The following is a 72,089-nucleotide window of genomic DNA, read 5'->3' as shown; positions in this document are numbered from 1 at the left end:
GCAGAACCCAGAGGAGATGTGTGGGCTGTGCAACCATTGGTGGATTTCTGTATTTTCACATCTCCATAATTGTCATGGATTTAATGCTGCTTCTGCCCCGAAGTCTCTCTATGTCCATTTGCCTACTGCTATTGCTCAGGATACCCGGTGCTCTGGAGCAGAATTGTTTTAGCAAACATCTGTGTGAATGCTCATGCAGGTACAATGTAATAGGGGCTTAAGAGAGCTGCATCATGCAAAACAACCACGGTGGGCATTTTTAGGAGAATCTGAAGAAGAGGGGATGTAGTTCTTACACGATGGACAACAGCTCAAAGTGCCTATTGTTACAGACCACCCTGCAGATCATCCTGTGCTCCTTTTGCTCGGCCTGAGGTGCCAGTGCTGCTCTCTGGGCTTGTGCTAGCCAAGGAGATCCCCGTGGAGGCCACTCTACAGCCTCATGAATGCACAAGAACTTTATCACACATTTAAGCCTCACACACATGCAAAAAACCCCAAACCAAACTAAAACACCACAACAAATCCAAAACCCCCACACAAACAAAACCCCATGGAAATTTGTTTACAAGTTATAATGGATTGTCTCGTGTCACCTCCATTCTGTTTTCCAAACCACTGTCAGTGTTCAGACAGAAGGACAAAGGGAGGTTTTAGCAGGACTGACCAAGGTTTGGTATGGATGGAGCCTGCTCTCCCCCATCAGAGCCCGTTGGCACTGCCTTTCTCTCTGGATGGACGGCACAGCCCCAGCCGTGGCAGAGCAGCCTCCTGTGCCCCCGCAGTGGGGCTCAGCTGCAGTTTAAACCACTCTCACCCTGCACTGCCCAAGGGCTGCTCTGGCAGTGTCCTCAGCTCTCTCTTGCCCCCTTTCCCTCCCTGCTGCCCTGGCAGCTGAAAGCTGAGCTGGCCCAGGGGCTGTCTGAGCCCTCAGCCACAGCTGGGTTCTGCTGCTCTAAGCCTGGAGCTGCCACACTGGGGAACCCACAGCTGAGAGCTTCACTGGAGTGCAACAAACAGAGGGCCTGACAGGAGGGGAAAGGGCCCTGAGGTCAGGCAAGAGATGAAGGAAAAGGGGAATGGAAAAGGAGAGAAGAGAAAATTCACAGGGCTTGAGAGCTGAATCATCCCCGGAGTGTCCTGCATTCCCAAAAGATCAATGGTGTCTGAGTTTATTATGAAATAAAAGATGTGAAAAAGAATTTTGATAAGTTGTTCATTGGCTATTTTGAGCACTGATGATTTTGGGATCTGAAGGAAAATGGACTATGTGACCATGATACTAAAAGAAGATACATATACATATAAAAATATGGGAATCAGAAACACAAGATAAAAAACCAAAGATAAAAACACAAGATTAAAAAAACAAAACTCTGGCATTTCCTCATTTTGAAAGTAAGGAATCTGTGCTACAGGTTTCCTAAAATTCTTTTAGGTACTTCTATAGGTAATACAAGCATACAAAACTTCAGAATGGCATTTTCAAAAGCACTATGTCTTCACCGTGTTCAAACAGTTTTCCAAACAGTTGGAGACAAAAATGTATCAAAATTCTGGAAGCTCTCAAGTTCTTTCATCTCAGTCTAATCCTGAAAGAAAATCTAACTTACGTGTCTTCTGAAAAATAGGTATAAATATATTCTATTAAGGAGACTTTTGTCTATATTTTTTTATGTCAGCTGTCCAATACTGGAAAGAAAACAAGATCTTTCCTGTGGGTTAGAAAGATAGCAGAAAGAAGAATCTAATAGACACTACTCAGAGCTTGATTTTTCTTACTGGTTATTTTTGCTGGAATTGCCTAGCTAAAAACAGCCAGAATTGCTCTAATAGACGGATTTCGTCCAAGAGAGTAAGAAGGACAGGAAAATACAGGTCAGTCAGTGTGGAGGAAAAATTGCGGGATGCAGAGGTTCAGGGACATCCACCATAACCAATATGATCCAGTGAAGCCAAATTTATTATCCCTTAAAAGACTATGTTTACAGTAATTCTCTACTGTCCACGTGTCTCTAGCTAATACATGATTGGTTAGACCTAGCTGTTCATATGTCTAGAAACGAATGCTGATTGGATCATCTAATTTTTCATGTGTCTGGCTGTGGTTTTCTGTCCCACCCATGAACTCTCTTTTTCCTTACTTTCCCAAGCTCACTGACAAACTTGCTGAGCCTGGATGACTCTTCTTCTTGTATCTTTTTCAAGGATATACCGACCCCATTTTCTGAATATGTCCATTATTGTTTGTGAATGTGTCCATTGTCCATTATCCCAAGCAGGCTGGATTGTGCATCAGCTGATTATGGCCATTGTCCTGCAAAAACTCCTCTATCTGCAAAAAATCCTCGACATACTTATAATCACTAACAACTTGCAAAAGCTAATACATAAATGCCTAAGCCAATATTATCTGATCATTTGTCACACAGCTGTTCCTCCCAGAGCTGCTGGTTGTTTTGGAGGAGCCGTTGCTCACTGCAGAGGGCAGGCTGGAGATGGCAGGGAACGGTGCTAGTTCATAACTCAGCTCCCAGTACCTTCAGCTTCAGCCATTGCAGTGAGGACTGAGGTCTCTCTGTCAGCACAGAGGAAGAACAAGGCTGGGCTTCTTTTGCCAGCTGGGACTGTCTGTGTTTCAAGCTCTCGTGGGGGCCCTTTGCACTGTGAGGGCTTTGAGTTTATGGGGATATCTTCACAAAACTTCAGAAGTTTTGAACACTTGGAAGGATTCCGGCTCTTTGAAGAGCAGGCTTCAAAGTGCCAAGTGAGAGTCTGCCTATCCAGACATCTTTTACAGTCTTTGATAGAAGGAGAGTTACTTCCAAAGGGAATGATGCACAGAGGCCAATATTGACCCAGTGTTCCCTCTGCTTCCCAGACGCCCACCTGATCTGCCTTGCCAGGAGGGCTGCCCTGCATGCATGGGAAGAAGCGTCAGAGGGAGAGCCTCTTACCATTGGGCAGATGGAATCCCTTTGTGTATACACAGATTCATAGATTTCTATAGTTCTATTTTTATATCCATATAGTTATATTTATAGATTTATAGAGGGGTGTCTCGTGGGAACTCAGCGCACCTCTCCTGACGCCCAGAGCTACCGAGAGAACCCCTGGGGGGCTCGGGAGCCTTAGAATGTTGCCAAAAGTACCTGGTGGCTCAACTTTGACCCTTCGAGAGATGTACCACCTATATATGGGGATATGAGAATCACTGGGGTTTAAAGGATATAGAAATAGTACAATTACAGGTCAAAACACAGATTTTAAGATTTTGGTACGGGGGGGTTGGAAAAACAAGATGGAGGGAGTTGAAGCTTGCCACATGGCTCTTCTTCCTTCTTCATGTCTTCCATTTTCTGTGTGACGTAGATATTTTTGATAGGTTCTTAGTAAAGGTACACTTAGTAATAAAAATGATAAGTATTGGAGACAAAAGATAAATATAGTTTACGTAGTCTTTGTTATAAAAAGTTGCGACCGCCCTGTAGGCAGTCATAGCGCCTTTGGCTGCCTTGCTAGTCAGACCCCAGCTAGGCAACAGAAAGACTTTGTAGATCAAAAATAATAAACAACCTTGAAGACCGAACCTGGAGTCCAGCCTCGCCCTTTGAAGCCCAGGGAGCGAACCCATCTCACCCTTGTCTGGGCAGAGACAAATAACAGCTAGCCCAGACAACTGGCGTCCCTGGGTGGGCTCCAGGGCTCAGAGTAAGTTCCAGGGCTCTCAAAAGAGGGCCCGGGAGCTCTCAGAAGAGGACTCGGAAGAGGACTCTCAGAAGAGGGCTTGAGACTCCTGAGACAGGGCTCACAACAGACAGCCTGAAAGAAGCGGAGATTTCCCTGGCTTGGACGCATGCCAAAAACAGCACAGATAATACCTTGAGAAGGCAGCCAGGAGTCTGAAGCAACAGCAGCCACTGATAATCCACCACACTCCACTCCTGCCAAAATCACCTCGTATCAAGACAGCCCAAAGCGGAACCAGAAAGACACCTCTGATTCCATCTCCTGAGAACTGCTGGCCAAGATCCAGGAGCCTTTGGACTCTCCTGTGGGAATGCTAATTATTAGAAGCTGGAAAAGTACTGTGTTTAGCCTTCTGATCTGAGTTCTTGCACCTGCAAAAATACTGTGTCCTTGGACATCTCTAAATGTGATAACAAGGAGTCAGAGAGATGTGGGAAAGTGGTATGCAAGACTGAAAAAATGAAGAAGAGTTGATGTTTAGCTTAACGAATAGAATGCTTAGGTTACAGAATATGTATGAGCTTATTAACACTATTATAAAAGTATGTAACCTGATCAATAAATTGGAGACTAATGATCATCACCCCTAAGATGTGCACGTCTCCCCTTCGCCTCCTCAAATGGTGACTACATTCCTTAAATGGAGTATTTCCTTAAATGGTGTATTTCTCCTTAAATGGTGACTTTTCTTTTAACACTCTCCTGATGACAATTTCCGTGAGACAGTTCTTAAAAAAAAAAAATATAAAAAATAGGAACCTCTTATTCCAGGGACCAAATACAAATTTTATCAGATTTATAAAGAGTTGCAGATACATACACCTTAGGGATATCAAAACCAGAGCTCAAAGAATTACTGTTGTGGGTGAGAGGTAATTATCCATCCGCAGAGACGCGGTTGTTATTTGAAGTGGGCTTCTGGCAAGAAGTAAAAAGATATTTATATCTTTTAGCAATAAAAAGGGATGAGACAGCCTTCAGATTGCTGTGCCCAGCACGTATAACATTAGAATCAGTTACAGCTAAGTCAAAGAGATTAGCTAGACAAACACCTACTACTCCCACAGAGGCCGGGGGAAGGAGCAAGGCTCCCGGCAGAGATTGGCTCTGATCCCTGTTGGCCCAGGGGAGATGGCTCCCGAAGAGGGAAAGCAGAGAGAAACATCACAGCCTCCCGTCCCACCATCCCGAAAATCTAAGGGACCCCCAAAACGCCTTGAAACCCCAGACTCAGAAAGTGATCTAAACTCTAGTTCTATGTCTGAATCAGGGAGCGGAGTTGAAGACAGGGGCGGATGGGGGCGGAGACTCGCTTTCTCACGGCTGCGCAGTGAGCACCGTGTGGAGGGGGAGCGGCAGCCGCAGCGGCGGCCGGGCCGCCAAGACAAGCAGCAGCGGGGGGGAATGGCGGCCGCAGCAGCACAGTCCCAAGCGGTGGAAGCGGCGGGTGCAGGACCGCGGGCAGCAGCAGGCGCAGGACTGCAGAAAATGGCGGACCGAAGGACCGCAGGTTCGCAGAACCTGCTGGGGCAGCGCGGGGGCTGTGGGGGACGCGGGTTTTAGAGAGATTTCTGTGAGTGAATTACCATGTGCAACAGAAGTCTCTGGCGCCGCCGCGCCAAGAACAATCAGCTCTGGCAAGGGTTCTCATGCCGGCTCCCACACGTCAGATCCGGGCAGCAGGGGCAGGAGTGACTCCAATCCTCTCGGAGCGCCTGTGAGGAGATGCAGGGGGCACAAAATGATGATGTGGAACCCAGAAGTCGAGCTCTGGCGTCTGGCTCGTATAGCAAAGCGAATGCAGGTGCAGGCGGGGTGAGAACGGGGCGTGCGGGCAGGGGGAGAAGACACAACGTCAGAGGAAGAGAGAGGGTCAGGGACAAACATAAGGAAGAAGCTTCTGAGACAGAGCAGGAAGGAAGCCAGTGACGTCAGCCTAGGGGACACAGGGCACCTCCCAGGGACTGCGCATGCCCGGAAAACACGGACAAAATGCAGTCAGGGGCGGTCCCGATCTCCTGTGACGTCTGGGGTAAGGCGGGGCCGTGCCTGAGGTTTGGCACGACAGGACCCCGCCCCATCTTGAGTCCAGTTCCTTCAGTCCCTATCCCAATAGTCCAAAGCTCTCGCGCCTCAGAAATACGTTCAGATGTTCAGGCTTCATTGTTAGCTCAGCAGAAATCCACCCAAACTCAGCTCCAAAAACCACGAAAACTACACTCAGCAGATACAGCTGAGGAGCTGACCGAGTCCGTGACATCATCAGGGTCAGTAAGGCAGATAACGGCGCCACCTTATGGGGGATGATCCCACTGCAGGACGTACCGGACCTAGTCGGCAGAGCCACAGCGCCATCTCGTGGCGAAATCAAAACATTGCAGTGATATTTTCCAACAACATACAAAAGAAAGCTAAATCAAAGAAAGCAACAATAACACAACAAATGAGTCATCCGGCGACATCAGAGCTCCATGAAATCGAAGAAATACCGCAGGAAGAACAATCACAAGAAGAAGAAACAATAAAAATCACAGCTTCAAAAGGAATTCCAAGATAGATATTTACAGCAGTCGAAACAGCAAAGAATCTTTTACATTCAGTCAATACAGCGATGAAAACACAATCACAAAGAGCAAAGCCGAAGACTTCAAGGCGAAAAGCATGGACAGAAGAATCTCCAAGCACTTCTACAACTCCACTGTAGATGCATTTGCCAATGGAAATCCCAGAAGAAGAACAACATCAGCCAGTGAAGACGATAGACTAGAAGTACATCAGAGAAAAATTGTCCAAGGAAAAAGATTTATTCCAAGGAGCAGGAGATCTGACAATGCCAGTGACATATGATACACAGAGACAAAACCCAAGGTGGGAAAGGATAGGTCACGAAGTGATCAAAGATTTAGCAAAAGCCATCCAAAGCAACGGACTGAATTCACAATACTTCAAACAACTTTTGAGAGGGACATTTAACATGTACGACCTCACACCATTTGACATTCAAAGTCTTGTGTCGATGATCATCACGGACACACAGAATCTTATCTGGGAAAGAAGATAGTGAAGATATCTTGCAGAGTTGAGGAACAACTATCAAGGTGGACCAAATGCGAACCTCACTGTAGCACAATTGGCAGGAGATCCTCCAGATGACAATCCAGCAGCGCAAGCAGCACGACTCCCAAGACGGGTACTGAATGACATCAAAGAAGCAGCACGAAGGGCAATCTTGCAGATTGCTCTGGCAGGAGTTCCAGATATCCCATTCTCAGGCATCAGACAAGGTCCCACAGAACCATATTCGTCATTCGTAGATCGACTGTCACAAGCTGTGGATCGACAAGTGACGATAGAGGAGGCAAAACAACCTCTCATGGAAAGCCTAGCTTTCAACAATGCCAGCCCAGATTGCCAATGGGTCATCACCGCAATGCCAGGTCATCCATCCTTGGCAGAGATGGTGGAGGCATGCAGCAGGGTGGGAACACCTCAGCATGTCGCATCGATCGTGAAGGACAAACTGATAGAAGAAGAGGAACAGCCAATGAAAGAACAATCGGGAAAACGATCGGAAGAAAAGCTGGAAAAAATGCTTCAACAACAGAGCGAAACGATAGACAAAGTTCTGGTAGCTGTCCAGAAGAAGAAGAAGAATCATCCATCAGAGGGACAGTGCTACAAGTGCGGGGCACCTGGACACTTCAAGAAGAATTGTCCACATGCAAACACACAAGTGCAAACACCAGCACCACAACCGCAAAAGCCACCTTGCGCACGATGTGGGAGAAGAGGACACTCTGCAAGAGAATGTTATTCCCAAACAGATCTGCAAGGAATTCCACTACCGTGTCCGGGAAATGGGAAGCTCAGCACGCATCATCAGCGCGCCATGACAGAAGTGATGGTGATAGCACAAGAACAGACAGGACAGTCATTAGAGAACATCAAGCAGATACCTTCAGCAAAGTCCTCAGTCGATTTCCCAGCGACCCAGATTTCCTCCGGCTAAGAGCACAGTGCACATTGGCAGCTTCCAAATTAAGATGCTTCTTAGACGAGAATCATGCAGAGATACCGATGGGTGTCCGCGGAAATTCACACAAAAAACAAGAATTCTTGATAATAAGACTGGACAGATGTAATATTCTCAGACTCATCGTTTTTCCATCAGTCATTTCAGCAGACAAAAATATGGAATTGACAGTTTAAGCAAAAGCACTCCATCCACCATTGATAGTGGCAGAGAACACCCAAATCGCGAGGGCATTCGCCACCTTGAAGCAGGTCATGTCAATCTTTGACAAAGAAGGGCTTCCATTGAAGGAACATGTTGAGATACACGCCACATGGATAAAGCACATAGGCCGAGATCGACCCACACTCACTGGTCAATTGACTTGTGGAGAAAGAACAATAGCGGTCAGAGGAATGCTTGACACAGGGGCAGATGTCACAGTTATATCATACATTTTCTGGCCTCATGACTGGAGCTTGATTGCACCCTTGGGTACTCTTTCAGGCATAGCGGGAGCTTCTCTGTGTCTGCAGAGTGAAAATTCCATCATTGTGACAAGACCAGGAAACAAGACGGTGATCATTTGTCCTTTTATGTGCAAAAGCCAATCACAGTTTGGGGAAGAGATCTTTTGGCACAATGAGGCACGAAGATTGAAGTAGGTTTTTAATCGAGGTCACTGCAGCACTCGTCACACTGAAGCTGACTTGGAGAACAGATGATCCAGTTTGGGTAGATCAGTGGTCCCTTGACAGAGAAAAGTTGAGTGCATTGAGAAACCTAGTTGAAGAACAACTGCAAAAAAGACATATCAAGCCGACAAACAGCCCTTAGAATTCTCCAGTGTTTGTCATCAAGAAGAAGTTGTCAGGTAAATGGAGACTGTTGCACGATCTCAGGAAGATCAATGAGGTCATTGAAGACATGAGAACACTTCAATTGAGACTTCCATCAGTTTCAATGATTCCCAGAGATTGGCTGCTCGTAATCATTGATCTCAAGGATTGTTTTTTCAGTATTCCGCTTCATCCAGGTGATGGGCAATGCAGAAGTCAAAAGACTTGTTAATTGCGTTGTTAGATTTTCCGGGAGCTTGCACAATTCATTTCCAGCAGCACAGGATGTTGCAGTCACAAATATGCTACAGAGCAAAACCAAAGATAAGTGAAGAACCTCTGGACGGGATCGCGGGTTCACTGATAGCTCGGGGAAGACACACAAGTCAGTGATCATGTGGAAAAACTCAACAACAGGAAATTGGGATTCAAATGTTAAGACGGTTCAAAGCTCTCCACAGATTGTGGAATTGGCAGCAGTTGTTCGAGCATTTCAACTGTTCAAGCAACCTCTCAATTTGGTCACAGATTCCGCATACGTCGCGGGTGTGGTCAGAAGATTAGAAGGTTCACTTTTGAAAGAGACCAGCAACGAAATTTTATATTCATATTTAAGGAGCATGAAAACATTGCTAGAGAACAGAGAGCACGAATATTTCATCACACACATCAGAGCTCACACGACACTTCCAGGATTTCTAGCAGAAGGGAACGCTCGAGCAGACAGGTCGACAATGCCCATTTCACAAACACTTCCAAACATTTTTGAGCAGGCAAAGCTGAGTCATGCATTTTTTCATCAGAATGCACAAACGCTGATGGAATCCTTTTGTCTCACAAAAACGCAGGCGAGGGAAATCATTAGTGCTTGTCCAGATTGTCAGCTTGTGCAGCCACCAGCTTCCACAGGGGCAATCAATCCACAGGGACTGCAAAGTCTTCAGCTGTGGCAAACCGATATCACAAAGTATCCATCATTTGGAAGACTCAAAAATGTGCACGTTTCAGAAGACACATTCTCAAGAGCAGTCTTCGCATCAGCACATGCAGGGGAAACAGCAGATCATGCTTGTCGACATTTCCTGCAAGCATTTGCATCGTTAGGTGTGCCTCAAGAAATAAAAACAGATAACGATCCAACATATACAGGCAGGGTGCTTGACAGATTCCTGAAAAGATGGGGTGTCAAACAGACATTCAGTATTCCGCATTCACCCACAGGTCAGGCAATCATTGAGAGAACACATCACACCCTGAAATCCATTCTAGACAGACAGAAAAGAGGGGAACCAGAGGCAACACCACACATGAAGTTAAACAAAGCATTGTATGTGTTGAATTTTCTTAACAGCTCATCCTCAGAACCCAATCCACCAATCCTGAGACATTTTTCCAACAGTTCTCAGGCGAGACTAAGGGAGAATCCTTTAGTCCTGATCAGAAACCCAGAGTCGGGACAAATAGAGGGTCCCTTCAGACTAATCACCTGGGGCAAGGGTTTTGCTTGTGTTTCCACAGGGCGAGTTTTGAAGTGGGTGTCAGCACGGCACATGAAACCATTTCGAACGCAAGAAGAGAGCACTGATCCCAGAAGCAGAGAGGCGAGCACTCAAACAAAAGAAGAAGCTCAAGCTGCAAACAACGGTCCAGAAGATACAAAAGAATAAAAACTTTGAGGTTTATTTTGTTTGGGAACTTTATAACAATGTTTTACCACAAAGGGGAAGTCATGAATTTCATAATGCTTATATGTTTCATATCATTATTCATTGTATCAAATGAAAAAGCAAACTTACCAGTCAACCAACCAAAGAAAAACATTTAAGAAGCTTTAGCCCAAGCGGCAAATTTAGATAGTATCTGTCTAAAACATTCCAAACCAGGAAAGCCATTTTCCGTTTGTATAGTTGGGTTGCCAGTGAATGCATGGCTGATTCCAGGACACACTCAGGTTAAAATCTCACAGGTCATTAAAGATCCTGTGAATGAGTGGTGCACTTAGACACATCTTCTTCCTGTGGCTTCTACTGAACCTCAGGAATTGGAAATTTTCGAGTCCATGACAATGGAGATTTGCATACAGTTTCAGATTCAAGATGTGGCAAAAACAAACAAAACCATCGATGTTACTCCGAATCGAGAATTTTATAGAAATGCATCAGCATAGTGCAAAAACACAATCATAATAGATAAAAGATCACTCCAAGTACCTGTGCAATTGCCAGAGACTTTTCTTGATTTGCGGAGACAGAATTTGGTACGGTATTCCTGTGAATACCAAGGGAGGTCCAAGCAGCATCAGAGAGATTTCAATGTTGTCACCAGATTCAAAAGTGATAAAAAAGCTAAAACATAAAGAAAAAAGATCTTTACAACAGTATGGTGCAAATTGTGATGACAAAGTGTACACTTGAGACAAGGCAAAAAGAATTGCAGTAGCAATTTTTTCACCTCAGACAGTGTCAGGGGTGGCCTTGACTCAATTAGACCACATGGGTTGTTGGTTGAGAAAACATGCCCATTCAGTCTCTCTTGCACTGGGCGACATGTTGGAAGATATGAGCGGTGTAAGACAAGCAGCACTTCAAAACAGAGCAGCAATCAATTATCTATTGCTCACTCATGAGCATAGATGCAAAGAATTTGAAGGAATATGCTGTATGAATCTCTCAGATCACTCAAAATCAATTCATGAAAACATCAAAAGAATAGAAGATAGTATTAAAAAACTTAGCAAAGACACAGAGTCATAGATTGATGACATGGCAAAATTTTTCAATCTTTCTCCTTTTTAGAGAGAACTTTTGAAAATAAGATCCATGGTTTTAGTGGTTCTTGTAGTCCTCATGTTTGTTACACCTTGCATTCTTTTGTGTGTACGATGTGTCATAAGTTCAGTCACAAAACAGGTGCTTTTTGTGCAAACAGAAGGGGGAGATGTGGGAACTCAGCGCACCTCTCCTGACACCCAGAGCTACCGAGAGAACCCCTGGGGGGCTCAGGAGCCTTAGAATGTTGCCAAAAGTACCTGGTGGCTCAACTTTGACCCTTCGAGAGATGTACCACCTGTATATGGGGATATGAGAATCACTGGGGTTTAAAGGATATAGAAATAGTACAATTACAGGTCAAAACACAGATTTTAAGATTTTGGTACAGGGAGGGTTGGAAAAACAAGATGGAGGGAGTTGAAGCTTGCCACATGGCTCTTCTTCCTTCTTCATGTCTTCCATTTTCTGTGTGACGTAGATATTTTTGATAGGTTCTTAGTAAAGGTACACTTAGTAATAAAAATGATAAGTATTGGAGACAAAAGATAAATATAGTTTACATAGTCTTTGTTATAAAAAGATGCGACCGCCCTGTAGGCAGTCAGAGCGCCTTTGGCTGCCTTGCTAGTCAGACCCCAGCTAGGCAACAGAAAGACTTTGTAGATCAGAAATAATAAACAACCTTGAAGACCGAACCTGAGAGTCCAGCCTTGTCCTTTGAAGCCCGGGGAGCGAACCCATCTCACCCTTGTCTGGGAAGAGACAAACAACAGCTAGCCCAGACAGTGTCTATATGTGCATGTATATACACCCATATAATTAAATCAATATATATCATCATAGATAGGATAGAATTATATTTGTATGGATGTAGCTACATTTATAGATTTGGAGATTTACATTCATGTATTTCTAGAGTAGCATTTAGATGCCTACATTTAGATGCCTACATTTACATACTTAGATATCAATCTAGAAATGTGCATGGTTATTTAGTAGGGGTATGCTTAGATGCAGAGATTGAGCTGTGTAGGCCTAGGCTGCATTTTTACCTCTTTCCCCCTCGGCTGCCTTTCTCACCTCTTGCTTTTCCCCCTGTGCTCGCTGGGTCCCCTTGTTGCCCGACAGAGAGACACGAAACAACTAGGTTGTTTAGTGCGGTGCTTTATTGAGGGCCCTGGGGTCTGAGGACTATCGTCTCAAAGTCAGAGCCCACCGTTCCCCTTTTTCGTCAGGTTTTTATATCCTTTTACAGAAGTACACAATACAGTTACATAAACTGTACACAATGCAGTTACATAAACCGTACACAATGCAGTTACATAAACCTTGTAGATATTATTTCTAAAGTCATAAATTCTATACGCTTGTCTACTCAAAACTATAGGTTACCCCCCTTTAATCCCCCTTGCTTGTCTTCCCACCACCAGGACCCTTTATCATTGATTTATTATTTCACTGTGTTCTGCATGCTCTACTAGATCCTTTAATTATTAGTTTGTGGTTCTTAGTATATTTCCAGGCCTGTTTCCCAGGGCCTGCTTGTGAACTGCTTTCTAAGCCTTAGCATAACTACTGCTATTGCTATATCTACATTAGTTCTTTTCTTGTTATTTCGGTATCACCCTCTCCCTGTGCTGGCTCCAAGCTGGCGGCCGGGCCGGGCAGAGCAGCACTTCCAGCCCCGGCTGTCCCTGGAGCGCTGGGAGCTGCCGCTGGCCCCAGGCACTGTGCCCTGAGGAGCTGCTGGAGGACGGTGAGACTGAGGGGGCTGAGGGGGCTGAGGGGGCGGTGGCGCTCAAGGGACGGGGACCCTGAGCTGCTGCTGGGGCTGAGGGCTGTGGGGCAGCCGAGGCCGATGGTGGCACCGAGGTGACAGGGAAGTGGCACAGGCTGAGGGGCTGGCGGGTCTCGGGGGACAGGATGGGTCACAAGGGACTGAGGGGCGTGAGAGGACTGTGAGGGGCTGAAGAAACTGAAGGGGGCTGGGGGTTCAGCGAGAGCATGGCGGGGCTGAGGGGATGGAGGGGCCAGCAGGGAGCACAGAGGGCTCTGGGACTGCAGCTCTGCCAGCCCTTGGAACCAATTCCAGAGCCTCCACTTTTGACACAGCTGCAAGGAAGACCTTGAGGACAGCTGGAGACTGATGGGAACCAGCAGGGAGAAGCTGAAGGCCAGCAGCAAGAGCAGTGAGCGGGGACCTGCTGCTGCCAGCCTGGAGAGAGCCCGGCTGAGGCCACAGGCCCGGGCAGGCAGGGTGGGGCTGAGGGCGGCGTGGGCTGTGGCCGTGGGCACTGCCCGGCGGGGCAGGAGCGGGCCCTGCCCGTGCTGGGGCTGTTATAAAAAAGAAGCTTGACTGGGCCAATATTCAAGCAACAATCAATTTATTAATTAATTATGGTAAAGTATGAGCAAAACAGCGCTGGGTAGAGTAGAGGCAGTTTTCCCTCCAACTGCACACCGATATTTGGGCTTACAGGTATTTATAGGGGTACTCATAAGCTTTCTCAGCAGTTTCTATTTCTACTTGTTTATATCACAATTCTATACAGTATTGTGATTTAGTTTTTCTCAGGATGGTCCCCAAAAAGGAGGACTCCTAGATGGTGGTGGCAGCCTCCGAGACTTTGGTCCAGTTTCCACAAGAACAATGATGAATCCCATCTGGTGAAGTCCAGCTCCCCAGATGTGGGTCCCCCTTGTTATTACAATGACTCTAAATCTCACAACAATGATGTCCAGCTTCCCTTGGTGAAGTTGTAAGTCCTTGAGATGATGTCCATCTTCCTTTCTCACACTGTTTTTCTCAGTTTTGTTAAGGAGTGAGATAAACATATTTCCTTTCTATATATTCCAAAGCTATAGTTTCAAGGATACAAACAATATTTTAAAATTATACTTAAAAAGATTATTATTGCAGCACTCTTTAAGGCCTGACTACAAGCAAAAAGCAACATCCTTAATGCTGTAATTCAAATGCTCCTAAATCAATCCAGGTTAATTGCAAACAAAAGCTAGGTTCCAAGGCCTTCTTCCATGTTTTACTTTCTTCAGTTATTATTAGAATTTGCAGCCGTCCCATGGTTGGTGTCCACACATATCGCAATCACAAATACACACGTTGCATTTCTGTACCAGACACAAAACACAGCTTTGTATTTCACATGGCTGCTCAGCGCAGCTGCACCAGCCGGCACAGGGGCTGTCCTTGGGCAAGGCAGCCGTGCCGGCAGGGCCGGGAGCTGTGCCGGCTGTGCTGGGCTGCCGGGGCTGTGCGACAGTCCCGCCGCGGCTGCGCTCACCACAGCCTGGCCCACTCGGCTGCTTTTTCTTTCTTACCTTTCTGGGGAGGCTCTGAGATTTCCTATTCCCTGATGGAAGTGCAGCTGCTGCCAAAGGAAAAGTCCCCATACTCACTCAGTGTTCCCTTTGCTTGCCAGATGTCCCATCTGCTGTCCCTGTCCAGGAGAGCTGCTCTGCACAGGAGGAGGAGAGCGAGGGAGAGGCTTTGAAGATGGGGCAGCTGGGATCCCTCTGCTTGGAGCTCTGTTTAAAGATACACGGACTTGCATGTGGACAGGGATTATGAGATAATGGCTTGGTTTGGAAAGACAGGTGCCTGCTAAAGGAGAAGGAGCCTCCCCTTAAATGGAGAATGCAAACCCTCCCCACCCCTCTGAATTGTTGTGAATTTTAAATTTAGGGGCTCTCAGGCAAAAAATATGGGAGCAGTAAATAACAGTTCTTTAATAGGGAAGGGAAGGGAAGGGAAGGGAAGGGAAGGGAAGGGAAGGGAAGGGAAGGGAAGGGAAGGGAAGGGAAGGGAAGGGAAGGGAAGGGAAGGGAAGGGAAGGGAAGGGAAGGGAAGGGAAGGGAAGGGAAGGGAAGGGAAGGGAAGGGAAGGGAAGGGAAGGGAAGGGAAGGGAAGGGAAGGGAAGGGAAGGGAAGGGAAGGGAAGGGAAGGGAAGGGAAGGGAAGGGAAGGGAAGGGAAGGGAAGGGAGGGGAAGGGAAGGGAGGGGAGGGGAAGGGAAGGGAAGGGAAGGGAAGGGAAGGGAAGGGAAGGGAAGGGAAGGGAAGGGAAGGGAAGGGAAGGGAAGGGAAGGGAAGGGAAGGGAAGGGAAGGGAAGGGAAGGGAAGGGAAGGGAAGGGAAGGGAAGGGAAGGGAAGGGAAGGGAAGGGAAGGGAAGGGAAGGGAAGGGAAGGGAAGGGAAGGGAAGGGAAGGGAAGGGAAGGGAAGGGAAGGGAAGGGAAGGGAAGGGAAGGGAAGGGAAGGGAAGGGAAGGGAAGGGAAGGGAAGGGAAGGGAAGGGAAGGGAAGGGAAGGGAAGGGAAGGGAAGGGAAGGGAAGGGAAGGGAAGGGAAGGGAAGAAAAAAATAAAATTATAAAATAAAACAATGCAGTACACTAGAACAACACTGACAGAGTCAGAACTCAACCTGACAGCCTGTGGGTCAGGGTGTTGGTAGCAGTCCAGTTGGAAAAGGAGCTACAGTCCTCCTGGAGTGTCAGGCGTGGTTCTGTTGGAGCAGGGGAGTCCTATAGAAAAGGGGTGTATTCTTCCTCTGCAGATCTGTGGAAGTAGAAGCAGCTGCTGTTCCTCTGGGGAGTCCAGTGGAGAAGAGCCGCACTGGTGTGTCAGAATCTCAGATTATATCTGGGTAGAAATGCTTGGTTCCTCCCTCTGGGTGGAGCATCTCACAATGGGATGCTATAGTTCTTATCAGTCATGTGGTGACATTCAATAGCCCCTTATCAGCAGATGCTCCCTGCTGAGGGACCTTGATTATGATCACTCAGGAAGAGAGATAAGGAGAATTGCCCACTTGACACCAGACAACTGCCATACAGATGGCAATAGAATACATCTTGCCTTGCAATCTGGAACAGATGGATATGTACATATGTAGCCTGCTATTTCTACAGGCATATTTCTATACACATGATATTATATTTATGAATATATTATGTATATATGTACGTATATACATACATCCAGGTTTGCAGTTACATATTTGTGTGTATATGTATCTAGTTCTTTATGTACGTTGTAATATCTGTGTTTAGATTTCCATATGTATACACTTGTGCAGGTATCTATTTGTATTGGCGTAGTTTTCGGTATATGTCTTTTTAAATAAGTACATTGGTCTTTGTTTTGCTATATATGTATTTTTATAAAATTTTAAATGTATATTGATCTAGTTCTCTATGTAGTCTATTTACATATATATCCAGATGTATAGCTGTATATTTATAACAGTGCAGTTGTACTGATATTTAGATTGGTAGTGCTGTTTGTCTGTTTATATCTCAAAAGATCTCAGGGCTTTGCAACCCCTAGATGTATTAAATGTCTCTGTTTAAACCTGCACGTTCAAAGGATGAGTTGAAGCTCTTCAGATTTCGGTCTTGGAGTTGTTTATTAAATCTTATCTATAAAATTTTTCTCCTGCCCAGCCAAGGTCCACTCAGCTGGACAGCCAGAGGCACTCTGCCTACCCCTGGAGCAGTTTTTTTTTTTTTATACTAAAAACTACGTATAACATGTTTACAATTACTTTCCAATACCTATCACCTATGTTAGACTGTGAGTTTCTACTCTAAACCAATCTAAAAGTGCCACCATCACCACTGAAGATGGGGATAGAGAGGAAGAAGAAGAAAGGCTAGACACGCCCAAGTCCCTCCATCTTGTCCCCATAACCCTTATACTAAAAATCCCCAAACCTACTTTTGTACCCTGTGATACCTTTATTATTACACTATTTAAATTGCTGTGGCTTTTAGATCTTCAAGTAAAGCTGGCAATTTGTTCCAAGGTTTGTAATAAAATCTGCTGGTGTTCTGGGCTGTGTGCGAGGATCTCTGAGCCCCCTGGCAGGAGTCCCGCAACTCCGGACTCCCAAAGGGATGTCCTGAGTTCCGACATTTATAGATAGGCTTGCTTTATGTATCTCTTTCTTGAATGTAAATGTAACATTTAATCTATATTCACATCTGTATATTCTGGTGGTTATTTATGTATTCAGTTCTATTTATATGTGTATGGAGTCATATACAGGTGTAATTCTGTTTGTTGAGTTCTTGGCGTTAGATACTGATATTTTTGTATTTATCTATGGCTGTACACTTGTCATAATATGCAATAAATTAATTTGTTAATTTTAATTGAACTTGGTGATCAGTGTGAGTTTGTGTAGAGGTTTGCAATAAATTAGTTTTGGTTATTGGAAGTTGTTATTTGTATGTTTTTAAATAGTGTGGTTTAACAATCAACTAAATTATTTTTTTTAACTTTAACTGAGACCTGTAGAGTTCTATGTTGGTAGCACTGCTGTAGCAATCTGCAAGAAATGCCATTTGTCAGCTGAGATGAATGTGTTGTAATTTGTGCTACCCAAAGCCATGAGCAGATGGAAATGCTGGAGGATTTTGTCCATGAACATCTCCAGCCATGCCCAGCACACGCCCCACCTGCACTCAGGCTGGGCAAGGGAAGCACAGATTTGGGATGGCAGCAGAGCCACACATTGGCTCAGAACTCACTGCAAAGGCCTGCTGGCTTAGAAAAAGATCAAGGATACATTTTATATATTCTATTTATTACAGTAGATATATTAAATATATATTATGTGGTATATTGTGGGAATCCTTTACATCAGAGGCTTTTGGGAAAGCTTCTCCTCAGTCAGGATTTTTTTTTGCCTAGAGGAATACAAAAATAAAAAAGAAGACCATGGCCAGTGCCATTACTGGAGGCCCAGGCTGTCTAAAGGAGGAATGGGTCATCCCATTCATCAGCTTCCAGCTTCGGTAGTGTCCTCTGTTTTTTCCAGGATTCCCCGTGCCACTGGTGCTGAGACAGGCTGTCCTCCCATTCCTCTTCTCACGTCCTTGAGCATGAAATTATCCACACCCGGAATTCCCGGGAAAGTGTTTGTGATTTTCATTCCATTCCAAGGATGTGGGGGTTCAGGGGTCATATTCTGGGGAGGTTTGGAGTCCAATGGGTCCAGGAGATGAGAGTTTGGGGAAGCTTTACAAAACAGGGGCTGCTGTGTCTCTGCCCTGCTCCTCTTCCAAACAAGATGCGGCCGGATTTTGTTCTGAAGTTATGCAGGCAGGGTCTGCCAAGGGGGCTTGGGATCCGCTCTGCCTGGCTGAGGAGCTGCAGGGTCACCCCTGCCACTGTTTCCCCTTCCCGGGAAGTCACCCCCTCGGATCAGGCTCAGGCAGACTGTTTGCTTTGCAGCTCTGAGGACTCTTTTCATATAGATTCCTCTGCCTAGCCTCTTTCGGGATTTTTGCCACTGTTGGCTCCCCAGCCTCAGATTGCAGCAGGTCGGGGGCTTTGGATTTGTCTCTGCCTGCAGGGGAGCGGGCAGGGGGACGGACAGAGGTGGCGGGCGGCAGCCAGGGCTTGAACAGGGCAGGGATGGCTCTGCCCAGAGAGATGGATGACGTGGAGGCGAGAGAGCTAAAGAAAGTTGCTGTGGAGACACAGACAGATCATTTAGAAGCCTTGAAGCCTGTCTCATTCTCTGCTGGGAGGGAAAAGCATGCTGAGATTGCAGCTCAGACCTGAGAGGTTTCCAGCTCTATCCCTGCAGGCGGGGATACCATGTGGAACCTGTAACAGTCCATTGGAAAGTGTCACAAATACAAATTCAGGATCTGCAGCTGGAGAGCAGCCCAATTTGTATGACTCTAAAAAGATCCAATTTAGTGAATCCAGACATGAGTTAGCAGGCTCTGGCTTTCTTCCTGTCACCAAGAACTTGGAGCTCTCCTCCCCAGCCCTTCCTGACAAGGCTCCTGGAAAGTTGCTGCGGTGAGGACCCTACTGCCAAGAACTTGGAGCTTCCTGGCAGGGTTCCTGGGACAGCTGATTGCTATGACAACACTACCTGTTCCTCTGGATCAGATACAGGAGTGATGAGAGGGAAAACCAAAACAGCCTAAATCAGAGGTATACTTTCCATTTCAACTACCTAATTGGTCTAACATTAATCAAAATTTTAAAAAAAATTGGATTAAAATAAACATCTCCTTGCCTTACTTGTAAGATATGGTTGTAATGATGTAAATCCACAATACGAAACTCCTTCTCACCATGAGATCAAAGAACTTAGAAGAAGAATGTAAAACAATTATTATAACTTTACCTGTTCAGCCTCCTGCTGTAACACAGATGCTAACAGCCTGCAGTAAGGTCACCTTTCCACAACATATTGCTAATGTGCAAGTCAATGCTTTTGGAAAGCAGATTGCAGAATCTCAAGAAAAGGTAGGAAAAACATTGGGAGATAATTTGGGAAAAACTTGGGAGAAATTTGGGGACAAATAATGAAAAAGCTTGAAAAAGCCCTTGAACCACAAAGAAAAATTTTCAAAAAATCTATTGATACTGTTGGTCTCTTATAAAAAGTCTTGTTGCTTTGCTTGTGGTAAACCAGGACACATGAAAATGGAATTGTCCTACAACAACATTCCAACCTAAAAACTTTTTATTTGCCCTTGGTGTCAGATAGGGAGGCATCTTGCCAGGCATTGTCGTTCTCAATTTGACAGCGATGGCAAAGCTTGGTCGTTAAACTCAGAAAAGAGCACGGATTATCACTGCACCTCGACACAAGCAGTGACCTTCTTACAGCCAATTACCCAGCCAAATGGTATTGGTACCTCAGTCATTTACCCCTCAGTCAATCATTCCTCAAATGGTGCTAGCTCAGTACCCTCAGGTGCAAGGTTTAAATTGGCCTCCTCAAATTGATACACCTAAATAATTTTTGTTATGAAATTATTTCTACTGGAATTATCAGGTCTTTTCAACACAGACAAGATCTTTTGATTTTAGGCAAAACCAGCAACAAAATTTTCAGACTTTAAGTCCTTCCAGCTGTTGTTTTAATAAATAGTAACAAAGAGCTAATCATTTAGCTCTTGCATTTAATGTTCCTATGGTCATTCCACCAAAATCCCTATAGCTATTGCATTTCTTTTACCCATGAATACAGCCAAGTAAAACAACTTTCCACAGAATTCAATTATATCTGTCCCATTTGGAACCTCAGGTCCTGAAGTCTTTTGGGTGCAATGTTTAGACCGCAATCCACCAAATCTGACTTGCATCCTGACTCACTGTGGTAAAACAATTTACATGACAGGCATGCTGGATACTGGTGCAGATGTCACTGTAATTTCTTACATGTTTTGGCCCAGTGATTGGGATTTGGCAGCTCCTTCAGGTTCCCTCACTGGGATTGGAGGTGCTACTGTGTGTTTGCAAAGTGCATCCATGATTACCATTACAGGTCCTCAAGGAAGGACAGCAACGGTGCATCCTTTTGTTGTTCAGAAGCCTCTCACTGTCTGGGGGAGAGACGTCCTGTCCCAAAGGAGAGCAGAACTGGAAGTGGGCCTGTGATGGAAACCACACTTAAACCTGCCTCTTGAAAGCTGAACTGGAAGCCTGATTGTCCTATATGGATTGATAAATGGACTTTAACAGAGAAAAAATTAAATAGTTTTAAAAGATTAGTGAAGGAGCAATCGCAGCTAGGTCATATCACATCCACAAAGAGCCCCTGGTATTTGTCAATATTCATCATCCAGAAGAAGACATCGGACTCCTGGAGGTTGCTTCAGGACCTGAGGATGATCAATGAAGTGATTAGAGACATGGGACCTCCTGGACTTCCTTCTTTATCAATGATCCCAAAACACTGGCCTCTCATTGTCGTTGTTTTAAAGGATTGTTTTTTCCACATCCTAATTCATCCTGATGATGCTCCAAGATTTGCCTTTTCAGTTCCAGTCATCAGTCAAAGAGAACCCATGCAGAGATAGCACTGGAAATCATTGCCTCTAGAAATGAAGAATTAGCCTTTAATTCGGCAATATTTTGTTGCACAAGTTTTGTCTCCAGTTCAACAGAAGTATCCAAGATCCATGATTCTACACTACATGGATGATTTGCTCATTGCTGGTCCAACACAGCCAGAGATGGAGCAAACTCGTGCTAATGTTGTTACTGAAATCCAAAATGATGGACTTGAAATTTCTATAACAACAATTCAAGAAGTTCCACCCTGGAAGTGTCTGAGATGGAAGATGACTGACAAAGCAATTACACTGCAGAAGATACAGCTCCATACCAGCGTCAACACCCTGCAAGATTTACCACAGCTTCTAGGAGAAATCAATTGGGTCAGACCCGTTTATGAGAGATACCAGTGATGAGCTGTGTCCACTTTTGAAGTTATTGAGAGGAAGCTGCATCATCAACTCTCATAGAACTCTTACACATGAAGCTCATGCAGCCCTTGACAAGGTCATGGAGGCTCTCCAAGGACAGCAAGCTCATCGCTGTATTCCAGAAAAGCCAATTTTAGGAGAAAAAATGCAATTTTGTGGTCTAATTTTTCAATTGGACCGTTCTGAGAGAGATCCTTTGCTTATATTAGAATGGGTTTGTGTTCTCTACAGGTTTCCAAAGACTATTTTTACAGTTTTAGGGATGATAGCATAAATTGTAATTAAGGCCAGAACAAGATTGTTAAGTTTAGCAGGCCAAGATATTGCAGTTATCTACTTACCATTGAAAAAGGATTATCTTCATTGGGCAATACAAAATTCTGATGATTTGCAACATTAATTTAATGAGCATTGTTAAATTTTTTAGGTATTTGTTTGTCACCGTTAGGCCGGATGTGACATACACACGTGACCAAGGTCCAAGAAGAAAAAAAAAATTTATTCTGCGTGTTTTCCAGTTTATCTACTCTTAACAAAGTGTGATCATAAGTCAATAACTACATCACAATAACTTGTTATATTCATTGGTGCAAAGCAATCGGCGTCAATATAATTGGCAGAAGTTTTACAGAAATTTAATAAGGCACATATACACATCTACTTAGGCACGTAGTCTAGCTTGCAAAAATTCTCTCATGCATCTTTTCTAATCGATTTCCATGCTGATAGCCTTGCCTTCTTCCTTGCTATGGATACACTCAAAAATCATCACCTGTTATTTCTTCTATTAACTCAGCTTTGCTTGCAGGCCAGCTGTCAAGCCCCTCCTTATTTGTTCTGTTCATTACCCAGCTCACAAATTATTGCAAGCAAAACTGAGTTTTAGAGAGAAACCTATGTTAAGTGAAGAACCTTTAAACTCAGTAACTCTCTTCACTGATGGATCTGGAAAAGTCACAAATCAGTCGTAACTTGGTTGAACCAAACAACTAAAACCTGGGAATCAGATATTCAAATAGTAGAAGGACCTCCTCAGATTGTTGAGCTTGCTGCTGTGGTTCGGGCTTTTTAGCCCTTCCCATGAACTTTTAATTTAATCACAGATTCTGCTTCTATTGCTAATGTAGTTAAAAGAATAGAAGGATCAGTTCTAAAGGATGCCAGTAAAGACACTTTATATCATTGGCTTTCATGTCTTTATACAACTTTGCAATAAAGAGCTAATCCATATTTTGTTTCTCACATCAGGGCTCATTCTTTGCTTCCTGGATTTTTACTGGAAGAAAACGCCAGAGCGGCCAAACTGACAATGGTTATTTCAAACACTTTGCACAACATTTTGGAACAAGCAAACTGTGTCATGCCTTTTTTCACCAAAATGCGCAAGCATTTGTGCGAATGTTTCAAATTTCCAAAAGTCAAGCTAAAGTTATCATTAGTACTTGCCCTGACTGTCAGCTTGTGCAGCCTCCTGTTTCTACAAGGAGTGGTCAACCCAGGAGGTTTACAAAGCCTGTAGTTATGGCAAATGGATATCACTAAATACCCTTCCTTTGGTAAATTTAACAATACTTATGTTCCAGTGGACACCTTCTCGGTGCAGTTTTCGCTTCTCCTCACACAGGTGAAACAGGTAATCATGCCTGTCAACTTTTTTTGTAGAGCTTTTGCTTCATTGGGTGTGCCCCAAGAAGTAAAAACTGACAATGGTTTGGCATCTATATCTCAAAAATTTGCCACATTTTTAAAAGATTAGGGTGTTCATCACATCTTTGGTATTCCTCATTCTCCCACAAGTCAAGCAACTGTTGAGAGGACACATCAGATATTAGAATGCATTCTTGATCAACAGAAGGGGGAGTCGAGGTCATACCACAGATGAGGTTGAACAAAGCTTTACATGTTTTTAATTTCTTCAACAGCTCTGTTGCAGAACCCCATCCACCAATTTTTAGGCATTTTTACAATAACACACAGGCAAAACTGAAAGAAAACCCCCTGTTTTAATTAGAAAACCCAAGAGATGATCAATTGAAGGTCCTTTCAGTTAATCACTTGGTGCAAAGGATATACTTCTGCCTCTACAGGTACAGGAATTAAGTCCCAGAGAAAAACCTCAAACCATACCGCACCCGAGAACAGCTGACGAGTTCAAGACCGTAGAAGCAAGTACGCAGACATGAGCTGAACAGAGGGATCATGGGTTATGCCTGATGTTCCTGGTTCATTGGTCGAACCTGCAAACACTGATTTAATGTGATTTATAAATGTGTCAGTTGTTGGTTTTGTAGAGCTGTTTTGGCAAAAGCGTGGGTTTTGTTTTGTTATGTTATAGATCCCCTCTATTGGCCTTTCAAAGAAGAAATTTTTAATAAAGGTCAAAAGCAAAGTTTTAAAATTGATATATATGAGGGGAGCTTTTGCCATAAATTAGCTCACAAAAAGCATGGAGCAAAATCAAATGTTACCCTGGTGTTGTTTGGTTTTAATTGCTTCTTGTAGTGCAGATTTGCCTGGGGAACAACTAAAACCAAATGTTTGTGTGACCTTAGCTAAGGCAGCAGGCTTGGATACCATATGTATGTCTAATTTGGAACCAGAAAAGCCTTTCTCAACCTGTCTAGTCTGTGTGCCAGTAAAGGATTTACCCTGATGTTGTGTTGTGTATTATGAGCCTTGTTTGTATAAATCGTAGGTTGGACTGGTCTGTTTCCCCCTCTATGTTGTAATGGTTCTACCCTGGTTCTCTCCTCCCTCTTCCGTATTGTCAATCACCTTGTCTCCTCCCCAGTTACCCTAGAGACCAATGTATCTATTCCCTTATCCTTCCCCAGCGCTCTGTCCCTCACTCAGCGACCCATCTGTTCTCTCTAGAAGTTTCCAGCCAGGGCGTCGAGTGATTGGCTCAGGGGCTGGGGCCCCTCCCTAAACTTATTCCCATTGGTGTATTCTGAAAGTCAATCTTTTGTACCCTACTGTCATGGGTTGACCCTGGCACAGTGCCAGTGCCCCCATGAAAGGTGTATTTCCAAAATGGTTACTGTGAGATGTGACGCAGGAACAGAACAAAACAGGCTCCAACTTGGGAATGGAGGGAAAAAAGACAACATTTTTTAATCTACATAAACACAAAAGGGGAAAAGGAGAAAAAAAAAAACCACACACAACAATCCACAATGGAACATCTTCAAAAACACTCCTCCTCCCCCCCACCTCTCCAACAAACAAATCCCCTCTAACACATCAATTCTCAGTCCAATACCCTCCTTCACACACGCTCTCCCCAGTTCATCAGGAGAGAGAAGTCTTCCTCTCACACCATGGGCCTCCCCAGGAAGACACTGTAAAGTCTCCAGTGCTTCCATGTCACACACTGCAGCCGCCCGAAGAAAATCTGCCGTGGTGACCATCTTCCTTCCATGTCCAGTGCTCTCACCACTGTCCATGGATCCAAACTGCTCCTTAGGTCCTTTTAAGAATGCTTTGCCCAGTTCCAAGAAGTGGCCGCCTCTCACCATTTGGGACACCTGTCCCCCCCATATTCACTCCCCTGGGGCCTGGGGCTCTCAGGAACAGAGATCCTTCGCTGAAGGCAGAGGGTTCCACCACACCCTCCCCCTCAGTCTCTGTTCTCTCTGCTTCTCCTCGTGGCCTTGTCACTCCTGGCTTCTAGCCAACCGCCTCCCCCAAGGAGCAGTCTCTGTATTATCAGAAGAACTTGGTTTCGCCCGTGGCTGTGTAAGAGAAAAGTCCAGCCAAAGCCACTCCAATCATCTCCTCCACCTAGGGCACTCTCATCTGCTGGCATTTCTTCACCTAGTCAAACTTCTTCTTCTTCTTTCCCATCCTCCGTCCCCTCTCACTCCTCAGCTGGGGAGGATCAGTGTTTTTACAGCTTCCAAAGGTTCAAAAAGGTTAAAAGCTCGGCCCAGTCTGCTGGCAGCTGGGCACCTTCCCCCCCCCCCCCCCCCCCCCCCCCCCCCATTTTCTCCTCCTGGCTGTACTCCCAGCACAAGATAACAAATTTCCAGCCTGCACAGTCTCTATCATTCTCTCTCCCAGGGGGGCTGCCCAAACCATGCCAGGACTCCTCCACCCCTGCACCTTGCCGGGGCTCCGGCCTTCCTTCTCAGGCCGCATGGCCTCCCCTCCCCCACCCAGACGCAGCTGGGCAGGGGAGAGGTCCGAGCAACTCACCGGCCGGACTCCAAAGAGGAAGTTCTTCTCTGAACCTTCTGCTTTTAACCCCTGAGTGTGATCTCGGAGGCGTACCCAAGTCCTCAGTGGCCACACCAAGTGCCAATTTCACATCTGGCCACTGATTGGTTTGACCATACCTTTCCAAAAAAAACCTCACTTCCAGGTCAAACCATGACACCTACTCCCCCTGCAATCCTATTCGCCTGGAGACTAACCCCACCCCCATTTCCTCCCCTCTTTATAATCTCTTGTAAACTGTTCATTCCCTGGCTTCGGCAGTTGGTTCCTGTGGGAATGTTGTTTCCATGCCTGGTTTCAGTAAACCCAGATTCACCCCAGCTGGAGTCCACTCTTATTTCTTCTGCTGGTGGTTGCTGCGAGCCACGTCCAAGAAAAAGGTGAGAGCCTTAGACGCTCTCCAGTCCTGTGGGAATCAGGAGAGTGTCCCACAGCTGCTAGTGGTGCTGGAAGGCTACCTGGGACATCCCAAAGGGACAATGCTTCACAGCCGCTGCTTCACTTGGTCAAAAAAAAAAAAATCAATTCAATAGTAAGCCTGGTGAAATTGTCAATGGGAGCAGTCCTGTATTGGATGGGAACATTTGGGCAAAGGAACTTTCCAAAGCAGTGTCTGAACCCCAGGAATTAGAAATCCCTGGTCCTTTAACAATGGATTTTTTGCCTTACGTTTACAGCTAATGATTGGCAAGAAGGTGATCGTCCAAAGTATAATGTTACTCCCCATTATTTTTCATACAGAAATGCAAGTATTTTGGTGTTATTATTCAGACAGTTGGGATGTGCTTTCCGAGGCTGACCAATATCCACAATAATTACCAAAAGAAAGTTGGTTCATTTGTGGAGATAGGGCTTGGCTGGGCATTCCATCACAGCTTGAAGGTGGCCCATGTAGCATTGGAATGCTCACTGTTGTTATATATATATTGTTAATTTATGCTAGTTATGTATATATGTGTATATGAAATATTGTAAAAATCCAACTTATGTCTTTGACCATCCTTGCTGGGAGCAGAGTCCTATTTCTATTCAATTAGCTCCCGGACAATGTTAAAGATAATATCAAGTCTGTTAGCTTAAGAATGAAGTCTTCCCGGACCATGAGTATCGACTTCCCAGGAATGTCTGAGCCTTTCACGAGGACCTGCACCTGGAGCAGATTGCACCTACCATCTTGAATACTGGCACCACCGAGTTACGTGTGAAAGAAGGCTACCCAGAGGAAATTCAGACAGCCATCTGGACACCTGGACTGGCTTTTGTATCCGTATGGTCCCAGTGACACACGTGAAAGAATGCTATTCCGGAGAAGCTCAGGCAGCCTGGATTGGCTTTCTATCTATATGGTCCCAGTTCTACATATGAAGGGACACAAAAGGACATCCTGTCATTTCTGCCCCAGGCAGAATACACGGGATATAAGCTGGCTGTATGAGACAGTCGGCATGAACCACTGGGGAGACGCTGGCACTCTGTCAGTCGGATCCAGGTTCACCCAGCACCAAATTAATTCCGGAGTTGACGCTGCCTTGGCTGTGGTGGTTTTTCGAAATTATATTTTGTTATTGATCTAATAAATCTTTGGGTTTTTTTTTTATCATTTGGCTGCCAATTTGATCATTTATAACACTGTGGTAGCACCTACTGCTAAAGCAGTCATTGAGAAGAAACATATGGGAACAAGATCTGCTCATCACTATGATGAAAGCGGTAAGAGTGATTTCATGCCTTGGAATGCTGCCGAAAGGGTCTCAGCAGATTTGTTTTTACCCCAACTGGCTTCAGCAATGGCACTGAAACAATTAGATCAGATGTTGGATTAAACTGAATGTTGGCTGAGTAAAGAACTAATGCCACATTCATTGCAATCAGTGATGTGCTGACAGATGTTAACAGTGTTGGGCATGCTACCCTTCCAAACAGGGCAGCAATTGATTTTCTTTTACTGGCACGTGGACATGGTTGTGAGGAATTTGGAGAATTGTGTTCCACGAACCCATCTGATCATTCTGAATCCATCCACAAAAGCATCCAAAAGCTAAAAGATTTGACAGCTCAAATTATAGAAGATAGTGGGTCATTGTTAGACAATTTGTTCCAAGGATGGAGCTTTGCACCTTGGCTAAGGGAACTTTGTAAAATGGTTTCTATGTATTGGGTGTTTTGGTAGTGTATACTAGTAGTAATACCTTGCATACTTCAGTGTGAGTGACAAATGATGGACAAAACTGTCAAAGTTTTTATCATGCAAGAAAGAGAGGTAAGAAATACATTCAAAGAGAGCTGTCAAAATTACAGAGATAGTGGATGGAAGTATAAACATAGAAGAAAAAATTTTAATTAAGACCTTAGAACAAGCAGGACTTCTTTGAACAATGACTTGTAATTGCTATCAGACATGACTTATGCCCTTTGAACTGACTGGACTTTCACAGCATAAAAATTGCTGTGCTGTAATATAACAAAACTTAATGTGAGCAAAAAAGAAGCTTTAAACAAGTAATAAGCAGATATACTATAGTAAAGCTACAAAACACAAGGTAGTTTATAAACAACATAGCTATGAAAGTTTCTTTTTAGTTGAACTGAGAGGGGGAATTGCGGGAATCCTTCAAATCAGAGGGTTTTGGGAAAGCTGCAAAAGGCAGGCCTCAGGGACAGCAGAACTGCAGTTAGAGCTAAGCAGTAGCCGTAAGCAGAAAAATTATATGAGAAGTGGAAAAGTAAGGACAAATGGAACAATGGTCTGTGTATTTATGCTTGGCTAAAATAACTCCCTTAGCTACAGAAAAATATATGTAGCAAGATATTGGAAAGCTCTAAGTTTAATAACGGAGCTCTGTGCATTGTGTTTTAAGGCTTAAAAGCAGGTTTTGTACTTGAAAAAAGCAAGCATTGTTTTAATTGAAAGTACATGTATTTATAGTAATTTAAAAAATTTACTATAAATTTATGAATTTACTTTTGCTTTTTGTAATTAGCCAAAAAGTTTTAAATTATAAAATTAAATTCTTTATCTACTAACAGAAACAAAAACTAACATCTTCCCAATATCATAACTATTTAATAAAACTAATATTAAAGAATAACTCAAAACACATTCCTCAACAATCCTGTCCCATTCATAATTTATACATAAATGCTCACCCAACAACACTGGAGTTCTACTCTCAGTAGAGTCCTGGAGTTTTCTCAGCAGCCTCTGCAGCGAGTTCTGAGCCAAGGTGTGGCTCTGCTGCTATCCCAAATCTGAGCTTCCCTTGCCCAGCCTGAGTGCAGGTGGGGCATGTGATGGGCATGGCCGCAGATTTCCATGGCCAAAATCCTCCAGCATTTCCATCTGCTCAAGGCTTTGGGTAGCACAAATCACAGAACACCCACCGCAGCTGACAAATGGCATTTCTTGCAGATTGCCACAGCTGCACTGCTGATCCACAAATACACAAGAATCAATTTCAGCTGAAAAATGTCATTTATTACAAATTGCTACACCCATGCTGACAATACTGAAATATACAGATCTCAATTTAGGTTAAAAACAGGAATTTATTAGATTATTACTACCAATCTATGTACAAATACACAAATACCAACTTCAGATAACAAAATTTAATTTATTGCCAACCTCTAAAACAACTCACTATACGCAAAGATCAATTAGGTGTTTAACAACTTAATTGATTACTATTACTACAAGTGTACAGCCCACACAGAAATACAAAAATACGCATTCGCTCTCTAAACAACCCTACACTAAGAATTCAATAGATAGAATTATACAATTATACCACACAATACTTGTTAAAATAGAATTAAATTCATTCACGTGTACATATTTAAAAATACATATATAAATGTAAAAATTTACAGAAGTAAATATAGATTAAGCATTACAGGTTACATACAGTAGATTTATAAGTAGATATAGAAACCAAACCTATCTATAAATATACAGCTACCACCAATCCAAATATCCATCTAACTGCATCAATACAAACATCTAGACGCATATGTAAATAATATTTAATAGACAAAAATAGGTCAACAAAAAAATTTTAAAAATATATCTACCAAGACAAATTCCAATATACTTATTTAAAAAGACATATACCTATAACTGCATAAATACAAATAGATACCTACAGAAATGTAAACCTAGGAAATAAAACTCAACTCAGGTATAACAACATACATGTATAATTAGAGATATATATGTACACATACGCATATATGTAATTTCAAACATGTACATACGTACACATGTGTAAATATATATAATACACCCATAAATATACCAACATACATCTAGAAATATTCCTATACAAATAGCAGGCCACATATGTACAAATCCATATAATTATCCCTGTTCACATGTTATGTGCGTGTATCTTTAAACAGAGCTCCAAGCAGAGGGATCCCAGCTGCCCCATCCTCAAAGCCTCTCCCTCGCTCTCCTCCTCCCATGCAGAGCAGCTCTCCTGGACAGGGACAGCAGCTGGAACATCTGGCAAGCAAAGGGAACACTGGGTGAGTATAGGGACACTTCCCTCTGCAGCAGCTGCACTTCCATCAGGGAAGAGGAAATCTCAGAGCCTCCCCAGGAGGGTGAGAAAGAGAAAGCAGCCGAGCGGGCAAGGCTGTGGTGAGCGCAGCCGGGGCGGGAGCATCCCGCAGCCCCGGCAGCCCAGCACAGCCGGCACAGCTACCGGCCCTGCCGGCACAGCTGCCTTGCCCAAGGACAGCCCCTGTGCCGGCCAAGACAGCTGCGCTGAGCAGCCCCAGCATGGGCAGGGCCCGCTCCTGCCCCGCCGGGCAGTGCCCACGGCCACAGCCCACACCACCTGCAGCTCCCACCCTGTCTCACCAGCTCTTGGCAGCTGCCTGGTGGGGAAGGAGGACACTGCCCGCTGTGTGTGGAGCTGCTGGAAGTGGCTGTGGCCTTCCCGCCACGCCGCCAGTTGCTTCCTGTTGGCCGCACTCCAGCACTTGATGCGGACAATGAGGTTGGGGCGGTCACAGCAATGCTGTAGTGGAGCCAGATCCCGGCTGGCGCAGCTGAGCCAACCCAGCCTGACACACTGTGGGACTTGTAGCAGTGGAACTGGAGCACAAAGCTGCAGAACTGTGTGGCTTGGAAGGAGTACAGGGCGGCCTGAGCCCAGAGCTCAGGCTGAGCAGCTCTCGCTCGAAGAGGGAGCGGTCGATGAGCAGCCCCTGGGCCCCGCTGTCCCAGCGGACGGAGCGGACGCGGGGGCTGTTCGCCAGGCGCCACAGCTTGGCGGGGAAGGTGCTGGCGCTGAGCCCGGCGGGCAGCGGCAGCTCCGCCATGGTGTCGATCGCCGACTGTCGCCGCAACGCCCGCAGCGCAACGGCCGTGGCTGCGCCGGCGGCGCGCGGCCTGAGGGGGGCGCTGCGCTCGGGCCCGCGCGCGCCCAGCGCGGCCCCGGCGCGGGCCGGACTTGGCGGGGACGAGCGCGGCAGAGCCGGGGCTGCGGGCACAGCGCGGGCGGGGCGGCCCCGGGGCTGGGCGGGCTCGGCTCGGCAGGGAAGGGAAGGGCAGGGCTTGGCACAGCACGACAGGGCAGGGGAAGCCCTGGCGAGGGCCCTGGGAGCAGTGAGAGGCTCTGTCCCCACACTGCATCCCGTGCCTGGGTCACTGTCGGTGACAGAGAGGAAGGACATTGCTCTGTCTTGGCCGGGGAAAGGATGAAAAGGGAGGATTAGAAAACATTCATTTGGTCTCCTTTTCAGCAGACTAGCTGTTTTTATCTCACCATGTCTGCCTGGCTTTGGCAGAGTTTGTTACGAGTAAAAAGGAATTAGCCATTTTTAAGAAAGGGTTGCAGATTTTAAGTTAAGCTGGGAGCTGATCGCTGGCCGGGAGAGTTCTTTTGTTACCTGCATGTTGTAATCACCTGTTAAGAGTCCTTGCTAACCCTCTGTTGTGGAGAATTCTTTTTTCAGTACCACCCTTGCCTGCTGCCAGGAGGATGACATTCTCCCCCTCCCCCCGCCGCACCCCCCGATGATGATGAGAAGGGAGGCAACCTCAGGAGACATGCAAATTAACCCTGGAGCCAGGATGCAACATGTTAAAACTCTTTAAAGTCATCATATAAACGCCCAAAAGCAACGAGCCAAACCAAAATTGGGAGATTGGGGTGGTGTCTGGATGTCAGGGCCAGTCCCGAGCCTGCAGAGATGCTGAAAACCTCGGTTGCCCCTCGCCCCGGCGTAAAGGAGACGCCAGTCAGAGCAAGGACCCCTGGACTGGCAAACCAAAGTGAACATGGGGTAGACCCCCATTGCCCTCCTGAGGACGGGACCCCCAGCTCCCCAGCTCTGCCCCCTAGGGAACAGAGCTGCTGCACTTTCCTCCTCCTCCTCTGAGTCACTCCTGGGAGCGGCGGCAGGGAACTGCTGACCTGTCAATCCCTCCATCCTGAGCTGATCATCTTTAATAAAGGCATTAAAAGGAGAAAGATCTCCTGCACTATTTATTTTAGAGTTGGCACATTTCTTGTTATTTGGAGTCAGCTACAGCAGCAGGAAGGGGCAGCAATTTTGTCAGCATTGATATCAAAGCTAAAGTGCTGCCCCATGGATGGATGTTGCTTTATTCAAGGGATTTCTGGCCTAGAGTTGTAGCAAACTCACGCTGGTGTCTTCCCAAACAGCGTTGCCTTTTTCATTCCTAAGGAATCATGTCGTCTTTTCATCCCCCCATCTGTGGAGAGTTCCATGCAAATGCCTCCTGGAGCCAGCTCTTGTCACTGTAGACTGACAAAGGAGATCTTGCAATGGAGAGAGACTGCCTAGAGCTGCTGTGGAGCTGAAGGGGGAAACTTCGTCCCTTAGTCTTGAAGTCTTGTTGGGGAGCTGCTTTGCTCTGGGGGACGGACACCAATGATGTTTATCCAAGCCTTGCAGGTTCATTGCTGAGCTTCCTGACACACCACAGAGACTTTGGGGTTGTTGTATTGGCAAACAAATTTCAGTCTGGGGACTTTTGGAAATGCTTCAAATATTCTTTGGGTTTTTTTTTTTGCTTTTCTCCAGATTGTCATCATCTATCGCTTCCAGAGAATATTTTCCTACATTTGGGGAATTAGTTTTACTGCTCTCCCAGATCAGGCCAATTCCCAGGGCTCCTTCCAAAAGGGAGGTGTAGCCCATGGCCTCCACTCTCCAGCTGGAACAGAAGGAAGCACAGAGGTTGCTCTTGTGGGAGAGGAGCTTCTCTTTCCTGCCTGCTTTCCCTTTGGGACAGGTGGGTGTGTGCTCATTTGATAAAGGCAGGTTCAAACTCTGAAGCAGTTGTGTTTCAAACTGCTCCCTCCTCAAGCTCTTCTGTGGGCATCCTTGGACAAAAGGCCTCTTGGTGGGAGCTCCCCATAGGCAGGTTAAGAAAGGAGGTTGATATTTCAGGGTTGTGACTGCTGAAAGCAGCTGGTTTCCAGAGGTGTCCAGATCTGGGAGTGGCTCCTTTTCTCACCAGCCTGCAGAAAAGGAAGTTGCAAAGTGGGAATTTCATTTGTGGAGATGGCCCCCAGGGGTGTTTGCCAAGAGATGGGCTGGCAGAGAGGCAGGGCTCCTGCTAAACTGGCTGTGTGTTTGTTTTTCTGGCGGGGAGAGTCAGAGATGCAGGCACAGACACCAGCTGAAGCAATAGTGTAATTTACTGTAAAAGTGCAAAAAGGGTCAGGAAAGAATAAGCTAAGCAAAAGCAATGCACCTCAGCATTATTACAAAAGGCTGCCTTTGGTAATTAAGAGGGATACATCACCAGGTACCCCAATCCTTTCCCCTTCATCCAGAGCTGCACATCAGCTGGGGGAAGCTGTCCCAGCCAAGCCCTGCAGAGCCACGGCCGGGAACTGGGAAATCCTGCGGTGCCTCCACCTTTGCCGGCCTCGAGGGGCAATGTGCTGTGAGAGTAGCCCGGCTTTGATAGTGCTGGACGAGCAATGTGCCAGAGCTTCTGCTGGGGGACAGCTGGTTTCATTCTCCTCTTGGTTTTCTCCCTGAGCCTGCCCAGGGCTCAAGGAGGAACCCAGGCTAGGTGTGCCCTTGTCCATTTTCCTAATGCTGAAAGGTGAAGACGTGTTTCACCAGGGAATGGATGCATCGATCGTTTTGATAGTAATACTTGGTTAAGGAGCAGATCCATAGAACATTTGGTTGGAAACGTCCTCTTCAGGACCTTCTAAGTGATCCTGCCTAAGTTCTGCTTCTACTGAATATCAGCCAGTGCTCACACCTGTGTTGCAGGGCTGTCCTTCCTCTCAGTACTAATGGCTTAGCTGTCTCTCACTGCCATATTGCTTACCCAAGGCTGGTGTCTTCCATATCCCCATATAAAAGGACTTTATCTTAGATCCCCAAATTTTGCATGCATGCCTGCATGCAAAAACCTACAATTCAAACCTTCAGGAGAATCATGGCATAAAAGCAGATTCCATTTATCAAACCCACAGCAACTGCATTGAAATGTGGGTCTGTGAGCCTTTCTTCAGAATTTTCTCAATCATGGTTCCCGAGTGGTTTTGGGGAGATAACTACGCTGCCCCTAACAAGTCCAGATTACTTAGCAAGCGGTAATTAGCCATGCATCCAGCTTTCTAGCAGTTGTGTGGCATTTTATCCAAATAAGAGGTCCCGGGACATTGTAACAGGTCCCGGGACATTGTAACCGGCTTGTGATTTGTGTGCACCCACTTCTTTCCCATGTTCTGCAAAACTAAGAGCAAGTTGAGCCAAGAGCAATGGAATCCTTGTGAGTGCATCTGAACACATTTGACAGTGACACCTCATTCTATTGCCTATGTTCTCCCATGGAAGATTCCTTGCTCTTTTTTCTCTGCCACCCCTGGGGATCTGCAGTCCCTGCCCGGCACTGCTCGCTGCGGGTTGTCAAGGCACAGGCGATGCTCTGGTGCACCTGGCGCAGGTGACCCTTGGGCCCAGGCAGGGGCCGATGCTCCGAGCTGCCGCGGATACAGCGGCGAACCCGAGCGGTGCCACGGCCTCGCTGGGAACCCGAGCGGCGCCCGTGGCGCTGCCTCCTCGGGCAGGGCTGTGCTCTCAGCGCCGCCGGGGCTGCCGAGCAGCGCTTTCCACGTCCCTCCGGCTCCGGAGCCAGCCCCGCAGCCGCGCTCTCCCAGCACGCACTGACCCGCGCCCATTCTCGGCCCGGCTGCAGGACTCCCCGAGCCGGGGATCGCCCCTCTTTCCAAGGCTCACCCCATCCCCGGGTTCTCCCCTCTCTCCAAGGGCTGTCTCCCCTCTCCTGGCATGCTCCCTCACCCGGGCTCTCCTCCCTGTGTCCAGGACTCTGCCTTCTCCCAGGCCTCTATTCCCGTTCCTGGCACCTCCCCTCTCTTGGTCTCTTCCCTCTCCCAGCCTCTCCCCCCTCTCCCTGGCTCACCCCTTCCCGGGGATCTCCCGGCTCCCGTGCTCTCTCTCTGCCCCCGGGCTCTCCCCGCTCCCAGTCTCTCCTCTCCCGAGCTCTGACCCGTCTCCCTGGGTCCTCGCCTCTCTCCCGAGAGCTCCCACTCCTCTCTCGGACTCTTCCGCCTCTCTGAGGATCTCTCTCCCTTCTCCCCGGTGTCTTCTCCCTCTTACAGGATTCCTCCGCTCTCCCAGAGTTCTGCCCTCCTGCCAGCATCTCTCCCCTCTCCCGCTCACTCCTCCCTCTCCCGGGATGCCCGCCCGTTCCCGGAGCTCCCCATGCCCCCGGCCCCTCGCCGCCTCGGCCGGGCCGCTCCGGGGCCACGCTCGGAGCGCAGAGGGGCCGGGCCGGGGCCACCGGGGCCGCGTCAGCTCCGCCCCACGGGAGGAGCCGCGACAGAGCCCCGGCAGCGGCCCCCGCAGGCGGAGCGGCCCCGGCTGTGCCTGCGGGAGGGGCTGCGGGATGTGGGAGCTCCTCCGGCCTCGCTCCGGACACGGAGAGCTCCGACCTGTGCTCGCTTTGTACTTTAAGGGTGACGGATGCCTTGCAGTGGAACTGGAGTGCCCGAGCTATTCTGGTCGCTTCTAGTCCTCAGCAGGAAGATGGTTTCAAGTGTTACAGACGGAGAATGAGATGACTGGCTCTGGCAATTAAAGAATAACTATTGTGTGAATAGTAAGAAAAGCTTTAGTGATGTATAGTTATGTCATTGTAGTTTGCATGTCCTCTGTTCTCCCCATAGTTCCCTCCTTTGCCGCCCCTTCCCCCCCCCCCCCCCCCCCCCCCCACTTTCTGTGTATTGTGACCATCAGACAGCCTGGGTTGTCTAGGACAAGTGGACAAAAAAAAAAAAATGATGTGCACATGTGCTGGGAATGGAAAAGCTTGGTTCTTAGGGGTGCAGCATGGCAACACCTGACCTCCAATCAAGTTACAAGAAAGCAGTTTCCACCGATAAATGGCAAAGGAGAGCTGACTGACAGACTTCGGGAGGGGCCAGGGCTGGCTGATGCAACCCCCCCAGGGTATAAAGGGCTGAGCGTCCATCTTGAAGAGGAGTCAGCAATGTGGTATGCACGTAAGCAGTTCCTAGCGCTGTAACTTTTTCCTTATGAAGTCCTTTGTTGTATTTTTGTTAAGGTTCAATAAACCTTTTGAAATTTTCAAAGTGAGCAGTTGTTTCTCACACGAGTGTGGTTGCAAGAGATGTGTGCGCATCTAGCAGTGCGTGTCCATGCCCGTGTCTGTACAGTCCCTGTGTGTCTGTTCGTCGGAGCTTTGTGTGTTCACCCTGGCGGTAAATTCTTGGGTATCATGATTATGAGCCTGGATTTACCCAGGCTTTTAAGTGGAGAAAACTTGGAGACATTTTTCTATGCAGTTCCTAGAAAACAAAGCTACATTTTCAGTGGAGGTTCTATTGTATTTTGATTTGTCTCTGATGGACTTGTGGGTTTATTCGCTGCAGGAGTTGTAAGGAATTGATCAATAGTTACCTCATGTAAACTCTGTTATATTTGCCCAGTTATCCCATTAAGGAGAAGCCAAACAAAATTTAAAGTAGCAGCAATTTTAATGGGATAGCTTAAGAAAAAAGTATATTCAATTACACTTGATACGTTAACAATATAATTTGGTTAAATTATGAGGTATTTTAAAATAAGAGATAATTTGGTTCCAATAATAGTGCATAAGCAAATATATTACCGCAGGGTACGCAGCCCAAAGGTCCTGGACCTTCAGCGCCTAACGTACAAGCGTGCCAATTAAAAATTCCTCCTTTTATCTTATCTGTCGAAGCCACCTCCTCCCAATTTCCATTCATCACAGTTCTATCTCCGCCCTATCACCACCTTTTAGCGCGCATGCTCCGCCACTCTTTTAGGGGGTTGAGCCCTCTTTGGGGGTCATACTGGAGGAAGGCTCTCTTCTTCCTCACTGTCCTTCAATTCACCTTTGTGTCGCACATGCGCACCAAGCTGGTATACTGCGCACCAAGCTAGTATAACATAAGCCAAAACTAACAGAAAACCATGTTCCAAGCACCAAAGCAGTAAGTCTCAGTTAATTAACATATCCTTGAAACCTAACCAGTTTTTCCTTCCTTACTGGTAATTTTTAGTAAGTGTTATCTCCTGGTTCTTCTTGCCTTGAACATCTGCAGGAAAAGGGGGGATGGTGGTACCCCTCTTCTCTCTTTCTTTCCTGGCATTACTCCTTTAACTGTTTTATTATTTCCAAATATCAATTACTGTTTCAATTTTATCAGCACGAATCATACCTATTTACCACAGCATTGAGTTAGTTAACTATTAAGAGTCAGCAAGTATTAAGGACAAGCCTAAGAAGGAGGATGTGCCTCAGCCTTGTCAAGAGAAACAGAATGCACCTTGTTAAGATTAGAGGAACAGAACCTGTTCTGATGCAGAAACTGCTGACGAAGGACTGCCTGTGCTTCAGAAAGAAAGGTGAAAAGTGCAAAGTGAGGAAGACTCCTGGCCTTCATTGCAGTGACCCCTGAGGAAGACTTGCAGCCTTCCTCACTGTGACCACCAGAGTTCAGTGTGCTTGCTCATCAACTATGCTAATGGTATTAATGACTTTGGAGAAATAATTTGTATAACCACGCCCATCCCAAGGAATGTAATGAATATGCATGAACTCTAACCATACATTGAGCTGTGTAAAATGCTGAATGTGTGTGTTAGGAGGAGCCGTCCCCCCCCGTACCTGGCGCTGAATAAAGCAAATACCCACCTCACTGATTCAGCCTCTGAGGTGACTCTTGGCTCACTGTTGGAGTGATTCAGAGTAGTTGCTGAATATGAATCAGTTTGAGTAACCTGCTAGTAGAAAATATTCAACTGAGAGGCTGAGCATCTCTAGTTCACAAATATTAGTGGATTTCAAAAATGTTGTTAGGGTTAATTAATTCCATGCTTTGGGGTTTAATTTTGTTTTGTTTTGGGGCTTTTCTTTCCAATGGTTTATAAATAGCTAGCATAGAGTTTTGAATAGGAGACTGCCCACTATGATACTTTAAAATAGGAAAGATTCCATTAAATAATGGAAGCTGGAGTTTTTGTTGTAGTAGTGAGAAAATGTATTTAGTGATGTAGTCAATCACTTCTGCATATAAATATTCAATTAATATAGCATTAAGAAATATTCTTGCTGTATAGGCAATCGGTTCTTAAAAAGATTTTCTGTGTCTGGAAGTTGGTGCATGATGCTTGCCTGCTTCTAATTTGTACTGTTTCCAGTTTGGGGTTGCTTTTTTTTCCTTTTTTTAAAATAATCTCAACATTTGAGTAAAATCTGTCTGCAGTGATCTTGTCTTTATGTTTTAAGCTGTAGCAGATCTGAGTCACTGCACCAGGATTGAATTGTGCTTGTGAAGGGTGGTGTGAAAATGCTTAAGGGCAGTCTCTGACACAAAGAGCTGCACTGTTTGCTGTTCTAAGTTCTGTACTTTAATAGTTGATGTGAGTCTGTGCAAGTGCCATCTCCTAACAATCCTGGTATAATATGGTGCTGGCTTACAGATGAATCCTGTGAAAAACAAATTGGAGATGTCTTTCAAGCGGTGCTCCTAAACAAGAGAGTTGTAGTCCGTACTTTGACAAGATTTGTAGAGTTTTTTGGGAACTGGATAAATGGTGTTCTGGTGGTGAATCACAGGCATCCTTTACAGACCATTAGTGCGGCATGACCTTGGTGGATCTACATCTGCCTCAGATGCAATGCTCATTTAATTGTTGGCATTTTGTAGCACTTTTCCCTGTGTCACATTAAAATATCCCCATGGACAAGGTTCTGCATTCAGGCTGAGGTATATGGGAGATGCGGGTTTTGCCCAAAATCTTTGCATTGTTTCACATTCTGTTGTAAGTTAGAACTTTGTTCTGTGGCACTTGAAACAACTTTTTAAGAAAGAGTCTCTAACCGGTCTGGCTGCAAACAATTAGTTTTCCATGTCACTGCCCCTTATGCAGTAGGATCTGGACTGTCACTGTGAACCCTGACTATTCTGCCCTAATGTCAGTCAAGTCAGCAACAAGAAGAAAACCACTACACTTCTTAGTTCATGTGGAGGCGGCTGGTCGGGGGTCTGATGGCTCGACCTGGACGCCGCAGCCTTCGCAGAGAGAGGCCCCGCAAGAGACAACTTTGAGGAGCCTTAGGCAGTCCTTCAGCCGCAGGGTGAGCTCAGCAAGGGGGAGGCAGCGCAGCTCTCAGCAGTGATTTCAGCTCTTAGTGATTTCAGCTCTGCCTTGCGAGGGGTACCCTGGCCAACAGAGGGACAAAGAGACAGGAGCCCCGTGTGGCTGTTCCGCAGAGGTGCCTTTATTCCAGCGCCCTGCGAAGGACACCAGTGACGGCAGCTCCCTCCTGAATGGGGCAGAAACTGGGGGAGAAACAGGGGTGGTACAAAGGGAAAAAACAATCGGTCCCAACAAATCTACATGGGGTTCCAGCATGCTGGGAACTCACCATGACCAGGAAGGATTTCTCAATCCATGAGTGTTTGAGAAGATCTTATCATAGCCCATTCCAGGGATACCTCTCCAAGGGAGAGGGCTGGCATGCCCATCTGTCTCCACAAGTTCATCTATACCTGAACATCCTATTTCTGGCCCTCTAGGGTACATAATCATTCATGGGATTACAGGTTAAACTCCACAAGCCAACACCTTAATACTGAGTGTGAAATACATAGAAATGTTAATGTGTGATGTTGTTTGCCTTTACAGTATGTGAATCTAAACCAGCTACATTTTCCTTTCTGAATACAGGTTTTTTTGTTGGTGGTGGCTACGTTGATTAAATTAATGTCTGCTAATTGAATTCATCTTAAGAAATTAACATTTACATCTGTTGTATATGCTAATCTAGATGAAGAAAAGTGGACAGCCCCTTGCTTTTTTCAGATATTTTTTTGGGGAAATGTAACTGCCCATTTGACTTGTGGATCTTGGTGGGAGCTGATTTGAAGGTATATACTCATCTTCACAGCATGGCTAACATTTAATGCTGAAATCTGTCCTTAGCAAAAGGGTAACCAAATGAGGACTGAATGCTGGAATTCCACAGAAAAAGCAAAGAAAAATGTTTTGAGAGAATTGAGAGGAAGAACAACCAAGGCCCCAGTCAACTTGCTGAAAGGGCTTTTTAAAGGAGTTAAAGTGTTTCTTGTACTCTGGGTTAAATGCATGGGAAAAAAAACAAAAAGATATTCTCAAGGATACAAAAAACTTTACTGGCAAACTTAAGAAAATCTGCGAGCTTTGGCAAAAGGTTTAGGACACGACTCAATCAACATAAAACACTTCTCAGAGTATTAACTTGACCCATTCCACTCAGCAAACTTTAAACCCACTTGATGTTAAGTTACTCAAAATGTTCCAAGAAGAGGCAATTAGAAGAAGAAGAGGAAGAGAGAAGATATACAGAAAAGCACACACATAGATACAATCTCCTGAGTTCCAGCAGTGTTCAAATAGATGCTTCAAGATGAAGGGAGCATCAGGACATGTGGCCTCGTGCTGAGCCTTACATACCCCCCAGCTTTCATGGGCCCAACCCCCCGGGTGCCCCTTCTGGTCATTTGGCCACTCAGAAGCTGGGTCAGGGGCTCCAGGGCTGGAGCGTGGGGCGTTTCCTGCAGTGTGCCAGTGACAGGCAGCTCAGCCAGGCGGGGGTACAGGCCCTTTGGGCTGTGAGGCAGTTCACTGCCTTGCCTGGGGAAGGCCTGACCTTTCCTCCTCCACACACAGGTGTCCCAAGAGCTCTCAAAACACTGATCTTTCCACTTTCTGACACCACCACAGGAAATTCTGCAAGGATAAATCTGCTCTGGTTTCAGGTGGGCAAGTTCTCAAATGGAACAGAAGAGGTGATGTTATTTTGATCCTCTTGTAGGGACCTCCAGTGTAGCAGATGCTGAGATGGCCAAGGCCCCGTGGAGGGTGGAGGCTGAGATAAGGAAATGCTGACTCAGAATAGCTAAGCCTGGAGTCTTCACTTAGGTCCTCTGGCCTAGCTTATCTGTCTGTGACCCTATAGGCTATTTTCCCTAAACCTTACAATTGGTCAGTTTCTGACCCCCTGTAACCCTATATAAGCAGCCACCCTGGCCCATTCAGACAGAAGAGCTGCCGTCGGAACCCTTTGCGAACTCCCTGCAAATAAACCATTGTGGAGTCTCCGAGGCTGCCTTCTCCTCTCTCTCCGTCTGCGTGGAAGCCACTGTGGCCAGCACCTTAGCAGGCTAAGAGCTGAAATGATAAAAGAGCTGAAAATCACTAAGAGCTGATAATCACTGCGCTTGCTAAGGTGCCAGGCCATAGGGCGCTTAGGCTCGGACACCCGGCCTGCGGAAGGTTGAGCTGCCCGGCCCGAGACTGCTTGCCCAAGGAACCCTGATCCTGCATAGAACTCGCTATCTGGCTAGAAGCGGCCCAGTGGCATTACACACTCCAGTTCATATTTATTAGAAGTGGGCAGTGAGTGCTATGACCAGGACTAGAGGGGCTCTGTCCCCAGCTGAGGGGAGGAAAGAGACAGTCAACTCTCCAGGACTGTGTGGATTGATGGCCTGGCCCATCAGACCCACAAGAGCAGGTGGCTTTCGTTGACACCAGTGCAAAATGTACCCTGATGCCAGTGAGCGGTGTAGGGGCAGGATCCATCTCTGTTCCTGGGGTGACAGGGGGAATCCCAGCAGCTGACTGTCCTGGAAGCTGAACTGAGCCTTCAGCTGAACTGGCCACAAATGGCAAAACAGCCGTGGCCCAGAGGCCCTGTGTATCCTTGGCACAGATTCCCTCAGCAGAGGGTATTTCAAGGGCCCAAAAGGGCATCATTGGGCTTTTGGGATAGCTGCTGTGGCAACAGAGGAAATTAGAGAGCTGGTCCCTGGTGCCTCAGGGGATGCTTCTGCTGTGGGACTGCTGAGGGTCAAAGAACAACAGGCACCGATCGCTACCACACCAGTGCATTGTCAAAAACACTGCCCCAGGGGATGGCCTGACCCCCGTCCATGAGATGGTTCATCAACTGGAGAGCCCAGGAGTGCTCAGCAAGACTCAGCCTTTAGTAGTGCCATATGGCCTGTGCACAGGTCTAAGGGAGAGTGGAGACTTACAGTGCAGTATCATGGCCTGGATGAAGTCACATCCGCGAGTGCTGCCCTGCTGGACGTGCTCAACTTCAGTGTGCACTGGAGTCCATGGCAGCAAAGTGGTACCACCATAGACAGAACTCATGCATTTTCCTCCATTCCTTGACCAGGACAGTGCAGGCACAGTTTGCTTTCACCTGCAGAGGAATCCAGTGTAGCCCCAGGGCTGGAAACACAGCCCCCCACTATTTACCATGGCACCGGAAAAGGGTGAGGCTCCAGAACAGCAGCAGTACATCCATCATACCATTGTATAAGACAGCACAGCAGAGGAAGTGTTTGGAAAGGAGAGAAGATAATCCAGATCCTCCTGAAAGCTGGTTTTGTTCCAAAATGAAGTAAGGTCAAGGCAACTTCGCAGGAAATTAACGTTTGAGGAGGAAAATGTCAAGATGGATATCCTCTGATTCCAATTAATTCAGTCAACAAAATAGCAGATCTGTCCCCATCAACCAGCAGGAAGGAACAAAACTTTCCTAGGCCCTGTGGGTTTTTGAAGAATGTGTATTCCAGAGTACAGTCAGATGTGACATGGAGGAATAATTTTAAGTCCTGAACAAATTAACTGTTTATGCAGTAGGCCTTGGGGCAGTCAGGAGAGGACAAGATGTTAAAGATCTAGTGGATTGACCCTGGAGGGACCCTGGCCAAAGGCACTGTAACATTCCCCTCTCCCAAGGGGGCAGGTAAGAGAAAATGTGGAGGCAGGCTGAGGGCATGGTCCTGTGACAGGACCAGCTGCCCCTGATGCCCGCCCTGCCTACGGCATCTGCTGCTCCGTGGGTGTGCAGCTGCAGCAGGATGCTGGGGAAGAGGTGCTGCTGCCATGGCCCAATGGCTCTGGGACCCCATGGCTGTGCCCCCCAGCACCTGAGTGCCACCCACGGTGGGGCTTAAGGAAAAGGGCCTTAGAAGGGAGGGAAAGCAGCACACAGAGATTTTGTGAGGGAATTACAATTTATTTCCTTTTTCTTGAATAAAGGGTTGAAAGAGCCCTGCTAGAGCTGGCAGTAGGTGCAGCCTCTGGCAGGCCTGGGGAGAGCTCTCGGGTCTGGGTCCTCTCTTTTGTCAGATATGCTGGGGCCCAGGGGACAATCAGTCCCTGCCCTGGGAGGGGGAGCAGAGGGGCTGCGACTGCTGCCCTGGGCAGGGGGAAGCCGCTGATGTACCAGCTTCCTCCTCCTCATCAGAGCCTGTGGGGCTGCTGTCAGGAGTCCCTTGCTGGGAACTGCTGGAGCTGCAGCTGCAGTTGGAGCTGCAGTTGGAGCTGCAGCTGCAAATACAACTGCAGCTGCAGCTGTTGCTGCTGAAGCTGGGGCTCCTGAAGTTGCTGGAGCTGGATGTGCTGAAGCTGGAGATCCTGGAATTGCTGGACCTGGACCTGGAGCTGGAGGAAGTGGAGCTGGAGCTGGAGCTGGCCACAGGGCCGTTGTTCTTGTCCCTGACAGCAGCAGAGGGCAGAAGCCTCTGGGCCTCTTCACGGCACTGGCCCATAACGATGCTGATGACATCGTGGACCAGTGGTGCCGTGTGTTCCTCGAGGAGAGGCTGCAGCACCTGGACCAGCATCTCAGCGTTTGGCCCGTAGATGCACAGGCCATGCACGATGCTGCTCTCTACGGCATCTACCACCCACCACCAGCCCTGGTACATTCCCTCCAGCCTCTCATGCAGCCAGGGCCGCATGGAGTCCAGGAGATGCTGTCGTTGACGGAAAATTTCTGCCCAGACCTCAGGCAGGACACTGCCCACAAACTCCAGCCTTGATCCTTCCTGCTCTGCTGGAGACACTATCCCCTGTGGAGGAGGGGAAGGAGACACCACAGGAGGATGGGAGCTGTTCTCATCCAGGCTGCTGAGAGCTCTCCCTCCCTGGCTGCTGCCATCTAGCAGCTCCTCAGGGACCGTGATGGAAGTCTCCAGGTAGTCGTCTTCTCCATGATCAGAAAATCGGACAGTCACTATTGTTCTTCTGCAGAGCGGGCACACTGGATTTCTCTGTGTCCACCGCAGGATACAGCCCAGGCAAAACTGGTGGTGACAGGGCAGAGTAGAAGCCACATCCTCACAAGTGTCCTGGCAGATGGCGCAGTTGCTGTTGCTCTCTGTGGACATTTTTGTGCTCTGCAGCACGGTCATGGAGAGAAAAGGATCAGGGGCTGTTTGCCCTCACTGCTGTCACCTCCCGCAGGAGGGAGAGGCCACGGTCCCTGGCTGTCCTGGGGCAGGCAGGAAGAAGTGGCCAGGCCCCTGGAGAAGGCCACCCTCCCAGCTCCCTGAGCCCACAGCCACCCCAGAGGGACATTTTCCTTCACAGCTCACCCTCAGTGCTGCATCTGCAGTGCTTGGCTGCCTGAAGCAGGCAGGGCAGTGAAACAGGAGTGCTGGCTCTGAGACTGGCACCGAGATCTGGCAGTAACAGCCACCAGCCAGCACTAGAGCAGCCTGCCTTGATCCTCCACTCCACAATGGTGCTTGGATGGAGTTCAGGCTGGAGCCAGACTGGCCCAGGCAGTGAGGGACACAATGTCATCATCCCTTCCTTCTGTCATGTCACAGTCCACTGCTCAGTGACATCAGCCTTCACTCACCAGTGACAGCAAATCAGGCATTTCACCTTCTGGTCAACCCAAGAGAAGCAGTGAGGGAAGTAAGGTCACAACCCATTGCTAAGGGATGTCACAGTCCACAGGCTGGCAACATCAGCCTCCTCCACCCGGTGTTGTCACCACAGGCCCTCCATCCCTCTACATACATGGTGTTGGAGAAAAAAAAGAAATATTTCTTGTTTCCAACTGCTTCATTCCCATGCTGCTCTCTCTTGGTCACCTGCATCATGTGTCTTTGGCCATGTGTCTCATCATGCTTTTAAAGTTCTCTCTGGCATACAGTGATACAAAGGGATAATTCAAAGCTGTGCCAGGAGAGGTTGTTATTGAAATTGGCCAAATAGAAACTTTCTAACACACTTCTGAGTATTAGAAAGCAGGCATTCTTTATTACACCATGCTGATCACTCAGAGGATCCCTCCTCTGAAGAGTGCCCTGAGTGTCAGGTGAACAGAGCTTTTATCACACGCACTGATTACCCATTCATTAGCTATCCCTGCTTACTTGATGTATATCTATTACTTTATTTTACACATTTCCACCCCTGTTTGGGGGTCCTCATATGATTCTTTGGGGTCTGTCTTCAATGCCTGGTGTCCTTTTTAGGTGGCTGTTCCTTACCCCTGCCTTGGAGTAAGCACAATATCATTTTTGCACAATAACTTCTGCTTTGTCAGCCTTGCAGAACTGAGCTGGCACCCTGCTTGTGTTTTGCATGACTTCTGTCTGCCTAAGTTACATCCTTCATCCCCTTCTTCAAGGGGATGCTGCTCTGTTCTGTGGTTGTGACCAAGTGCCTCCTTTTCTTGAGACGAAGTTCCTTATGGGAGCGAGTTTCTTAATACCTATAATTCCATTGCATATGGCATTATGCATAAGGCATTACAGCAGCTATAGACTGATGTTTTAACCAGTCCAGCTGGGTAACCATGAAGTAAGTTTGGTCCAGAATTCTTCAAATCCCAAGGAGATGTTGTCTTGAGCTAAGGGGATTTGGCTCTTTTGATTCTGGAATAATGTATCCAAGATTTTATTCTGTCTGTTTCAATGCAGTAAAATTGTCAACAGAACTTGCAAAGGTCCTACTCTGGCTGTAGCAGAGCAGTTTCCCCAGTCTTTCAAGTACACCCAAGCTCTTGGTTGGAACTTGTTCACTGGCATGTCCAATCCTGTTGGTCTGGAGATGGCCACTGCTTGCTGTAAATCCTGTAAAGTTTTGCTGAGAGAAATGAGGTAATTATTCAGATCCACCTCTCCTTATATGTGTGTGTTTCCTGAAATGTGTGGCACTTGGTAGGGTCAACCATACAGCAGCTTATAGGGCCAGATTTACTGGTGCCCCATGGCTGAAATCTAATTCAGAGCAGAGCAACAGGTAAGGCTTGGACCCGTGTCAAGGAGGTTTCCTAACATATTTTACCCAAGCTCAATTTGATTGCATAATTCATTCTCTCCAGTTTGCCACTAGCTTGGGGCCTATAAGGAGAATGAAGATCCCAAGCTATTCCCAAGGCTTTCCTAACCTCTTGTACCCCTTCTGCAATAAAGTGGGAACCTCTGTTTGATGGCATTCCCAAAGGTACCCCAAATCTAGGTATTATTTGATTCAACAGCATTTTAGCCACTTCCCTAGACTGGTTGGTATGACAGGGGAAGTCTTTCGGCCACCTGGAAAAGGTATCCACCAGAACTAGGAGGGATTTATACCCCAAATTCAGTAAAATCCATCTGCCATGATTCCCTTGGAACACCTCCAGTTTTTATGGCTCTAAGCACTATTTTGTGAGCTGTGTTAGGGTTGTCTCTTTTACAAACTATACATTTTTGGAGCCTTGATTGTACAGTCTGAGCCATTTCAGACCCAATTACAGATTTTTGCAAATGTTTCAAAAGTTTGTCAGTTCTCCAGTGAATGGTTTTGTGTTTGCAATCCACTTTTTCATGCAGAAGTGATTCTGGGACTACTCTTTGCCCATCTGGGAGAACTGCCTGGCCTTGTGGATCAAATCTTGCTTCTACAGTTTCAATGAATTGACAATCCCTAGCATTATACTCTGGTTTTCCTACTGGGAGAGGTATCTCTGGCAAGGCTATTAAAGTTAAAACTTTGTTTTCTAACATGTCTTTTTTGCAGCCTCATTGGCTAAATGTTTCCCCAATTCCAGTTTGGTCTTATCCACTCAGTGTGCTCTGCAATGCCTGATGGCAACTTCCTCTGGTTTCTGGATACTTTCAAGTATACCCAAGATTTGTTGTCCATTTTTGATCCACATGTCTTGAGATGTCAGAAGGTCCCTTTCTTTCCAGAAATCCCAGAAATGTGCACGTATTATGAATCAGTTCAAAGGTTAACTCATTTTCCTCTACTCAATTCCAAAGCTCGATTGACTGAAATGAGTTCTGCTTTCTGGGCTGAAACATCAGAGGGGAGTGCCCCCGACTGGATTACCTCGGGTTGTGGAGTCACCGTGCATCCAGGTGTTTGGATAGGAAGGTCAAGGGATGGTCCTGTGACAGACCAGCTGCTCCTGCTGCCTGCTCTGCCTTTGGCATTTGCTATGCTGCAGGTGTGGCAGCTGCAGCAGGATTTCCTGTGGGACCAGGTACCACTGCTGGCATGGCCCTCGGACCCCAGGGGCCCATGGCTGTGCCCCCGGCACAGGGCTGTCACCCGCGGTGGGCCACAAGGGGATGGGAAAGGGCATTAGAAGGGAGAGAAAGCAGCGTCTGGGGACTGTGTGAGGAAAATACCAATTTATTTGCTTTTCCTTGATTAAGGAGTTGCAAGAGCCCTGCTAGAGCTGCTGGTGGATTGGCCTCTTACTGGGGCCCCTCCTCGTTTTGGGACACCCGCTCCACCTGGGCAAGTGGCCCCTGTTCCAGCCAGGAGCAGAGGTGCTGTGCCTTCTGCCCTGGGCAGAGGGTCCTGCCACAGTCACCAGCTCTTTCCACAGGTCATCCTGGTGCTGGTCCTGCCCTGCAGGGATGGGCACAGGTGGAGAGTGGCTGTGAAACCCAGGGCAGGGGCTTTAACATTGACTGCTCTCAATGAGTTGTCTGGAAAGGACGGTTTTCCATCTTCTGGCAACCAAGGCTATTGGTGTTTCTGTGTTTGTATTAATAAGAAGGGTAGAGTGTGGTTTAATGGAGAGCATTTGTGGTTTAATGGAGAGCAAAGCGGTGTCTCAATTAAATTGATTTCAGTTCTTTCTTTCATGGTATTTTGTCTGTGAAAAGTCTGAAAATCAAGGACATCTTTTTGGAATCTGCTGTCTGTGACCTCAATACCAGCCGAGTGACCCTTCAGAACCTGGAAATGATAAAGCAAATGCAGGAACTCTTTTAGCTTTTTTTAGAGGGAGGAAAAAAACCAAACCCAAACCTGTTTTCTGAATCCTCAGAAAATCTGACTTATCCAAGAAATTATAATTTGGAATGTCCAGATTTTCTGTTCATCGTTCATTCAGAGGCCTGTGAAGCCAGACCAATAATGCTGTCTTTAATGATTTAACACAGCTGTTTGACATCAAACGGATTGAAATTTTGGCCTCAACTTTCAATGATAGTTTGAATATGAGAATTTCATTTCAGGGAGGAACAGAATGCATTTGCACACTTCCATTATCCTTTTTTTTTTCCAACACACAGATTCTCTCATTTCCTCTTCTTCAGCCTTAAGCATTAAAGTCAACCATCTGCTTTGGAAATACAGCTCAAATGTAACTCTTTCTGCTATTTTACTTAACTTTTTTTTAGGGGCTGAAAATATTCAGTTGCAATTTGCTTTATAGAATTCCTTCTCACTGTGGGACTGGAAAAAGATCACAGGAATTTCTCCCATCATAGATTTCAAAATATTTTAAAATGTTATTATAAAGACTATTTGACAATATTTAATTTTTGCTTTCTGAGTAACTTTATTAAATTTGTACTTTAAAACAAGTGTTACCTAGCAGGCTTTCAGTTCAATTACAGCAGTTGCTTTTCAGCAGGCTGATTTTCCTGTAGGACTAGACAAGGAAACGAACTTTGGAAATTGAGTGTTCCACATTGCTGCTCTGTAGGAATGGTATTCCCTGTTTAGTGCTCACACTAATACACCTCACACCATGTGCCACTCACTGACTTCCCCACCACTCTCCCTGTGGCAGGATGGAGAGAAAAGCACAAATGGGTAAAGATCACGGGTTGAGATAAGAACAATTTACTGGAAACAGCAGTGAAGAAAGAACACAAACGGTAATAACAACACTAAAAGGAGAATGCACAAGAGGTGAACGAGTCACACATGATCGTTCACCACACAGAACCTGGCAAATCCCACGGCTTACAGCACACCGGTGGAAGAACAAACCCCTTCCATTTCCCCCTGACACGTGGCAGGAGGTATCCAATTACCCCAAGGCCCTGGCCATGCTCCTCCTGGCTGCTGCAAAGATTTCCCTCCTGGTCGGATCCAGGACACAGGATCTGCCCCGCGGGTCTTGGCTCTTGCTCTGGGTGAGAGACCCCCTTGGCATCTGCCCTGGCAAAAGGGACTTCAGCACATCCTCTCACTTATTGACACTACCCCCTCTGCCCCCGCCCCAGCTCCCTTTTTGCCTCTAGAGAACTTTGACCAGAAGTAGCACTTAAGTACATTTCTGCGCATACTGAGCTGGCAGGAAGGTGACCCACACGTGGCTCCAGGCACGTGTGCACCAAGGACAAACAAAGATTTTGAGGGGCTGGGTTTCAAGGCATTCACTCATGCAATACGAGCCCTGTTTGTGAGGCACAGCCAACAGTGGAGCAGTCACGCGTGGAGAACAGGGGAATCTCCTGAGGCAGGGAAGCCCTGGGGGAGCAGAGAGACGCAGACACCGGGCAGACACCAAGTGACACCGGCTGCTGGCGCACAGACACCGCGGGCACACGCACACTTCGGTGTGAGCTTGCTATGCTTTACTGGCAGAGCCAGGCCTGTCGTGGCTGGCGCTCTCCGGGCTCTGGCTGAATGGGGTCGAGCCCCGGGCTCGGCTCAGCGGTAGCGGCGGCGGCGTCCTCGGCTGCGGAGCCGGCGATATCCACGGCGGCGGGACACGGCCCGGCGCCTCCTCCGCACGCCCCGGCGCCGGGAGCGCCTGCGGCTCCGGCTCCAACTCCGGCTCCGGCTCCGACTCCAGCTCCGGCTCCGGCTCCGGCTCCGACGTCCTCTCCCGCTGTGGCAGGGCATGATGGTTTTGGACGTGTGCTGCGTGTGTGTCTGCCCTGCTTTTTTACAGAGGTGCCGGTGCGGAGCACATGGTGACAGAGCCAACACCAGCCGTGAGGTCACAATGGAGTATACAGTACATTTGCATTCTATTTCTCAGAAATCATTAAATATGCATCAATTGCTCGAGTCTGCACAGGTAGTCTCTGAGGGCCTAGTTGGGGATCTTTAGAGACCCTGGGTGTTCACAGAGCTTTTGGACTTCGGTTGACCTTTCATTGTGTTCTTCCATACAGTAGTCATTTTCATCTTGGTTATGTGAGCTGCAGAACATGTCCTTGAACAAACTGCATTGCTCTGGCTTGGCTTGGGACATAGATGGTTTCCAAGCTTTCAGTGTTCCACTACCCACCACTTCCTCCTAAGCTATTTGCAACAATCTCCCACATCGATACTTTCAAGATCTGTCATGGAAGTCTCACTTCTAAAACTAATTTTCTTTTCTATGATAATAATGTTTGTTATTACAAATATTTGCAAAACATCTCATGGAAGCTGAAATACAATGAATTATCACACAGAAAAAAAAATGGAAACAGCAACAATTCCAACACAGGTTATAAATAATTCTTAAATCCTTTAAAGGTCTGGTAGCCATGAGGGAAGCCAGTCCCACCAAGAGTGAGGACATTTAGTCTTCTCCCATTCTTACATTCCCTTTTTTGATTGATGATATTCTAAATTGCTGGATATCAAATCAGTCAGCATTCCTGTAACAAATCCAGCAACTTGTAACTTTTACACAGGGTTCAAGGCAGTAGCTGTCTTTAGCACCGCGTCTTTTGTTCCAGGAGTACCACCTGTTGCTTTCAGATTCTGCTCAGGGATAACCCCAGTGACCTCCTTTTTGCTCTACACCAGATATAACCATAAACTGTCACTTTTTTCCCATTTATTTTCAAGTATATTCTATCAATCAGGACCATGGTGGCTCTGGCTCTGAGGTGCATTGGCCATCCCTCGAGTACATAGTTTAGTTGTTTTTTGAGACATACGCTCAAAATACCACAGGGATCCTTCCTTCATTCCCATTCTTTGAGCTAAACATGGAGTTACTGTACAAGGCAAAGGCACTCATGTATGAACAGTGCAAAGAGTTCCATGAAATCTGGAAACTCCAGAGCAGGGGTTGTCATCAATAACCTTTAAAAGATATGGAAAGGCTGTTGGACATTCCAGAGTCCAGTGTAACACCTCCTTGGATCCCTTTCATGGTTCATATAAAGGCTTTTCCAATAGTCCATAAGGGGGGATCCACTGGATTGTAATCAACACAATCCAGTCATTCCCAAAAAGGGACATAGTCCTTTTACAGATCTGGGCTCTGGTGTTTGACAAATTGCTTGCTCCCTTTGTGTCCCCAAACTGCACTGTCTTGTGAGTGTGGCAGCCAGGAGACCACACATGGGCAGATATGGACGTGGTCTTGAAAACAAATACAAGATGTCATTGAAAATGAGCTTTTTGCATCGTAATTGCATCGTAATATTCAATACATTTTCAACAACATGCTTTATTACCTCTCCCTGTAATGACTGGACAACACTTATTTTTGGTGCCAGCTGATTGAAATCAGGAATAAGCTTGGGTATGGGGAAAATGACAATAAAACCATCATAAACTGAGTATAAAATGTTTTTCTACATGTGTCAGTAACTTCAATGGCCACCTGCAGTCAGCACAATTATCAGCCTCCCATTTTGTTCAGGGCCAGGGCTGGCCTTTTGATGTCAGTTCCTCCTGCAGAGCACATGAGGGCCTGGACATGCCTGCTGGCATGTTTCCTTTGAGGAAACAAGCTGGCAGTGATAAATTCTTTGGAATGCTGTTGCTTATTTTAATCCTCTCTCTTTTCCTTGCACTGTTTAATTGCTTCATGAAGTAACTTCACAGGGTGAAACTCTCAGCTGGATGAAACTCTTAGCTGAGGTCCTTAAAATATCCTGGGGCAGGTTTCAGAGGAGGGAATTTTGGTAGCTGCATAGGGCAGTATTTCGCTTGAACGGAGCTGGTGGCCTCTCAATGGTACCTGGCTCCTGCTGGGATCCGTGGGGATTGCCTTCCAGGGAAAGGTGTTCAGGCAAATCCTCCATGATAGAGGTGCTGATAGCCCAGCCGTGAGCACGGGGGTTCTTTGCTGTCGTGTGGATCAAGTCTTCAACTTCCTTGGCACCTATTATTATTCAGTGACTTTTCCAGTTGTCCTTTTAGTTCCACTGGTATTTCCTTATCACTTTATACCTTTATTTCTTTATCATTCATACAATTCACATTGATTTAAGGATGCAGTGGCTGTTTCCTTCCTTTTTCAATATTCCCCGTCCATGTAGGCTGTTGCTGAATTATGCAAGCATTAAGTAGCATCTCAAGTAGCAATATTTCCTTTTTAGCTATGAAAGAAGGGATTATAGGATTTCAAAGCTTAGCTCCTTAGAGGGTAAGAGATTAAAAAATTTTCTCCTTTCCCTTTCTTTTTGTCAATGTTTAAGTAGATTTTGAAGGAGTAGTTTCTTGTTTGCAGTGTGAACTGCCTCAAGGTACTGGTTTGCATTCTGAAAGGCCTGTGTGAACAGCCCTTCATCCTGAAAATTGTTATTCACATTTTTCTGAACTTCATAGGCAGGTGGTGGTGTTTTTGGGTATAGATGAAAAACCAGGAGGGTGAACTTGCTGAGGTCTTAGACCCACAGCCTTCCTTCTTTCCAACACAGCCTTAGTTCTGCTTTTAAGAAGTAAATTCCTGATTCTGGCTATCTTGGTTCCTTTTAAGCTGTTGAAGTGTAGCTCTAGGTAGGTTATCTTGTACAAGTGTTCCATAGGAGGCTGTAGTTTCCTCTGAGCAGGCACTTGAGAAAGAAAAGCAGTTCTGTTTGCAGAGACAAATGCCAGCATCCTGTGGTGCCTCATGGGATGATGAAAACCTGCCCTGTTAGAGGCCCAGGCTGTGCTCTGCCATGGCAATGCAGCTGGGTGGAACAAGAGGGCAGCTGGTGTGTCCTCCTGAGGGTGGAAAAATATGGATTTGCCCATAGAGATGATGTTCTTCAGGTCCTACTTAAAAGAAAGGAAACAGAAAGGAAAATCCTGGCCTTGCCATGTATTTCAAGTGGTGAAGACTGAGTTCTGGCATAGTGTGCTTTGACTCTCAAAGCTGTGTTAAAGAGCAAAAAACCTGGATCCCTAGTGCAGGGAGAAGTTTTCATAGCGTCCATTTCCTCCATGCTTGCAGCAGTTGGGCATTTACTTACATCCAAATTTCTACAGCCCAAATGGACCACACCCATTTAATATTTTTGCCTCTTACATGTTAGCTGCTTTGTTCTTCCCATTGAACAATCATCCTGGAAAAGTAGTGCATGATTTTCTTTTCAGCTTGGCTTTAGCTTTGCAGTACCAGTTTGACAACTGTGGTCTGCCTTAAGGTGAAATGAACATTTATGTTTTAAATGTCTGGATGCACATGCGGGTTCTTTCAGTCTGAAGGAACATTTCTTTAAAGACATTCAGGAAGATTGGCCTGGCTACAGTGAAAGAGATAGACAGACATCGGACGTGACCCTTTCAGTAAGTTCAGTCAGGACAATAGGTATTTCAGAAAACCCCCTGGGAGCTGAAGGTCTGTTCTCCCTGTGAGGGAAGAGCCATGACTGTTGATATTTTTGCCTTGTGACCTGAAATGTTGGACCATGCTTACAGAAAAGCAGCTCCATCTCAGAATGCCACCAGCACCGGCCAGTCACCATCTCTGGGACCTTCTGAAAGAGATACTCCACCAAGAACTGCTCAGGTATTTTGTGAATTTTTAAACATTCTCTACCATGCCTGATGTTTTACCCCACTTGCTCTTGATGTCCAAGCTGTGATATGAAGCAGTAGTGTTGTCTATACATCACATGAACCTGGAGCATGTACTTCTAATGGGATTCCTGTATACTTTTCAAGATGGTTGCAGTGTCAAAGGCTGCATCAGGCTTGCACACATGACTTGTTTCTCATGGTGCACAGGGAACTCTGCTAAGGACAAAATGTGGGCATGTTTTTGGTACCTGTCTGTGCAGGGTTCTTGATGATATGGCAGCTCTAGTACTTAAAACATGCATGGACATGCCAGTGCTACTATTTGAAGAGAAATCTTAGGGAAGTCTAGAATAAGGACAAAATTCCTGTAGTGAGGCATTTGTAGGAAACTTGTTTTTCTGTCCAAAGCAGCACTTAGGCCCCCATTTTTGATCCATGGGTGAGGAGGGGACTCTGAATCATCAGGGAATACCTTGGACTTGTCACGCTTAAAATCAAGGCATGGCCTGTTTCCTTAGCCATACAGGAGGGCAAGGCTTCCAAGATTCTTTTGAAAGAATCTTGGAAAATACTGCATATAAGGTTTATTTTCTATACCTTAAAGAATTCTCTTTAAACAGAGGAGGGAGGACACAGCTCTGTTTTTCCCCCAGCTCTTTTCCCAGGCAGAGTAGGAAATGCTGCAAGCCCCAGCATCCTCTTATGTCCTGCCTCCTTGTCCACAGGATTTCTGTCAGCAGGCTGGCACGGAGCCGTGTCTGGCACTTCTGCTCTGAGCTGCTGATGTGCACAGATGGGAGCAGTGTGTGCATGGTAGGGAAGAGGCTGTGATCCAGGTTTTTCTCTGGAGAAGAGTAGGAATGAGACCTGCAGCCAGCCTGGGCCTTCTCTCTGTTGTTTTCCTCTCTGCTCTGGACACGCTGTGACCGGCACTGCGCCGGCGGCTTCTTGGAGCTGCTTTAGGGAATGGTGTAGGTGTGTGGCAGCAAGAGCTGAGTCTGTTCCTGGTGTGTCTAAGCAGAAACAGGGAGCAAGATAAAACCAACATAAGCTCCCCATTTTGGGGAAGCCTTTGACAGAGGTGCTGAAGAGAGTGTCTTTCTCCCAATGCCTGTGGGCTACAGAGCAGGAGAAGGACTTGCTGAATACCCAGGTGAGAAAGTAGGAATGAAATAGAGAACATATTTAGCTGCAGCAGCTCCTTGTATGACAGACCTTTTTAGGTAAGAAAGGTGGTTTTTTCCAGCCATTGCCAGTTTAGAAATGCTGCTTATTCAGAATGGGAGCAAAACTGATTGGGATCATCTTTGCAGAAACGGCCTCTGGCTTCTGACTTTCTCCATCCTGTGATGAGCAAGAAGCAGAGGATTGACCCAGAGCCCAGTGATGTCCAGCCAGCAGCTGGTGGCCACTCTCCTTCTTCCTTGGACCTGTCTTCCACATCCTGCTCAGCTTTGAACCTACCTCCAAGTGTCAGCTCCCTTTCAACCTCCACCCCTGAAAGACAACAAAAAAAATAGAATTCAGACACATTCTGGATTCCCAGTGTCTGCCAGGGTGCAGGGGAAGACACCAAAGTCCAAAGGTGAGAAAAGAGAATTAGACAGGTGGAAAAGATCCCATGCTTTGGATTTTTATAAAATGCTTGCCATGATCAAAGCCGAGAGAGCAGAGAGTGCAAGACCCAGGCAGAAAGAGTCACACAATCCAAATACAAAGTGTATTAAACGGAGGGACCGCTTTTAGATATGCTTCCATTTCGTTTTTTACTGGATATCTGTGTGTTTTTCAAGTCATATCCAGCCTCTTCTCCATGAGCACCTCCAAGTCCTCCCCACCTTCATCCCCAAGCCACTGTCTTGGAGCCAGGGCATGTCACAAACCCAAAGATGCAGCACTTTGCACCTGGCCTTGTTGAATCGGATGAGGTTCCCAGGGCCCCAGTTCCCAAGCTTGTCCTGGTCCCTCTGGATGCCATCCCAGGCCTCTGGTGTTGGCAAACTTGCTGAGAGTGCGCTTAATCCAACTGTCCATGTCATTCTTGACATAGCGCAATGCTTGAGCTTTCAAACTGGGGAAATCATATAAAAGCACCATAGATTAAAAGAATTCTTGATGAAAACTTCCCATCCAGTATCTCTCCTTTACCAACTTTTAATGACAGTTTCTTTTTAATGCTTTACTGTTTGGACTCTTTTAGATCTGTAAATGCCAAACCAATAGAGGTTCAACAATCTTGGTTCATCCTTTTGAAACAACTTCCTTGCCTTCTCCAGACCTCCAATTTGAGCTGTTTGTTTCTGGTTTTCCCTCACTTTAGGAGAAAAAGCAGAGGTCAGAGGAGCCCACCAACACAATCCAGGGCCTGTGCCTGAGAAGAAGAGGATGATGCCTGTGAGACTTGCAGACATGGACTGGAGCGGCTGCGCTGCTGTTTGCGGCCGACCCTACAGGGACAGGGTGATTCATTTACTTGCCCTGAGGGATTACAAGGAGCCAGAGTTGTTTGCTCGGCTGCAGAGAGATGGAGTCAGGCCAAAGGACAAGGATTCCCTTGGAAAGATCCTTCAGCAGGTGGAGCCTGTGCCAGCAATTCTTCCATCCTGCTGTTCTGCTGCTCATGATTTTACTACTTCCTCACCTGTTCAACTTAGAGGCTTTCCAGTTCTACTTTGAGTTAGGTTCCACTGCTGTTTCTTTCTGATAGACTTTCATAAGATGAAGACCCATGCAAAGATGCAGTAGCTCCTCCTTTCCTTTTTAAATATTCCCCATAGACATAGGCTGTTGCTGAATTATGCAAGCATTATTATATCAAATAGGAATATTTCTTCTTTAGCTAGGAAAATGTTTTGGAGCCTAGTGAAAGGACTCAAATTCAATGTGGATACAGTTCCAGTTGATCCCACAGTGACTTTTAAGAACTCATTCCCTGAACCTGTGAAGTTTGTTGCTGGGTTTGCCCAGGGCAGTGGCAGGGTTTTTTCACTCTGAAGACATTCTCAATATAATGAGAGCCATGGTCTGCCATCCCAGCTGAAGTAGCCCATTTAGATTTCTGTAGTTTGCATATAGGTGTAATGAACATTTGTTTTCTTGAATGTCTGCCTGTAGGTAGCCAACCTGAATGCAAAGGATAATTCCTTCAGTCTGAAGGAATATCTGTTTTAAACCCTTCAGACTGACTGGCCTGGCAACGGTAAAATCGATAGAAAGAATTTGAGGTTGATACTTTCTCGGTAAGTTCAGTCTTTTGGGGACGGAAAAGAGCCTTTCAGAAGAAAGCCCTGGGAGAGGAAGCCTGGATTCTTAGAATATGCTGCCCCAGCAGAGGCCCATCAGTGTGATGGAATCCAAGTCCTGGCCCTGCACAAGACACCACAGGAATCACACCCTGTGCCCAAGAGTGTTGTTCAAACTCTTCTTGAGCTCTTGGAGCAGTGACCGCTGGCCTGGGGAGCCTGTTGCAGTGCTCAAGCACCCTCTGGGGCATGAATGGTTCCCTGATATCTTGTCTAAAGCTCCCTCAACTCTGTTTCATGCTTTTTCCTTGAGTCCTGACGCTGAAGGTCTGTTTTCCCTGCAAGGAAAGAACTATGACAGTTGATATTTAGGCCTTGTAACATGAAATATTGGACCACCCATACAGACAATCAACTCCATCTCAGAACCTCCCCAGCAGCAGCCAAGTGACATCTCCAGGTCCTTCTGAGAGAGATGCTCCAGCAAAACCTTCTCAGTTTCTTGTGCATTTTTAACATTCTGGACTGTAGAGTAAATTGTAGCAGACTTGCTGGTTGTGTACAAGCTGTGATGGGAATGTGCAGGACCAGGCCTAAGCATGTTTTGCCTCAGACATTCTGAGTGCTGTGACAGGAAGGTTGTGACAAGAAGAGAGGATCCTGCAGGGGTGGAGCAGCACTGTCCTTAGCCAACTTTCTGCTCTGCCTGGAGACTTGAGCTCAGTCCCCACTCTCAGCTCATTCCCTGGAGAAGGGCTCAAAGGGCTGGCTCTGCCCGTGTGACAGCACTGCATGAAAAATCTCCTGTGCAAAGGAGGCTGCACGAGGCTGGGGCAGATGGGGCCCTCTCGCTCTCTTCTCCCTCTGTCCCTCTGTCCCTCTCATTGTTGACCCCAGCTCTGCACTATCCACGTGGCTGGACAAAGTACAGGATCTACAGAATGGGGATATTCCCTCACTCCCTCCTCTGCCTCAATTTCTCTCCTCCCTCACTCTGCCTGGGCACAGCAGGGCTGTCCTGTTCTGCTCCATCCTTGGCCCTGAGGTTTGCTGTGCTTGTGGGGAGCTTGTGGCCATGGGCTGTGCCTCGTGAGGCAGCACCTTGGAGAAGCTCCTTGGCAGGAGCAGAGAGATGGATAAAGGGCACTGAGCAACAGTAAGGGCTTGTTGGCAACCACTTGTGAAACTCTCTTGTACAAATGGAAGGGCTTGTAGCCAACAGCTTTTGAGTCTGCAGCGTGGGTAGCCTGCTGGATTTATGACATCTGTATCTAAATGAACAAGAGTTTCTTGACATGTGGCTGCTGTCTGTGCTCATCCTGATGAGAATTCACAACCAGCCATCACCCCCTGTACTGCTGGGTTGTAATACTGAAGCGTTAATCTAATTTTTAACACATAAAACTCTAAAACAGGCTGGTGCCTCATTAGTAAATCATGTGGGTGTTTGATAGCAAAAGCTGAGTCTTTTCCCGGTGTGTGCAGGCAGAAATTGAGACCTAGACAAAACTTACAGGACCGCCCCATTTTGGGGAGGCTTTGCTGGAGCTGCTGAAGGGAGTGTCTACTTCCCAAAGCCTTTTAGCAGTAGACTTGGAGAAGGACTTGCTAAGTCCTAAGATGGGAATAAGTAGGAATGCAGCAGAACTAGTTTGAATTAAACAGGATGTGTTTTCAACCTTCACAGATGCCACATTTTAGAGTGGGAGCAAAAGCTGATCCTGATCATAGATTAATGAATTATTTTGCCGTTGTTGCAGAAATGGCCTCGGGCTTCTGGCTTGACCAGTCCTGTGAGGAGCAAGAAGCAGAGGATTGAGCAGTAGCCCAGTTACATCCAGCCGGCAGCTGGTGGCCACTCTTCTTCCTGGGTGCTGGCTTTGACATCCCATTCTCCTTCCTACCTGTCTCCAAGTCTGGGCTCCATTTCCCTTGTACCTTTTAGGTTCAATAAAAAGACAAATTTCAGAGTTCTAGAATGCCAGCCCTCGTGTGCAGATAACTTCCATATCGAAAAAATGTGAAGAGAGTGGGGGAAAGGTGAAGCAGGAGTGTCCCTTGGATTTCAATGAAGGTATTAATGTGCTGCTTTTCCTAACTCCAGTGGGGAGAACAATGGAGTAAAATTTGATTGTTAAGAGAAGCCTCTGCCTGAATTAAGGTGCAAGAAAGACCATATTTCTGAGTCAATAATACAGATGGTATTTAATAGTAAATGTGAAGTAGGAAGACAGGAAGAATAAAGGAGGAGAAGGGCAAGGTGGGGGAAGAGCAGAGATGAGCACCGAGGGGGTCAGGCCGGCCGGGCCCTCCCTTCCTGCAGTGCAGCTGCGCAGGCTCAGCTGCAGCAGTGGGGCTGCATCCCCCCAGCGTATTTGCAGTGCAGGAGGGAGAAGTGTGTGTGTGTGTGTGTGGTGAAGCACTGGGAATTGCTCCCAGCCTGTGTCAGAGCAGTGCTGTTGGCACGGGCAGCCAGGCCTCCTGCAGCTCTGGGCTCCGGGGCAGCTGCGGCCTTTGGAGCAGGCGCGGAGGGCCCTGGCTCCCCCTGGATACAGCCAGGGATGCTCCGTGCAAGGCGGAGGGCAAGTCTGGCCCTGCAGGGGAGCGCTGCAGTCAGGCCTGTGCTAGGGCTCAGCCAGCAAATGTCACTGGGCAGAAGGCAGTAGTGCAGGCTGCTGCTTCTCAGGAGCCTCTCAAAATGTTGCAAGGCATCTGGAGTTTTCTTTTCAAACTTATCCTGCGCACCAGTCACGTGCATCTGGCCTGGGATGCATCCTTGGCACAAGTTGTTTTCAGTCCTGGGACTGAATTTCAACTTGCTAAAGATTTACTGCTTGAAAATATTAATCTCAGGATGGCTTGAATTGTTTATTCCCACGTGGAGGGAGAACCAGACCTTCAGGCCCAGAGGAGCAGAAGCATTGGCATGAGAGTGTTGGGAAGTGACATCTGTTACTCTCACTGCCACTTCATCTTGGATTTTTATTATGAGCTTGATAAACTATACTTGTGTTGATTTGATGGAGAAAGGATTGAAGAAGTTTTGACTCCCATCAGTGGCTTTAAGCATTCATGAGTTTTGCCCTCCTTAGGAATTTATGTGCTTTGGGTATTTCTTCTTGTTGTGCTTTCAGACTTGCCTAGAGTTTGTTTTTCGGTCTGTCTCACAACAGCCTCAGTTTGCAGAGTTCCCAGAAGGGTGGTGGCTCACAGAGAAAAATAGCTCAAAAATCAAACTGAGAGTATTTTTACTGTTTTACATGAATAAAACAAACTGGGGAGGCTTGGTAACCTCTGAGTGTGCCTCAAGGCTCCTTTAAAGCAAAGGTCATGAAATTCTAAACTCTGCAGAAATGTTGGCATGCCCTAATTTTCTTTTGATCTCTTCTTCCTAGGGTAGCCCCAGCTACTCTGAGATGAAGAGCAGGTGCCAGGACCTCCACAAAAAGTGTTCCACATTCAGCAATGAGTATCTGAATTTGGCCAGCAGCAAGTGGAGTCCTGGCACCAGCCATCTGCATCAGCAAAGGAACATCTATGAACTCTGGCTTTTTTATTTTAAGAGAAGATTAGTTGTTTTAGGGTTCTTCAAGTTAGCAATGAGCAGATGATTTTTGCTAAAAACGTAGGATTAGTTCTTCTAAGATTATAGAAGTTAGTATTGACGTTTAGTAATAAAGAAGTTGCATGATTGTTAACTCCTTCTCTTATTGTGACTTTTATTTTGAGTATCTTTCTTCTGGTCAATTCTTCTCTTCAAGGCTTAGGTTTGTCCACTGAATGAGTTTTATCAGTAGAGGATGGATGCCCAATACCTCTACTGTGAAGTTGTGCACATTTAAAGAAAAGATTGCAGCAAATGGAAATTCTTTATTATTAGAATAAGCCTGTTTTCCAACCTTTCTTGTTAATTTTAGATCTTTACCTTAAGTGGTGGAAGGCATAGAGGTTTTGGACAACCCCCTCCCCGAATCAGATTCTTTTGGAGGGTTAGAGAGGAGTGCACATGGGCTGCTCTAAGCTGTCAGCTGAAGCAGCTCTCAGGACTGCTTGTAAATCATGGCCTCACCTTGTCAATGAGCCAAGGAATATCCAGATCTTAGATAGAGTTCTGTAAAACACATGGAGAAGTGTTGGAGGCAAGGTACTTCAATGGGTTTTAAAGAGAAAATGGGTTCAAGTGTCCCTATGGAAATGCTGTCCATTTCTTTGCATATTTTAAAACTAGTCTGTCTCAATCAGCCTTTCTGGAGAGACACAGATGTTGACTCCAGCATAGACCTATAGGGACTTTGAAGTCAAGTGCTTTTCCTAAGTTTCCTGCCATTTATTTATTCAGCTGACATGGTAGAAGTGTTGCCAGCAAAGCCGTATCCTCCTTTTGGGGAAGAATATGAAATGGAATGAGGGAGGAAAATATTTGGGAACACTCAAAGGTGGCTGTGAATGCCTCTTTCTTCCTTGGACAGTATTCTACAAATTCCCCAGTTGTCTCCATGCAATGATGTTGAGTCCCTGTACCTGAGAGTTCTTGGGGTGTTTTGGGATTGGACAGCTGAGCCATCGTTGCCCTTCTGTTCTCCCTCTAGTGAAGTTGAACAAAATGTCACCTCTTAAACCCTGAGACTTGGGTCCTTTTTTGCCAGGGTCAGGGGGTGCTCCTACAGCTCTGCAGTGCAGCAGCCCCAGGAACGCTGCCGTGGGGGGCATGGGGTGAATTGTGCTGGGAGCCTCCCCTTGGCCCGTGGCTGCTGCTGGTTGACAGAGCGTGCAAACGTGCTGCTGGTGAGAGTGGGCTGAGACTGAGGATTTTTCATAGTTACCCCTTCATGATTTCATCTTTCCTTTTATGACATTTCTTCTAACTAATTCTACACATCAGAAAAAAGTTCTCTTTCCATGCTTTTACAACTCTAAGCTTCAGATTCTCAGCTGACTCTCTTCTCCTCTCCAGTTCCTCATGCGTTGGGGCTGGCTTCTTTTGGGGGAAGGTGTATCTATGTACTGATCCCATCCCCTTTATTGCTGCAGAAGTGCTTAGCAACACTTGAATGGTCCTTTCCACTTTTCTTTAAGTGCCTTGTTGCTATGCTTTCTGACATAAGACACATTCCCCAGGTTGATGAGGATGTACCTGTGCATCCAAAGACATCAGGGATGGTCATACCTGAAATTTCTGCAGAGATGAGAGCACTTTTCACAAAGATGGTAAAAAGGGACTTAAATTATCATTTCCTATCACATGACTTTCTCTAGAAGGGATAGGAACTTTTTAAGGTCTTCCATAAAGCATTTCATGTGGGATGACTTTCTCTTAAAAAGCCACTGGCATTCTGATCCTCAGTAGTGGCAGGGGAAGCCCTTTTGGCCACTTAAATGAGGTTTCCTGGCAAATTTTACTAATTTCTCGCTTTAGACTCTGATTTTTCCTCACAGCCTTGCTGCTGGGCAATGAGATCCATGGGCTAATTGGGTCTCATTTAACTGGGAGTGCTTTGCATAAATTTTCTAGTTTCAGCTATGAAATGAGAATATCTGCTGGCATTCCAAATGGAATCCCTAATCTTAGTAGTATTTCTTTTACTATTACTTGAGGTATGTCTAAAGCTTTGCTTGGTGTGACAAGGAAAAGCCTCTGGCCATGCAGAAAATGTGTCCACTAAACCCAATAAATATTTTTATGTACTTCTTGTTAGCTCAGAAAAAAGTCTTTGGCATTAATCTCCTGCACTGCTTCCCTATTTTGGGAGCCCTAAGGGCAGTCTTTTGCAAAACTGTGCATTGATCTGTAAGCAGATTTTACATTTCTCTTGTCACAGTCCCTGTCAGCCTAACACTAAGTAGCTGCCTTTCCAAATTGTCTGCTGTACCTTCAATACCCCAATGGGTTTCTTTGTCTTCTCTAGTTTGAGGCATTATTGCTTGAGGCACTCTAACTTGTTGATTTGTTGATACCCTCCAGCCTTCAAGACTAAGTCAGATATTTATATTTATATATCAGATATATATTTATATATTAGATATATTATTTTGCTGAATGATTGTTTTCATCATGGTGTTCTGTGTCTGATTTGGAAAGGTTCACAACTTTGGAAAGAATTGCCAAGACGCTTTGTTCTGCCACCTCTCTAGCAGTTTTGTCTGCTCTGTCTTGCCTGAAGTGGTGAGCTTTGCAGATTGAGGACCATGGAAGGGTTCAAGGCAGTTGCTGTCTTTAGCACCACATCTTTTGTTCCAGGAGTGCCCCTATTACTTTAGGAAAACCAGTGAGCTCCTTTTTGCTCTACACCAGACATAACCACGTGCAGGACATAAAATGACATTTTTTCCCATTTACTCTCATGCCTATCCTATCTATCAGGACTGTGGCAGCTCCTGCTCTGAGGAGTACTGGCCACCCCTAGAGACAATGTTTAGATGTTCTTTTAAGAAATATGCTCTTTCCCACAGGGTTCTTTGCTGCATTCCCAGTCTTTGAGAAAAATATGGAGTTACTGTGCGAGACAAAGGCACTCATGTATGAACAGTGCAAAGGGTTCAGTCAAATCTTGCAGTTCCAGAGCAGGGGCTGTCATCAATGTCTTTTTTAGATATTTTTAGATATGGAAAAGCTGTTGGACCTTTTGGAGTCTGGTGTGACACCTCCTCGGATTCCTTTCATGGTCCATACAAAGGCTTTTCCAAAACTCCATTACTGAGGGCCCATAACCATCACAAGCCAATGATTGCCAAAAAGGGATACAGTTGTTTTACAGATGTTGCCTCTGGTGTTTGACAAATTGCTTCCTTCTTTTCTCTTCCCAAACTACACTGTCCTTGTGACTGTGGAAGGCAGAAAACCAGACATGGGCAGATACGGACATGGTCTTGAAAACAAGCACAAGATTTTGTGACATGGGAAATGAGCTTCGAATGGTAATATTCAAGCCATTTTCAATGATATGTTTTTGTTCCCTCTCCTCTCCCTGTAATGACTGGACAGTGGTTTCTTTGGTGCCAGCTGACTGAAATCAGGAGTAAGCGTGGGTATGGGGAAAATGGAAGTCAAACGATCATAAACTGCGTATAAACTATTTTTCCAGATGCATCAGTAATTTCAGTGTCCACCTGCAGTCAGCACAACTATCAGCCTGTAATTGTGTTCATGGTCCTCCATGGCCTTTCCAGGTCAGCTCCTCCTGCAGAGCACCTGGGGGCCTGGGCATGCTGCTGGCTTGTTTGCTTTGAGGAGCCTGGGATGAGGAAAGGTCGGGGGTTGTGTCAAAGAGATGATATTTGAGTGACCGTGTACGTGCTGGAAGCCTCACAGACTGACGGGCCCACGACAGGATGGCCCAGTGCTGGCAGGGCTGCACCTTGCTGCCCTGGTTAGGGGTGTTAAGCTGCTCCTTTGCCTCAGAGAGAGCCAAGAGCAGCACTTTTGTGCAGAAACACTTCATTAGCGCTGGTTTGAACAACTGATGCAGCACCTGGGGTTGGTGGAGTGCCCCTTTCTGCACTTGGAAATGAGCAGAGTCAGTCACGGGACAGGACAGGGCATTCCCTACCTGTGCCCATTGTGAAATCCCTCTGCCCCGACTGTGTCACGTCCCACTCCTCAGTGACATCTCGCCCAGGTGGCACATGGAACTCCCCGTTCCCAAGGACACGTGGCCATTGTCTCCGGCACAGGGCAGGACGGCTCAGACCCTTCGGCGGCTGCAGCGAGAGCGGAGGTGTCAGAGCCACAGCGAGCCTTGCTCCAACCTGGTTGGTTCCAGCAGCCGTTGTTCAAGAGGCCGATCCACCCACTGAGTGGAGGTAATTATTTACAGTTCTGTGCAGAAAGGGGGTCTCAGGGACAAATTCACAAAGGCAGCAGCACAAGAACCCAGAGTGTTTGAGTATTTCTACATTTGAGCAAAGAAAGGGATTAGCGTTCATTGACTGCAAGTTCCCTGGTTCTCTTCATAACGAGTATTCTGTCTGCTGTTGGGTGATGATCCTCTCACTTCTCATGCTCAATAGTCTGCATGCTCAGTCTCTCCCTTCTTCTTAGTGAATGGTTTCTTGAATGGGTGGCCATGGTCTGCCCCTGCTGGCATGGCCTTTTACTGTGCCAGAGCTGACTCAGCACAGGTGCTGTGTTGGCTTTATCAGTTTGCTGCTTTTCTTTAGGGTTTGTCCAAATGTCCCTGTGCCCATAAATTCTGCAATCTTTGTGTCCACCATCAGTGGTGCATCCTTCTTCGCAAGCCTTGCTAACCTCCCCTGTGTCTGAGCTCACTGAAGCCTGTCAAGCCCTGCACCTCAACAAGGCAATTCAGCCAAGAAGTATCCTGCCTTTCCAAGGCCTGGCCATCGCTTCCAGCTTGTTGGCTACTTCTTGTTTCATGGGAATCATCTCCCTTCTTGTGGATGAGTCTTGAAAGCCACAAAGACCAAACATCCAGGAACACATTTTCCTAAGAAATGTTTTCCATTTTGCAGGTTTTTCAGCAGGATCAGTGGCTGTGTGGGAGCGGAAGCAGCCGAGGCAGAGCGGGATGGCGGAGCTGCGGGCCTGGGCAGGATCCAGCGAGTTCCGCAGGGCCCCGATCCGCACTGCGTCCCGCAGGGCCCCCAGCGCCACTGCCACGCCCGTCAGGGCGACCCAGAGGTGGCAGGGCCAACAGGTGAGGGGCAGGTGTGGGGCTCTGCGGGTTGGCAGCGGGTGGGGCTTGGCCATGGTGCTGGTGTCAGGTGCTGCTGACCCCGCGGGACCTGCTGGGCAGGGCTGGAGCCCCACTGGTGCTCCAGGGGCCCCTTTGAGGCACTGCCTGGGGGACAGCGACTCACAGGGATGGCACGGAGGAGGTGCCAGTGGAAGTGGGGGTCTCTGAGGGAAGTGGCTCTCAGGGATGACACACTGAGGAGGTGCCAGTGGAAGTGGGAGGTTGCTCTCACAGACGGAAGTGGCGTTCAAGGATGACGTGGAGGAGGTGCCAGTGAAAGTCACATATTCTCTGTGCTTTGACACTCAGGAAATTCATGCTCTGGACTTGGCTTGTGGCAAAAATGCATTAATTTCTCATGGTTCCATGTTTGTACTACACTCACCTCATATGTCAGGATAAAGGAAACTCCCTGAAAATAATTTTTTAGTATTAGGAGTAGCCATTACTTTGTTCCTGGCTGTGATGCAGAGTGGAGAACTCCAGCCACACGCACACCATTTCAAAGGTTTTCTATTTCCTGATATACTATTAGTAAACAAAGAAATGAATCTTCATTGGTTCTAACTTACAGAATTCCTTCCATTAAGTAACATTCCATCTTCTACTGGGTAGTGATGTCTCCCTTCTCATGGGAATTAGTCCACAATTTTCAGTCTGTTTAGCATAGCTTTTAAGATTTTATCTCAGCCAATTTTGACTTCAGAAGGAAACAATTCGATGGCAGAATTTGTTTTTATTAAAAAATGTACCTAGGCTGATTAACATTTTAGTGATTTTTAACCTCCACCGGAATGTGACACATTCTGTACTAAATTATGAGATCAGCCAAGCAACCAAATTTTGTTGTATCTGACTAACTTAGGATAAACTAATTCCATTTCACATCTATGCAAAAAATTGCATCTAGAGCTGAGGAAAAGAGAAAAGGTTTTCATGTGTGTTGAGAGTTGAAATTCAGATTGTGCAGGTGAAATTCTTCTTGGAGCTGACTCCGTGATGTGCTTCCATGGTGCCCAATATATCCCAGTGTCAGGTGCTGCTCCGACTTTCAGATCTTTCTGTGAGCCTCTCTGCTTTGTTAGCTGAGCACTGGCCAGGTCAAGTGTACTCGGGCACTTGATTTCAAGGGAATATAAAATTCCCTTGTGCCTATAAATTCCAGCAGTTGGGAAAGGGTGACTTGCTGCTTGAAGGCTTGGCTGCATTGGCGGCTGAGTGAGGGTCGCTCTCTCAGGGCGCTTTTGTAGCCGGCTGCTTTCAGAGGGAGAACTGTGTCAAAGCAGCCCTTTTTAGTGATGTGACAGCAAACCTTTGCAAATGCAGCCCTTGTTTAAAATGAAGGGCCTTGTTAATCAGCAGTGATGGAGAGTAGGCTAAAATTTTTACAGAAGATTTTTCTTTCCTTTTAGCCAAATGCCAGCGAGGCGTCACACAATGGAAGTGTGCAAGATGTCAAACTGTATAACCCACTGGGAGGTATGGTTGCCTTTCATATGTCTGTAAGATTTTCACCTTGGTAATTCATTTTTGCAGCACATTCATGGGACAGGGGCTCTCTTGTGTTCAGAGCTCTCAGCTGGAGGTGGTTTGCCCTCAGGTCAGCCTTGCAGGGTCTCATCACTGCATTCAGCCACTGGTTTGTTTTGCCCTGAGAAAGCCTGTCAGTCCTTCCTTGTTCCCATACTGCTTGATGGGTTGGAATTTGGAGCATGGAGGTCAAGGTTTGGACCACCTTATGCACCTAAATTCACAGTCTTGGTAGTTAAGGTTTTGGTTTTGGAGTACATAGGAACTGCCATTATCCATTAAATTTAATTGGGAAATTGAAAGAAAATGACCTTGAGGAAGACACATAGCAAATTTCAAAAAGTCAATATGGAAAGCCATCCTTGATTTAATTATTTGTCTTGGTCATTAATAAGTGAGTGTTGCCACAATTACTGTGTTGGTTTCTTTTCATGGAAAGTGAAAGGAAGATATTGATGTCATGTTCCCCACAGATTCCATCATTTCCCTCAAAGTTCAATGTGCTTAGGTGCTGTCATTTCTTGTAAATATTTTCTCAGTGCTGTTTCCCCAAGGAGCCTGGCTCCAGGCAGACACGAGGTGCACATTCCCCTTCCAGGCACTCAGTGGTGCTGCCTGCAGCAGGGAGCTGAGCCAGGCACAGCCAGCTGCCCTGAGAAAAACAGGCTCTCACCTGGCTGTGGCTGCAGTCACCTGCCTGCAGGGACATCCCTGCCCCTGCAAGTGCAGCTCTTGCTCTACCTAAGCCTAGTGCAGAGCATTTTAAGGCAGCATCATGGTGGCTTTTTGGAGAGACAAAGCTCAACTTCTGAATTTCTCTTTGGGGGCATTCTGTTTCACATGTGAATGAGGATTTGTGTGATTCTTTGTGGTGGTCTACATAGATCCTAAGGGAATATTTAACCTTGAATACCTGGGGTCTGAGGACTGGCATTAGAGAGTCAGTTGTGGAACTTGGTGCCACATCTGCTTTGGGCTGGCACAGAGAAACTCGGGTGAGACAGGTCTGGTTGCTGGTGTAGGGTACAGGGTACCTTTGTAACTTGCTCCATACAGTACCAGTTAGGAACTGGGCTTGGTCACAGAATCAGAGAATATGTGAGTTGGAAGGGATCCACAAAGATATGCAAGTGCAGCTCTGTCCGCAAGAATATCCATCATCATTTCAAATCAAGTCTTTTGCCTTCTCCCAACTTCCCATTTGAAACTTTTTCTCTTTTCCTTTCCTTTGGAAAAACAAGCAGATGTGAGAAGAGCCAAGCCAAACATTTCATGTCCTGCCCCTGTGGACAAGAGAACAAAGCCCATGAAGCCTGCAGAGAGTGAACAGAATCCTCGCAGTGCTGTTTATCGGCGACCCTACAGGGACAGGGTGATTCATTTACTTGCTCTGAGGACTTACAAGAAGCCAGAGTTACTTGCTCGCTTGCAGAGAGATGGAGTCATGCAAAAGGACAAGGGCACCTTTGGAAAGATCCTTCAGCAGGTGAGATTGTGGAGCTGGTGTCAGCAATTTTTCCACCACACCATTCTTTTGTCACTAATTGTCACTTGCTCCTGCACTGTTTAAATTAGATACTAATGAGCAAGTTAGGAAATACTCCCTGTTAAGTTTTTTCATCAACTTCATCCAGAGGTCTCAAGCTGCAGGTCCATGTGACAAAAAGAAAGAAAACTTCAAAACTTTTTGGGCAATGTTGCTTTGCACGAATGGCTGGCAATGAGTAACACTTTGTCTTGTTGTTGCTCCTCATGCCTTATTCCATTCTCTTTCTTTTCCGTGCACTGTTTAACTGCTTCATGGAGTAACTTCACAAGGATTCCTTGATTGTGTGAAATGGTTTGTCATGGCCCTTAAAATTTCCCGGGAGAAGTTCCAGAGCAGTGCAGTGCAGGAACTGCAGAGGCCAGTATTTCATTTGAACAGAGTTGGTGGCCTCTCAATGGAACTTGGCTTCTCTGGGATCTGTGGGGATTGCCTTCCAGGGAAGGATGTTCCAGGCAAATCCTCCATGATAAAGATGGTAGCCAACCTATGAGCAGGGGGTTTCGTTGCTGCCATGTGAATGAAATCACCATCTTCCTTGGAACTCTTTTTGTTCAGTAACTTCTCCAGTGCTCCTCTGAATTCCACTGGTATTTCCTTATGATAGCCAGCAACAGGATGCACACATGTTGAAAGAGGCAGTGGTTCTTTCCTTCCTTTTTCAATATTCCCTGTTCCCCTCGGCTCTTGCTGAATGATGCATGCATTAATATATCAAGTAGGAACATTTCTTCTTTGGCTAGGAAAACAGTGTCTTGGAACCTAGTCAAGGGACGAAAATTTAATACAGTTTCAGTTGATCCCACAGTGACTTTTAAGAACTCATTCCCTGAACCTGTGAAGTTGGTTGCTGGGTTTGCCCAGGGCACTGTCAGGGCTTTCTTACCTGAAGACATTCACAAGTGAATGAGAGCCATGTTCTGTCATCCCAACTGGAATTGCCCATTTAGATTTCAAGTTAATTACAAATTTTCAAAGCTCAGCTCCTTAGAAGGTAAAGGATGAAAACATTTTCTCCTGTTCCATTGCAATGTTTGAAGAGATTTCCCTGGAGTCAATGCGCTGTGTGAGATGTAAACTGCCTCAAGGTTCTGGTTTGCATTCTGAAAGGGCTGTGTGAGCAGTCCTGCACCCTGAAATGCCTTGCTCAGGCTTTTGTGGACATCAGAGGAAGTGGGGGTTTATTTTGTATAAATGTCAAATGGGACAGTGTGAGCTTGCTGAGATCTGGTACACACACGCTTGCCTCTCTACCAACACAAGCTGAGTTCTGCTTCGAAGGGGTGAAATCTCTGATTCTCGGTATCTTTTTCACTTTTACATTTCTTTTTCAGCTGTGAGCAGACAGGCATCAACACAGACCCATATTAACAAAGTTTATCATGTTTTCCAGGACAAAAGAAAAGTCAAAGTTGTGACAGATGGTGGTGGTGTGTTAGATGAGTTATTCCGTGTGTTGCAGGGCTCAAATAGATGGAGACTTTCCCAATGGGCTTTTCTGTGGAACTCTGAGCAGGTGTCAGGTGATGAAGTCTAAACCAGACCTTTTGATATCAGTGGTCTTGAGGTTTTACTACCTCATTTTACCTTTTTCAGTAGACTTTGTGTTTGTCTTGAGGAAGATATGAACCTCATTTCTTTCCAAAGGAACACAGCAAAGCATGTGCAAGCCTTCTCATGGCAGAACTTTGCTGGAATGAACCCCGGTTCTGCCACATGAACAGGGACTCTGGGCTTGAACCCTTCTCCTAGCACATTGCCACACTAAGTGTTGTTTTCAGAGGAACTTTTTCTAGATATGAATGGAGATACTTGGTTGTTTCCAATTGGTGAAACATTCATATGGCTTAACACTCATGTGATGGAGGAATAATCAAGCTCTGTGCAAAAAGACATTGATTAGTTGAACCTGGGTGCTCACAAATAGCAGCTCTTCAGGACCAGTCATATTTCTGTAGTTTGCATGCAACAGCCATAACAAAGGTCTGTTTTCCTACATGTCTGCCTGTAGGTAGCCAAATGGAATGCAAAGGATAATTCCTTCAGTCTAAAGGAACATCTGTTTCAAACCCTTCAGACTGACTGGCCTGGCTACACTGAAATAGACAGACAGAATTTGAAGTTAATACTTTCTGGGTAAGTTCAATCTTTCAGAGAAAGGGAAAAAAAATCCCTGGGAAATGAAGCCTAGATTGTTAGAATATTCTGAGGTAGGAAGGACCTGCCAGGATCCTGGCCCTGCAGAGGCCACCACGAGAATCACACCAAGTGCCCAAGAGTGTTGCTCAAAGACTTCTTGAAGCCTCCTGCAGTGACCGCTGGCCTGGGGAGCCTGTTGCAGTGCTCAAGCACCCTCTGGGGCATGAATGTTTTCCTGATATCCTGCCTAAAGCTCCCTCAACTCTGCTTCATGCTGTTTCCTCGAGTCCTGACACTGAAGGGCTGTTTTCCCTGCAAGGAAAGTACTATGACAGTTGATATTTAGGCCTTGTAACGTGAAATATTTGACCATCCCTACAGAAAATCAGCTCCATCTCAGAACCTCACTAGCAGCAGCCAAGTGACATCTCCAGGGCCTTCTGAGAGAGATGCTCCAGCAAAACCTTCTCAGGTATCTTGTGCATTTTTAACATTCTGGACTGTAGGGTAAATCGTAGCAGACTTGCTGCTGGTGTAAAAGCTGTGATGGGAATGTGCAGCCCTTTCCCTTTTGGGGAAGCCTTTGATGGGGCTCCTGAAGCGAGTGTCTTTCTCCCAAAGCATTTTAGCTACAGACTTGAAGTAGGACTTCCTAAGGCCCACACTGAGAAAGTAGGAATGAGATAGAGCCTGTATTTACCTGCAGTGTTTCCTAATTTGAATGCTCTTTTTCATTTAGAAAGATGTGTTTTCAGCCCTTGCCAGTTCAGAAATGGTGCTTTTTCAGAATAGGAG

This window comes from Fringilla coelebs (assembly GCF_963513975.1).
Source record: "Fringilla coelebs genome assembly, chromosome: Z".
NCBI lineage: Eukaryota > Metazoa > Chordata > Aves > Passeriformes > Fringillidae > Fringilla > Fringilla coelebs.
Note: the sequence above shows the minus strand (reverse complement) of the source record.